At 51.8% G+C, this 69,828-nt stretch overlaps 1 protein-coding gene across 1 annotated transcript; it reads left to right on the top strand.

The window, feature by feature from the left end:
• Positions 1 to 12,993: 12,993 nt before the first annotated feature.
• Positions 12,994 to 37,730, top strand: LOC112949153 (protein bassoon-like). The gene is made up of 3 exons (XM_026041534.1): positions 12,994 to 13,293; positions 37,361 to 37,458; positions 37,559 to 37,730. The coding sequence occupies exons 1-3, from the start codon at positions 12,994 to 12,996 to the stop codon at positions 37,728 to 37,730; spliced, it is 570 nt and encodes a 189-aa protein (XP_025897319.1).
• The last annotated feature ends 32,098 nt before the right edge of the window (positions 37,731 to 69,828 follow it).

Below are 69,828 nucleotides of genomic sequence, written 5' to 3'. Positions count from 1 at the left end.
TCTCCTACTTGGTGGAGCAGCCTGCCACACTGCATAGGTTTCAGATTAGGACTTGACAGCACCTCCGAAAGCCAAAAAACATCATCTTGGGTGAAAACAATGTCTCAGTTTGGACGTGGAAAAAAAATGAGTGCTTCTGCTGGTCTGCTTGAGGTTCACCTGCCCGTTTTCTTCTGGCCCAGGATGGTGGAAACTCAAGGAAAAGTCTGTAGGTCTTGGTGGATAGAGAGACTTGGAGAGGCCAAACGTCAATAACTGAGAAGAGCCTTTGAATTTTATATTTTATTTAATTCCTGCCAGTAAAATATTGCTTTTTGGCCTTGTTTGGGGCAATCAGGGCACTGGCATCTTGCTTGGAGCGTGGCCCCTACGGACGTCTCCTTGCAAGGAATGAGCCAGGGCACTTCTGGGAATTGCAGGGTCATGAACAAGGAAATTAATTTTGCAATTCTGCTTTGTCTGTGCATTTTAAGCTCTATGAAGAGAACTTTAGAGCACGCAACCTCTGCTGATGTGGCCTCGGGGCGCTCCTCCCTAGACCTCTAGCCCTTAGAACTTGCACATGGGCATGAAGTCAACGTTGGCCATGGCTTTTTTCCTGCTATTAACTGAGTTCAACCAACTTTCTCGCCCTGGCTTCTTTTAGCAGTGCAATTAAAAGCAGGCGGAGGGAGCGCGGAGCATCTGCTGCTGCTTTCCTTGGATGCCCAGGAGCTTCCCAGAGGGAAGAGGTGGTGGGTGCAACACCCGGGAGCTGCTGCTGGAGAAACTCCCCTCGCCACCTCGAGGGTGGCAAATTCCAGGGAATTTATTGCCCCATATTTATATTTATTGCCCTGTATTTATATTTATTGCCCTGTATTTTTTCTTTCTGTAGCTTGCTCCTTTCAAGCATCATTTCAGCCTTCAGGAATAAGAGGTTTTGCAGCATTTAATACCCGTCAAAGGCTGTCGTTGTACGTGGGAATTTCTTTCCAAGATGGACATGTTCTAGCTGTTGCCACTTTTTCTTTTTTTTCCCTTTGGATCCGGAAAAAAACAGCTTGCAACCCAGGGCAAAAAACACCACCGCGCAGTTTGTTTCCTTATGTCTGCTCAAGAAAACGTTCTGGCTACGGCTGCGTGAAGCGATGAGTTAGAAAACAGGAATATTTGAAATTTGCAAATGGATAATTCAGTCTTAGGGGGACTCGGTAATTTTCCTTAGTCCTCGGGCAAAATAAATCAGCTGGTGAGACGCCGGGAGCTTATGAAGCACGGAGGGTAGCGCGGGTCTAAACTAGATCCCTTCCCGTGGTGGCTCCGAGCGGTGCCTCTCCTTCGGCCGCGACACGAAATTACTTTTAATTCCTTTTGTTCCAATCCTCCTTACATAAACCCTGATGTGCCGGCGCAGCTGGGCTGCAGGAGGTCTCACGCTCGGGCTTTTGCTGCCTCCCTCTCATTAAACCTGCCCTAAACGTGCCCGGGAATCCTCTTGGGGAGACAAATTAGGGATTTTTTTCCCCGTTTTGCCGCTTGGCTTTTCAACGCCGGCCGCGCGCGGGCCGGAGCGGGATTAGAGCGAGTGTCGCCCGAGCCGGGCTGCTTTTAATCTAGTTAGTTTAAGAAGCCCGAGGTGCCTGAAGCCCTCGCATCCTTTCTCCCCGGCTTTGGGTTATTTCTGGCTGCAGGGACTCGGCCCCGTCTCGTCCCGTTGCCTCCGACTCACTCGTGGCGTTGGGTTTGGCACGTGTGGATGGTCCCAACGCCTGCCTTGGAAGAGAGGGCATCAACGGGGTAGAGCTGGGGGGCTTATTAAAACCTTATTAAAACCAACAGTTTGATTAAAACGGTGCAATTTTCCCATTTGAATTCTGCCTGCGCTTTTGTGCGGAGGTTCCTGCAGCAAAACTCTGGTGGTGCTGTGGGTTCCAGTTGTGTTATTGGCTTTAGGAGGTAACTTTTGGTGCCCTCCTCCACGGGCGCTGTTTGAGCTTGCTCTGCAGCCCGTGGCTTGCCTCTGTGTCTATGTATTCACCACGAGGAAGAGCAGCAAAACGGAGGCTTTACGCTGGACAAGTCTCCGCTTGGAGCTGTGCTAAAGCAGAGACACCTTCCTTGGAGCTATTCTGTAGCAATTTTGGGGGAAAATCAGGTTATAATGTTGGGCCATCCATTTATCGACTTCCTTCCTCTAGGGAACTCAAACAGGAGATGTTTGAGCTCTCCCTCCAGAGGTGGTTGGAACAAGTTGGCCCCCTTTGGGTGAAAAAAGAAAAAATGAATTCCCTCCAAATTCCCAGCTGCAAGGTGTCCAGGTAAAGCCAAGCAGGATGCAGGGCTGGTCCTGAGTTTTTTTTCCTCTTGTGTGGCCCAAACTAACTGCTTCTTGGAAGCTGGTGAGCTTCTGAACTCCCTTCCCCTTTCAAGCAAGATCTACTGACACAGAAGAAGGAAGCAGGGCGACCTTCTCATCTTCACCCCTGCCAGCTCGCAGAGGAGAATTTGGATGGATTTTCTCGGAAAGTCTCATGCACTTGGTGTTCAGTGGAAAAGGCCTCCGTGATCACACTCCTGGGCACTCTCTTGGTGACAGATCGGACCCGGTGAGCTTGGTATTGTCCTCCAAATGTGTGTGTCCTGGCCAGGTTTCCTCCGAGCTGTGTCAGCTCTGTTGCCTTCTGCCCCCTGATGAACATCCACTGTCTCCCGGTTTTCTTTTCACCCGTTCACAGCAGGAATTCCAGGTGCTTCTGTATGATTCCATGAAACCTGGGACATTGTCGTCCCTGCTGAAGCTGCACCGTCGTCCTGGCGAGGTGCTCCCAGCTTTGCCCCACGGTCCTCTGGCCCCTGCAGATCTTCTTGGCTCTTCTCTAACCCTCCACGATATCCAGAATCCAGGCTGGATTCTGCTCCACTGCTCCTGCTCTTCGGCAGCCACCCGGAGCATCTGCCTGCCTTTGATTTCAGGCAGCTCCTGAGTCCCAACGAGCGGAAAATTCCAACAAGCCTCTTCCCTTCCTCCCTCCCTGCAAGTTCTGCTGCTGCTCCAGATGTTTTGCTTGGAAATCCAGGAAGACAGAGCCGCTTGGAAGACAATTGTATAAGGTGAAGATCTTGATGTCTATTAGTCCTGCAAGGGCATCCCCCCAGTCTGTGCCCCTCTCTCTTTAGCTTCTTCCTGCACCTGGCTTTCAGTGGTGGAGAAGCAATTGAGGGGGCGTGTGGTGCTTTGCTGTCTTTTAAACCATCCGTGTGGGTGATTTGTGCAGAGCAGGTAAATTCTCAATTTAAAAATTGCCCCTTTTTACCTTTAATAACTAGCGTTTGACTAGTTGCATTAACGTTATGGCAAGAAAACCTTTGTTTAAGCAGAAAGGATGGTCCATATATATATATATTTCTCTGTGTGTGTATATATATGTTTATAGGCATTTATTTACCTCAGCCTCAGAGAAATAAGGTATCAGGAAGCATCACTCTGGGAGGAAACTCTCAAGAACTATCCCCTTAATAGAGCATGTCCTTTATAAGCTCTTTTCTCTGCTTTTCTTGAAGTATTTCCATACCAACATCACTGCACTGATCCAGTAAACATTTGCCTGCTTTCCATTGCTGCCAAGCTGAACCTTTGCAGCAGGGCCACGGGGACAGCTAGATCCAGTCTGCAGATTAGGCGGCGTCTGCTGGTGTTAACGCTCAGGTCTGAGGTGTGGAAGCACAGAAGTGCACACAGGGACAGGGATCCACCACAAATTATAGCTGCTGGTCAGGTAAGTGGTTTTTCTTTCCTCCTTGAAAGAACCTGGCAGGGCTTTTTCAGAATATCCTCTTTCAAGAGCACCAGCTTGAAATATCAATATTTACGGTGTCAAAAACACATTATTTTCTGGTTTGGCTCTTTCTTTCCCGTTGCAAACGACGTGTTTGCGCACCCCAATTCCTGCTGAATCCGAGCTAGGTTTGCTGAGGGCTTCTGGGCTTCCGATTTGAAGCTCTCAGTGCCAGGATGCAGCTCCGTCCCGTGTGCCCCATGCGAGACAAGCCGAGCGCAGCTGCCCGTAGCAGGCCCATCTGGCCACGCTCCGGTCTCCAGTGACAGGATTTATGGTCCTGCCCGTGTTGGCATGGAGATCTTCAGGGATGGAGGAACTTCCGAACGTGAGGAGCGCTTTGGACCAACACAACCCCATGCCAAGCTTTCCTCAGATGATACCTGGATGTGGATCTCTCCTCCTTGCAGGGATGTGGGAGATGGTCACTAGTGGTCACCTAAGCTGGCGTTCTTCGGGGATGACATGAGTTGATCCCTGTTTCCTGCATCCCCAAGGATCTGCCTGCCGCTTGCTGCAGTTACCCAGAGCTGCTTTGCTTGCAGCAGGACCATACTGTAATTTCCTCTTGTATTATAAGGCACCAGGGCTGTTTTAACTCTATTTATTTTATTCATTTCCTTCTTCCTTTCCTCCTTTTCCTAAAAATACCAGCTGGTTTCCTCTTGGCATGTCATTACTGCCTCTTTTCTTTCAGTAGTACTTTTTGGGGGGGCATTTTTATATGCCTGAAACGAGTGTTGTTTCTCGTTGCAGGATGAGTTCGGTTGACTCGAGCTGTCACCGAGATGGGTAACGACACATTTTGGGGTGTTGTTGCGTCAGCTTTTAATTGTGGATTAAAATCTGGATGGGTGGCATCCATCCAGAAGAGAGCCCTGCAGCCTTCCCAGCTTGATTAATAGGAAAACACAAGATTATTTGTGCCAGGGCTTTGTAGGCGCACGGGAAGCCATAGGTCAAACCCTGGGAATGCTCTGGGAGCAAGACCCTTTTCCACCAACAAGCCACTTGGAGGCTGGGAATACACCCACCATAGATGCACGGTTGGTGAAAGCCCTCCAGATCCTCCACTGCATCCAGGGGAAAGCTCAAAAGGGAGCCTTGCAAAAACCCACCCCTCTGTGCATCTCTTTTTGGGGAGGAAAGACATCCAGAAGCCAGGCAGGAGGCCAGGCTGCCTCCGCTCCCGCGTCTGAATCGCTTTACAGATGTGTTCGTCCCAAAATAGCCTCGTGGTGTATTTTGGGTTGAACAGTCTATATTCGCTGATGAGCGTTAAATTGCCATTTTCTGACAATTGTCCTCAATTACTTCCAAACCTCTTTGCGGAGCAGTGCGATCTCCTTTCGAGCCCATCGCCATGCAGGGCGGTCGCTCTCTTGTGCCCCGTGCGCAAGGCTCGACCTTGGGTTCTGCCTGTCACCCTGTTACAAGACATCACTTCAAGAGAGCCTTGTCAAGGGTGTTTTTTTTTTTTTCTTTTCTTTCGTGTTCACTTTTAGCTTAGAATAAATTTTAGTAGCTCAGCAGATTTATCCCTTCATTATTCACCTCCTTCCCAAGCCACTTATGAATATACCCCAGTTATCCCATTGCAGTAAAACGCTGCTCGTGAAAAAGGGACCGTCTCCCTGCATCCCTGGCTCTCTGCATCTTAATCCGTTGATAATCCCTAATAAAGGCTCCTCTTTGATGATGTTTTGCTCCTCCTTTTCCCCTTTCTCTCTCCATAAGAGCTGCCAGCGAGGGACGGCATCAAACGCTGCCTGTAAATGGAAGTGCCCTTCTCAAGTTGACCATCCTCAACTGCTTGGCTCAGTGACCACTTCAGAAACAGCCCTCAGATCTGCAAGGTGTGACCTAAGGAGAGCTTGTTGACCCCATCCTTATGTCCATTCCCCCAGGTGCCTGCTCGTTCGCTGCTTTTATTCCCCTTTGATCTATTTGCCAGGTACAACCGGCAGCCTTGCCTTGCAGATCCTTCCTCAAGCCCTTCCAAAGACTGGTTTTACACTCGGCCCTTTCCAGCTCTCTGATCCTGCAGCCAGTTTCAGCAAAGGGTTGTGTCTCTTGCTTGTCGTTTAGCAGTTTTGCATTGGATTTCCTGAAGAAAACCTAGGTGGGCACTGTTGAGTCCTAGCGATCTTTTTTCATTGATATTTTCTGCCTCCCCTAATATTTCATTTGCTGATTCATTCCCTGAAACATTTTTTCAGATAAATCCCGTATCTGAAACAGTCCTGGTGTGGGAACCTTCCTAAATTTCTCCTTAGAAAACAGCCTTGTGAAGGCTGGGTTTCTTTTCAGTTACACTCTTGCATTTCTATTGCATCTCAATCCAGTGATTTGCTGGCAGTTTTCCCATTTCCAAAGTTTCTCCTCAACTGGAAGCAATTTTGTGATTTTGGAAGGATTTCTCTTTGCTTCTGCAACCCTCTTTGCTCTAATCTGTAATTATGTTGACGTTCCGTGGTCATGTCTTAGAGCATTTTTTGATAGTGTATGGTTTCCCTGAGGCTCTAACGGAGTAGCAGAAATAACGCGGAAACTTTAGTTCCTTTCCCTCTCAGCTGCTGCTTTTAATTTATTTTCAACAAACTTTCTCACTCTTCCTGTAATTTGTTTATATATATATATAAATAATCCATAATTTTAGAAGGAAGCCTTTCACAAACGGTGGGATACATTTAGTAGGAATGGGATCGATGAGGTGGGTCCCCATCTTGGCCGTTGGTGCTGGGGACATTTATCCCCATTTGAGGAGCTGCTCTTCCAGCCCGCTTGCTGCTGTGACTGTATCTCACTTCATGGCAGGGCTCTCTGTCATCTCCCAAGCCACGGCCAAATTCTGCGAGAGAAAAGGCTGAAGCTCTGCAAGCAGAAGCCAACTCGAGCCTGCAGCAGAGCACAGTCATGCCCTGTAGCTCAGCGCTTGTCTGAATCACTGTGGCACTTGGTGTGGTCACGGCGTGGGTCATGATGACTCAACGGGGATGTCGGAACCGAGGGCTTTGCTTTAGGGGCTGCTGCGTGTCCCAGCGTTCCCCAGATATGTCCTTTCTGCCTCAGGTGAAAGTCCATGGTGCTGAGTTTTTAACCGTCCTCCACGTTGGCTGTATCCTTGGCATCAGCAGCTTGGGTGTCTGTTGCCTCCTGTCTTTTCTCAGCCTCCTCCAAGGCTCTGGAGGTCATTTCTTGTGCGTTGGGGATCTCCAAAGTGCTGTCGATAAAACGCTGACCTCGTGACTCCTGTCACTCATGGCAAGAGCTACATCTCCTGGTTGTGTTGTGTCTTCTAGTTGCTTTATAAGAGTCAGGATAGACACAGGCGTGGGATCAGAGATCCAATGAGCCTTTTCCTTGACTTTGTCAAAGGACAAAGACTTTACTTGTCAATGACTTGACTTGTCAAGTCTTTGTTGACTTGACTTGTCAAAGTCAAGTCTTTGTTGACTTGGCTTTTCCTTGACTGCCCCAGGACTAGAGGAGAAACCCGGGGCTTCTCCTCTGCGTCTGTGTCCTCCTGCCTTTCATCATCCACCTTTACTGCTCCCTTGGAGCTGTCGGCATCGTGTGCCAAGCAGCAGCTTCTACTGTAGCTCTGGGAGGTTTAAATGTGGTGTTTTGCTATCACAGAGGAACCAGATATGACTCGATGCCAAGGAAGAATGGCTATTAGGGACCCTACTTATACCTGAGAGATTTTAATGCTTTGAAGTTCGAGATTGCAAATGTTCTTAGTGAGCGGTTATGTCGCTTGGCGATGGGGCTGGTCTGAATCTTTCAGCCTTCGATGTGCCTGCTTCTGATCTGCTGATCAGCCATCTCGGAGGAAAACCCTCTGATACAGAGCAAGTGAAGATCGTTACCTGCCCTTTGAGCTGCCCGTGGCTCGGAGGGTCTACGCTGAAGTCCTGCCAAAAATAACTGCTCGCTTCAAGGGAAAGAGGAGCTGTACGTGGTCCTTTGCTTGGCAACTTTCTGCCTTGCTCAAGGGGAATATGCAGAAGTCTCCTCTGAGCTGGAATCAGATCTTGGAGTTCATAGGGGCTGCAGGGTCCGCAGGGATTGCTTGCCTTGGATTCAGTCACAGCTGCTAAAGAAACTCCTTATAAAAAGCAGTTTTGTCCTATCACAACCCCATTTTTGGAGGAAACTTCCTTCAGGCTTCCCATTTCAGCCCAGGAATCCATTGCAACGTCCCCACAGCTTTGGTTCCCTGGGAAGATACCTCTGAAGCCTCCAGGAGCCACAGAGCACGTGGCTGCTCAGCAGGAGGCCCCGGGCTCTGCCCTCCTTGGACACTGCCCAAACTTCCTTCCCTTTCAAAGCCTGGGTGTTGGATGTCCCTTGAGGCTGCAACGCGTCTGATAATCTGTGCTAAGCATCATTTTAATTAAAGCAAGAAAAGCGCTCACCAGGCACGTGGTGGTGGCCAAGCTTCTGCACATGATGTTCTGTGAGGGTTCTCTTCAATGCTCCCTCACAGTTTCTGGTCACCACTTCATGTTTTCATCCTCACGGTCTTTAGTAACCCTTTAGGGTATGAAAACTGCAACCCACTGAGCTTCATTTTAATGGCAAACCCTCATTTTAAACCGTTTAAGATACATATTCCTAGCACGGATAACACTGTAATTGAGTAGGGCTTGTGTTTAAGCAGATGCTGATTTTTAGTTCTGTAGGGTTTTTTTTAATTATTTTTTGGGTTTTTGTGCGTGTGTGTGAAAGCAGTGAGTAACAGAAAATTCCCTATGAGCTCAGAAACTCATCCCATTCCCATCTAACATTGGGAACTAACATTCCCCCGTTGTGTGGAGGCCTCAGTCTTGCCGGTATGAAACTCCCAGTGCCCACAGCTGAAACTGGAGACCCTCCATGCCAGACAGCTCTTTTTCCCTTCATTTATTAAGAGCCCCCGGCCCTATTTTCTAGACTACCTCAGTGACAGGCAGAAGGTACCAGCTAATATCCGACATTTCCCCGCTGTGGTTCCCACGCCGAGTCGTCACCTTTCAAAGTCACCTTCTCTAAGTCGCAGGCGACCCCAAAATGGGGCCGCGTGGACCCGGAGCGCGGCTCCCCTTTGCCTGCTTTCCCTCAACTGCTTGTGTTCAATGATCCCTCAAGTCAGTCATGTGAATGTGCACATCAGGTTGCAGTCAAACCAAGTAGGTCAACCGCGCGCTCCCGACGGAACAGCCCGGAGCCGCGCTCGTTGCTCAAGCCTCCGTCTTTGGGGTAGAGCCATCTCAGCATTCCCTCTTCTTCTCTTCCTTATATGTTCCTCTGTGTTCCTATAGGTTCCTCTATGTTCCCATCACCTTGATTTTTAAGTGAATCAGCCCTCATCTGCTTCTCTTTCTTCCCCCCTCCCTGCTTTTCCTCTTATTTTTCCATAGAGATCCCAAACTTGGGAGGCCTCTTCTCGGGATTAATTCAGCTCCTCTTGCAAAAGCCCGAGCTGGGCTCATGCTTTGCGCAGTGATGCTCATGGTGCCCCTTTTAGATGCCAAAAGGTAGCAATCGAATCCTTTGCCCAGAGAGGGGGAGACTTATTTAAATACCCACCAGGCTGTTGGCACCTCTTGGGGTCTCCGGGGCTCTGGGTTTGGGTCCTATCTATAGAAAAAAAATGTGGTATTTGCTCTGAACCTATTTTAATAAAATTTAGTAAAGATTCCCTTGTGTTGTATGTCTCAAGCTAAGAATTTGCTTTCTTGTATATATATATTTTTATATATATAAACACACACATGTATGTCCAATGCTTAAAGGACTGGGAGAGAAATTTTCCAATTGCTCTGCTTGGTGTCCCATCAGAGGCAGTTTGCAAACGGGTTTTAGAAAGCCCAAAGAAAATGCACCTTATTTCAACCATTTGCACGACTCTTTATCGATAAAGCATTAATAAATGGGCTATAATAAATGGAAATTTTGATGGTTTGGTTGTTCATAAGCCTAGTCAGGTGCGTCTGGAATTTTTTCTTTTCTTGGACAAAACTAAAACTGTTGACAAACGGGAGCGTGTTGATGGGTGTTTGGATTTCCGCGGCGGTGTTTGACTTGGTACCACGTCACGCTCCGATTAAACCCATTAGGCGCCTGCAAAATCAATAGAGCTCCGAGGAGACGGCTGCAGTTGGGCCTCGTAGCGACACCTCCATTAAACCTTCAGCCAGCAATCCTGGTGGCAATTCCTTTGGGACTGGTTTGCAGCCCAGTGCTCGTAATGTTTTTCCTGAGCGTTTCAGAAGGCCGTGGGAGGGGATAAGAAATAAGGGCGATATCGGACAAGCTGAAGCTCCCTCCCTCTTTTTCCCTGAGGAATCATTCCCAAGGCGAGACAGACGGATCTCGGATGCCCTGCTGCTGTTTCGAGGGAGCCCCCGGCTCTGCGTTGGATCGGGGATGTAGTGAACTCGTCTCCTTGTGGTGTGACACGTCCCTTCTGTGGAGCCCATGCTAGCAGCAAAAAAGAAGATGATGCTACTCACAGATTGCTAAATATTTGATCTATAAATAGTGGCCATAAGTTTATTTTTTTTTTCCATCTTTCCCACTGCTAGGGAGCAAACTATTCAGCAAAAATTCAGCAGCTAGCGTTTGGCTAGAGCTGTTTCGGAGCAGCAAGTTCCTGCATCGAGGGAACCTTTCCTCCCCTGTAAATCGGGAATAAAAAGACGACGTTTTGACATTTGCATTGGAATAGCAGCCCTGCCGTGGCAAATGAGGGATTTGCATGCACGCGTGTTAATCGTTTTGGAAGATTTTATTGCACTGTTCTGTTGCTGCATCACGGGTATCGCATTCATTGTGGTACACAAATACACCGGGTTTATATGAATTAAAGAGAAAAGATGCTTTTTGCCTTGGGATTGTATAGCTTGTGTCCGAGAGGAGCTGAATTCCCATCTAGGCTGCGTCAGCGCCGATGTCGAACATTTCACGTTGCAGTGATTTTGCTGCTGTCGGTATCAGAAGGCAGATCTTAATTCTAAATTTAACGACGTTACATTTGCCGGGGTCATTCCAGCTCAGCAGGGCTCGCTCGGCAGCGAACGCTGGAAATAATTTGGAGCCGGAAAATGGATAAGGAGAAACGGAGACGGTTGAAATCATTTACAATTGAGAGAAAAAAAAAAAAAAGATGGGGAGAGGAAAAAAGCAGAGGAAATGATACGCCTGGCAAGGTCTGTCTGCTGCCTGTTATGGCAAGAAAGGGAAAGAATATCCCATGAAATTGGAAGGTGGCAAGTGCTATACTTAGGAAAAGACGTCCACACTAGGTGATATTTTGGGCTCATGAATTCAAGTGGATGTAAAAGGAGCGATACCTACATGGATAACTCTGCTATTTGGTAGGAACAGAAAATATTGCAAATTAATTGAGGGGCAGGAAGGCCACCGAGCAACGTCCGAGGGCTGGAAGCCGAGTGCAGCCACCCTGCTGCTGCCCTCCCTCGTTTCAGTTCCTCTCTCCTTGTTTTATGGTGTGATTCCTCCTTCGGAATCCGCTTTTCCACCGGGGCCTGCGGAGTATTCCCAAAGTGCTATTTTAATATTTATTTTCCTGGTGTGTTGCTATTACCGTGGGCAATGTGCACTTTGAATTTCATTAGTTTTATGCATTTAAGGTCCCCCTTTTTAAACCTTTAGAAGGTCAGACCCTGCTTGGGTAAGTCAACAATTTATTAAAGTTGGGATTCTGAGTCATAGTTTCCTTAAACAGCGGTAGGTCGCAGGTTGTGAGGACACGAGGAGGGGGTAAAAACGCAACTTCCTTGGATTATTCTATTGCCTAAAATTCTATAACACAAGTTTCCTCCATTGCAAGTCCTTTCTTATGAACCTGGGGCCTGTGAGGAAACATTCTACTGCACGTCCATCTACAACAAGATGAGAAGTTAGCGTTGTGTTCTCCAGCCAAACAGGAGGAATTTAAGAACCATATTCCGTTCTGAAGCTGTTGGCTGAGAGTTTGGGCTGAAATCTAGAACATTCCTCAGCAATTTGGGGTATTGAGCGTCAGAGGTGTAGAAACTAGAACGTGGGCGGCTGCAGAGCCATGAGACTTGGTGGCCTCTGAGAGTTTCTTGTGGGAAAGAAGGAGGTTGTAGGCCCATGGCGGTAACAGCTGGGAAAGAATCACATCAGAGCCTTGATTTCACAATGGATTTATTTAAAAGTAAAAATAAATCTTAAGCTTTGGGCACCTGAAGCTTGTTTTAGGACCAGCCAAGCTTTGGCATAGCATGGAAGAGCTTTCAGGTGGGAGGCAGCCAGCTCCTTCACCCTCCCCTTCCAGCTGCTTTCACCCAGTGGAGGTCAATGACTGGATAACACAGAGCTCCTCTGCATTCCCTTCTAGTTTACCCCAGCTGGGGCTCATTGGAGAAACAACTAATTAGCACAAAGTTAAGGCAAGCCTTAACTGGGGCTTGCGCTGATAGGCAAGCGTGACCACTTCCTTGGCCGTGTTGAGGGGGTTTGAGGCTTCTGTAGGTGCTTTTCTTCACCAGCTTTAGCAGTTTTCAGCCTTTTTTGCTCTGCAGAAATGCATAAAAGTAGGTTGTGAGGTGCTGCCTAAGTGGGTGTTGGCTGCTTTTCCCTGGAAAGGGGCCCTGCCATCAGTTCTTCTTTAAATCAAAGTTACTTCTGCCTCTTAACACAGCAGTTTGTGTTGGGAAGGCGTCATCCGGAGCCCTCGGCTGGCAGTAGGCTCCTCCACCGTCTCCTTCACGTCCTATTTGCAGGGAAGCTTTCCGACCGCGGTTCCGGGTACGCAGAATCGCTCGATTAAACCTCTGCTGCCGAGTTACATAAGAGAGAGTTTAAATTGCTCAAAATGGTGCTGCGTTTCGTGAGGTAAAACATCGCCTTGACTTTCATCTCTTTGAATAATTTTTCTTTTTTTGTAAAATATTTGTTGCTGTGCCTATAGACCGACCCGGGGCTTCAGAAGGGGTGTGTGCTGTTTTTAGAGATACTGCGTTTTTCAGCGTTGATGACTTAAATATCATTAAATATTGCCTTAATAAATAGACATATCTATTTTCATTAATATTTCAGCACCCCGAGAAGACCAGACCAACTGGACCACCTGGCTGGCCAGAGGCCAGCCTCTCCCTCCGTCCCGCAGGCCGCCCAGGGCTCGGAAAGCGCCAGAGAGATGAGGAGCCGCGGGCAGGCCGGCCCGCAGGCCGACGGGCCCCGCAGGACGCTGCAGGTGGACGGCAGGAGCCAGAGAGCGGGACGGTCCCCGTCGGCGTCGCCCGAGCGGGGCAGCACCCCTACCTCACCTTACTCTGTTCCTCAAATCGCCCCGCTTCCGAGCAGCACCCTCTGTCCCATATGCAAGACCACGGAGCTGCTCTCCTCGCCCCATCAGCCAAACTTCAACGCCTGCACGCAGTGTCACAACAAGGTCTGCAACCAGTGTGGATTCAACCCCAACCCGCATCTTACTGAGGTAATGGCTCCTTGTTCTTTGTTGCCTTCCTTCTCCGGCGTGCTCGGTCTCAGCATTGGTGGTGGAATCGCTGTAATGTTAAGTCTTTAAGGAGTAATGAAGGACGTTATCTCTCGTATGAGAAGAGACTGGCTGAGAGGGGATCTGATGAATATGTCTAAGTTCATGAAGGGGGAATGTGGAGAGGAAGGGGCCAAGCTCTTCTCAGTGGTGGCCAGTGACAGGACGAGGAGAAATGGGTGTAAGTTGAAACACAGGAGGTTCCATCTCCAGGTGAGGAGGAGCTTCTTCACTGTGAGGGTGACAGAGCCCTGGCACAGGCTGCCCAGTGTGGTTGTGGAGTCTCCTTCCCTGGAGGTCTTCAAAACCCATCTGGATGCCACCCTCATGCTCTAGGTGTCCGTGCTGGAGCAGGAAGGTTGGACTAGATGATCTCTAGAGGTCCCTTCCAACCTCAACCGTTCTGTGATTCTGTGACATGGTCAGGCTGGTGTTTTGAGGAAGCCTTATGAGTTGATGGAGAAGAGCGTTGAAGGAACGTTGTGCAGTCTGCAAGCTTGGAGTGAATGACTTGGTTGAGGTTAAGGTCCATCTCTGTGGAGGTGCCCTGACGTGGAAGGCCTTGACAGCAGTGGGAGCTGAATGGAGCGTCGGTGTCGAGCGCTTTGGGCTCTGAGTCATCCCAAGGGATTATTTTTTCGCGGTGAATGAATTTCTGGCAGTGCTGGGAACTGATATTTTCTTCAGGCTCGGTGGCAGGAGATAAGTGAGGATAATTGTTTGCAAGATGATTCCTGCTTGTAAAGTGTTTCACTCCAAGTGTCGGATGTGGGATGTGTAAAATACATGCATGAGCTTCCCGGGGGCAGAGCTGACAGCGCTGAGGGCTGCTTGGTGTGTGTGGGATTCCTCAATCACTCGCGCGGGCTCCTCCGCAGCATTTTGCCCTCTGCATGCATGTGAACTACAGGTGCAGAGGAGCAGGCGTGGAAGCATTGTTTGTAGCTATTTTTTTACTTTAATTTTATTTATTGATTGATTTGGCAGTTTCTAAATATTGCTGTTTGAGAGAGACTCCTGATTTACCGTATTTTTATTCTGGAGAAAGGCAAGTTGGGATCATTATGCCTTACTATACCAAGAACATTATAGTAATAAACTAGCTGAGTGTTGCCTTGTATTTACCTCCATGAAAATCATTAATAGATTTCAGATATAAATAAAAGATTATGCTCTTCAGAAGTTGTTAAGTTTCCTTTGCTCAGTAGATTTTTTTTCAGCTTGCAGAAGTTATTAGGATAAACACCCAACATTTTTGTTATGTTCAAAATAAAATAGTTGAGAAGCTAAGCAAGACCACTGATTGTGACTTGGAGGGAAGATTTGGACTTAGAGGTGACGCAGTGGGAATACAAAGCTGAGGGAATTGGTGCTGTCAAAGACTAAGGAACAGCAGTTTTGGAGTAGCCAAGGAAATGTGAGAGGAATATCGCTACCCTGTGCCTTGATGTTGGAAGAACTTGGAGATTTGGAAGAACTGGGAGACTATCCAGTGTTCTTTTTAGTTAGTCATGGGTGCACAGCTCCTGGTGCCGTTTCTAGCTTGTAGGTGCCACAATTTGTGGGCAGGCTCGAGGCAATCTGCAGCAAGAGGCAGGAAACTAGGATGAGTTTGGGAATAGAAGGTAGGTAAAAGCCTTCCTTGGAGGCCAGAATTCAGGTGCAGATAAGGAAAAGCCATGGATCGCTTTTTCTGTTTCACTCGTTAAGTCTTGCTGTTTTTGTTGTTTGGGCCATGTTGAACAACCAACCTGCTGAGAAAACAGCAAGTAGGCACAAATAGTTTCTGATTATCCTATTTATGCTTTTACCCACCAGATAAAACATTCTGGGCGAGATCATGCTAGCACACTTGCCTGTATCTTTCTAACAGATCCTTTTGCTAAAAACTGTGTGGTTTCTTCTTAGCACGTGTGGGTCCTGTTGTCGTTCTTACTTCAATGAACCATTTTGTCTCCTTTAGCACAGTAGCTAAATTTTGTGAATGTGGAGGTTTTTTTGAACATCACGTCCAACTAACTTGACCTAGGACAGAAAAAGACAATTCTCTTGTGCAGAGTTTAGTACGTGTTTCAACAGCAAGCAACCTTCAACACCCTTAGGACTTCTAAGTAGGTCATTGGGGGAGTGGGGGTGGAAAGTAGTTGTCTAATGGAAGTTGGAGGTGTTTGCATCACGCTTTGATGTCGTATATTCTGCAATGAAAATAGCCACGCTTGCTTAAATGTGGCTTTTCTTAGTTATTATGTTTGTTTGTGTTGTGTAGGTAGAATTTGGCTGAAGCAAGCTGGTGGCACTAAGAAAGGGTCACAGGGAGGCAGCTAGGGTCTTTCTATAGTTGTTCCCCTTGCTGGTAGTGCAATGACAGACATTCAAACCTCTGTGACTGTTGGGATAGAGTCATAGAGGCTGAGTCCTGGAGAAAGGAGTTCCCCAGAGACAACCACTCTTCTTGGAAGAAGAAAAGATGTAGTTTTGGCATGTGTGCAATCCAGATAACCATTGAGGCTGCTGAGAGCAGCTTGAAAGGGATATCTCGGCTCAGCCCAGCATTACTGCTTGGGTCCATGTGCTTTTGGGTCAGCGTTGCAGAGTGCTCTATAGCACCGATACTCTATCCTGCACTCTGCCCGCGTGCTCTCCCTAGAGAGCGATAGGATGCCTCATCCAGGAGATGTCATTCAAGCCCCTCTTGAGCAGTGAGCCAGGGTACATCATCCTTGACCTGAAACCCTTCAGTCTGGGTTTATTCCTCCTTTTTGCAGTTTTTTTTTCCTGCTTTGCTGCCTATAACCTCTATCCTCCTGGGCATCTGCTGTTTGCAACTTCCTCGCCGTGATATCTTCTGACTAGCTAGCTGCGAGTTGTGTTTTTCTCAGATGACCACAGGCTTGTAGGAGAAGTCAAGGAATGACCTCCAGAGGTCACCTAGCCCGAACCCTGCTCCGAGCAGAGATTGGACCAGGTCATCCGGTTGTTTATCTAGGCGAGTCTCGGAAGCCTCCAAAGATGGAGCCTACACAATGTCCTGGGGCAACCTGCTCTGCTGCCTGACTGTCCTCATGGGCAGAAAGTTTTTCCTTCCCTCCAATCAATTGGATAAGTCCAGAAGCTGCTGTATTTTGGATGAGATGCCATCCGCGGTTGTCTTCCATTTGTGCTTCCTCCTGAATGTAATTTCGAGCAAATGGTTGACACTTCTGCTTTGTGGTTGTGATAAAGGCGCTTTTCTAACTTCTCCTTCTGCCTCCAAGGTTATTTGGCAGGATTCAGTGATGGTAATCTCAAATTTCATAGAGAAAGAAAACGAGAACTGTGCTTTATGTAGCACATCTTCAGTACAATCTTTGGGAACATCAGAAACTGAGTGCAGTGAGATGGGAACAGCACTACTTGTTTGACGTGATGTATCCACGTGCATTGATTTCTGAGGCCCTCTTGACAGCCCATTTTTGAAAATAAGTTTACATAAGCACGGTGTGTGTGTGTCTGTGAAAATGTATGGGATTAGCAGTCCATCCTGTCACCTAAAAAGCCCCCAGCAGACTTTTTCAGAGGAAAAGTTCAGGAAAAACCTACAGCAACAGTTATGGAATAACCATCCCCTTAGCAAAACATCTTCATTCTATATTTAGGTGATATCTTAGTTCAGAAAAAGGCACATTTCTTTAAGAGAACGTTGTCTTGTATTTCAGTCTTTCTTCACGTGGCTTGATGGTCATTTTGTCTCAACGGCAGCTCCTGACTGAGCCGTGGGCCTCCGTGGTGTCTTCTGGCAGCACGTTCCAGCAGTTGATGGCTTCCTCAGCAAAAACCTCCACTGTCTGGTATTTGGTTCACTATCTAAATATTTCTTTGAATATTTGTTCTGGTTTCTCAAGACCAGTCAAGCAAAACTTCCTCTGTCTGGGTCGTTCAATATTTTAAATGTATCTAACCAGAATCTCTTCCTCTGTTGAGGTCTTTTCCAAGCACTCCCATGGTTTCCCACTTCATTGCGTGGCTCGGGAGTGAGGTTTCTCAGAAGTTTTTTTGGTCATTGCCTTGTTTCTGAAGGTCAACGTTCTTGTTAGAGAAACTTATTTTAAGTAAAGGGAAATTTGGAGCAGGGAGCTATCGTGGCATTTCTAAAGTCTAGGCCTGAAAACAGAAGAAATCCCAAAACGGGGGTAGAGCTGAGTAGTTTACTTCCACCCCTACTTATAAGGGAAGCTTTTGAACAGAAACCTATTATTTTTATTATTATTTTTAAATGCAATAGTGCACTCTTAATGCTCTCGTGGGCTTTTTAATTTCTCGTTAAAACTTTATTTCTGGTTTTCCTGGCTGCTGACTCTGGGCTTCTTTGGGTTTTTGACAGGCTCTTCTCTCAGTCCTCACTAGCGACGCTGCTAGTGAATAGCCGAGCTCCAAGCCAGTACAATAGGTTTAAAAAAATCCTCTTTTTTAGACATCTTTTGCTTTGTAATGGTGCTCCTGTGGCTTTTGACTGATCCAGCAACACACTCATCTGATTGGATTTGCTCCGTTTGCTATAATAAGGGGCAACCTGCTGGCATCTCTTTTTGGTTCCCATTGGGTTTTGAAATGCTGCAGCATATTGCTAATTTCAGAAATTAACTTCTCCTTCAGTTAGTTCTTAATATTCCTTGTTGTCATAGAATCATAGAATGCCGAAGGTTGGAAGGGACCTCAGAGGTCATCTAGTCCAACCCCCCTGCTCACGCAGGGTCACCTAGAGCACGTGGCACAGGGCTGCATCCAAGCGGGTTTTAAAGATCTCCAATGAAGGAGACTCCACAACCTCTCTGGGCAGCCTGTTCCAGTGCTTTGTCACCCTCACAGTGAAGAAATGCTTCCTTAAGTTCCTGTGGAACTTCTGATGCTTCAGTTTGAAGCCATTTCCTCTAGTCCTATCCCTGCCCACCACTGAAAAGAGGCCGCCCCCTCCTCCTCACTGCCTCCCTTGAGGTATTTATACACGCTGATCAGGTCCCCCCTCAGCCTTCTCTTCTCCAGGCTGAACAGGCCCAGCTCTCTCAGCCTTTGCTCACAGGGCAGATGTTCCAGGCCCCTGATCATCCTGGTAGCCCTGCGCTGGACTCTCTCCAGCAGCTCCACATCCCTCTTGTCCTGGGGAGCCCAGAACTGGACGCAGTCTCCAGATGTGGCCTCACCAGGGCTGAGTAGAGGGGGATGATCACTTCCCTTGACCTGCTGGAGACGCTTTTCTTAATGCACCCCAGGATCCTGTTGGCCTTGTTGGCCACCAGGGCACACTGCTGCCTCGTGGTCAACTTGTCGTCCACCATGACACCCAGGTCCCTCTCTGCGGGACTGCTCTCCAGCAAGTCCACCCCTAATCTGTACTGGTGTCCAGGGTTATTCCTCCCCAAGTGCAGGACCTTGCACTTGCCCTGTTGGACCTCATGAGGTTTCTCGCCGCCCAGTCCTCCAGTCTGTCCAGGTCCCTCTGGATGGCAGCACAGCCCTCAGGGCTATCAGCTACTCCACCCAGTTTGGTATCGTCGGCAAACTTGCTGAGGGAGCACTCCAGCCCTTCATCCAGGTCGTTAATGAATAAGTTGAACAGGACCGGACCAAGAACTGACCCCTGTCACGTCTTTAATTCCTTTCCTCCCCATCCCAAAGGATAGAATTTCTTAAATCTGGGCCTCGATTGTAATTGAAGCGTTAGCTTGGCGCAGCATTAAAGGCTGTGCTTTAGCTTGGCCTGAAAGGATGCTGAAAATGTCTGCCTGCTCTAATAGATTTCCTTGGAACCCTTTTGGGTTAATAGAAAATCTGCATTTTCTCTCTTGCTTTTCAATCTATATTTAAACTTGCTCATCAGGTGCAGTGAGGCAGTTTCATGAGTGCTCAAATGCACTCAGTATTTTCTTTTTTTCCTGTTTGAAAGGAATATCTTATCTTTATATCTAATATAAATAAATATGTTCTTCCCCAGATTCCTTTCTCTCCAAAGCCCCTGCTTCTGTCCCCAAGCCATTTTGAGTGCCTTCACCCCCATATGAAACAGCGATAGCATCTGCAGGCAGCCAGCTTAATTAAACTTCACTTCTGATCTCGGCTTCCACTCTTCGAGGAAGATTGAAGAGATACGTCGCATTTTATGCGCTGTGAATATTTGAAAATAATATTAAAAGTGCTCGAGCAAAGCATCCCTGCAATAAAATACGCCTTGCTGTAGTTTTCTTTTTAAATGCGTTAATTAAGGCTGTGTATTTAGTTATGATCTTTCTTTTTTTATGGTTGTGTAGTAAGGGAAAGCTCTCACGTTGCGCTTCTGGTGCGGCTGGGTGGCTTATGAAGGACGTGGAGACCATCTAGGCTCGGCCCTGTAGGCCCCAGGCTCGGCCCTGTAGGCCCCAGGCTCGGCCCTGTAGGCCCCAGGCTCGGCCCTGTAGGCCCCAGGCTCGGCCCTGTAGGCCCCCCACATTCAGCTTTGGCCACGTAACTCACGGTTGGAAACACTGTGAAACATCTCTGCTGTTTTGGGGACATTTTTAAGAGGTGTCAGCAGCTTTAGATAGCAGCTTTTAGTCAACAGAATTGTGGCAAGAAAATTTGGATAAACAAGTGGCATAAAGGAAACGGACTCCGGGGAGGCCAAGGAGTGGAAGGATGTTCACCACAATCGCTCTGGTGGCAGGATTTCTGCCAAAAGAACAGGATTTGCCACCCTTAGAGGCATGGCATCAGTCCAAAACCATCTCCAGCCTAATTTTACCCAGATTAGCAGGGCCTGCGAGCAGAATCCTGTGCATTTATTTACAAAATGATTAAAAATACATAAAGCCCAACTGTCACGTAAACTGTCAAATTCCTCATTCTCACATGCTGCTCTTTCTAGAGCCGATTTGTCATTGGGTTCCTGGGATGAGTTTTGTACCTGGCGTGCTTTTAGGGTCAGAGCTCTTAGTAAGACCTGACGTTGTTGTGACTCATAAAGAAGCCTGAATTTTGGACTTCCAGAGGCTTTGGGTTGATTAGTCACTGTAGTGACCACCAGCTTTGTGAGCCTGGAAGGAAGCCTTTTAGTGAGAATACCAGGGAAATGATCATTTTTTGGTGAAAATGAGGGCCAACAAAGGCTTCAAGCTTAGCTGTCTTTGCTGCTCCCCAGTCACTCAACTTTTGAACATTTACAGGTCTCTAACCACTGCTGTGTAAATGTAGGCAAAATCCCTCTTGACTTCTGCAAGACTGGAATTTTCCCCTGGAGTCTAATATAGGCTGATAGGATTTTTGTGGGAAGTGGTTGGCTATAGGTCTGCTGTGGCTTTATCATTAACTTGTGGGCTCCTGGAGTCATTAAATCAAAGCATGGATGGTTTCTATAATGGATGTGGCTTCAAGCCACATTTTCAGACCAAAAGTATCCCGACGCGTGGCCTGGTTTTTGGTATATGTTATAGCAAAGCTGGACGTTTCTGGTGCTTTGGTTGTAAGGAGAGGCTCCCGGTGAAAGTTGTGGTTCATCCTACTTGACCTGCACACTCTGAAGCAATCAAGCAGCTGAGCACAGGAGTAATGGATGGAGAAAGGTGAATATGAGTTGCTTATAGATAATTAAATATGACTTTGAGAGGTTTAATCTCTCTTGCCTCTGCCCTTTTTAAACAGCCCAAATGGGTCATTCTCCTTATTGATCCTTCATTAAGGAGCAAACCAAGCAAGCACTTTGGAAGACCTGGAACTTCCTCCTGCTTTGAAGTGCTCGGGGTTTTAAGCCACCTTCTAACTACTATGAATTTGTAAGCAGCAGATGATGGACTACAAGACAAGGGAGATCTCAGACCTCCACTGGTGCTGATGGTGCCGGGCAAGCTCTGCGATGCTGCATCAGGCCGAGGAGGCTGGTGGTGACGCCAGGGCTGGTGTCTCCTTTGTCATGAGAATGAAGGTGAGGGAGGAACATCAAACTTAGTTTTGCTTGCTCCGTCTGACCACCAAAACCGACCAAGTTTTATGCCCTCTGCCTTTGGGACCTTATGGGCAGCTGAAAATAGTGCGGTCCCAGTTTCTTGACACCTTCTCTTCAGGTCCTTTTATATATTGATAAGGTCTTCTTTCAGACGTGGGCCAACCAGGCCCAGTGCTCTCAGCCTGCCCTTGTGGGAGCAATGCTCCTGTTCCATTTTCAATGAATGAAAATACATATATATTGCTTTTATAAAAAGAAAATGTTGATATCAACCTTAAACGTATTGCCCCAGTGTGTATTCCTGCACGTTACCTCTTGCTCATCGTTGCTCTTCAAGTCTTGGTCCCCTTATCTCTGGACCACATAGATCCCCATCCCCATTGCATCCTGCATCTGCAGTACACCAGGGAAGGAGGCTTCTGGTGTCGCTTTTAATTTAATTTCTGCCGTGTCTTTTAAAACGGAACAATTAGCACTGAATAAAGAAGCCAACGTGGGGCTAGAGAATAGTGCGTTTTACTTGTACTTGCTAAAGCTTTCTAAATATAAACATCTCGCCTGCGTCTTCAGCCGCTGCCGCAGCCCAAGCGGGGCTTCTCGGAGCTGTCTGCACCGATAAGGCAGATTTGCCTCTTTGATAGATTGCAATTAAGTTAGAGACAGCAAAAAAAAAGAAAAGCTTATGAGTAATTTTAACCATTCCTTGCTGTACGGTGCCTTTTCCTTAGGATGATTCAAGTAATGAAAACTTCGCTTGGAGAGATTTAAAGAAAAAAGTCCAAAATAGCTTGGCTAAATGATTCCCAGTGACTAATGCAACTTGGTGTTACTCATGGCTCTCTTCAGGCTGGCTGAGAGAGATGGTTGCGAATCCACTGCGTTCGGGGTGCGATGAATCGAGGTGGCCAGGACCCATCTACAGGACATCAAGGTTCGTGGTGACACGCCGGCTTCTTAGGAGTCGACGTCCTGCGTGAGGAGAAGTAATAAGGACAACTGGGAGGGAAGATTAATGCCTCTGTGAGAGGAGGAGAAGCAGTTGGCTTTGGCCTTTTGCTTGATAAATATCAAGCGCAGCGGGGCGCGCGCTGCACCACGATAATGCTCCGTTTTCCTTCCTTGGTGCGTTCCGTTGCAGCAAGCTGGTTGCTGGGATGATAGCTGGTTGCTCCGGAGTGTTCGCCTGGTTTTGCTGTGTTAGTATTAAGAAGAAAGAAGCACCGGCTGGGGAACCCATGTTCTTTATTCGCCGAGCTTTCCAAAGAGAAAAGCGAGTCGGATAATGGGGTAACTGCTGCCGAGCTCAAAAATCCATCCAATTTTGCAGGAAAAATCAGGAGTTGTGTATTTTTTTCTCCCTTTTTGCATTTTCACCAATCAGTTCTCAGCTGTAGTTAAGCGAGTTCCACTCTTTTCTGTATCCCCTGTGCCCTTGGTCCCCTCCATGGCAGGAGGTGGCTTGGGAGGGAAGCGTGAGGGCTCCTGGTCCTCCAAAAGACAAAATTATCCTCCCTTCTTGGCCGAACGGGGCAAGCTGCATGCGCAGCTTGGCTAATAAAACGCTGCCGTGGAAGGAGACACAACAATGTGGCTCTCTTTTTTTACCACCCAGGATCAAGTCTTCCAAGGTTTGTCTCCTTCGTGGAGATATTGATGTTGGGCAGCAGCGGTTCCGTCCCAGCGGCGTCTCTCCTGCCCTGAACTTGAGCTCAATCGAAGTGGCTGTTATTTATAGAGCTCTCTGGGCTCTTATCACCAAAAATCCACCTTGCTCTTCCGAGCAGAGCTCCTTCCTAAGCTGCTCTTTTGTCTTTTGCTCAGCCCTTGTCGCGTTGAGGCACCCAGAGGCAGAAAGGGGATTGTTTTTCTTTTTTGATCAAGTGTGACAAACTGGAGAATATCCGAAGAATATCCGAAACTTCTGGAAATGGAGCTGTGAATAGGGCAAGTTATTTGTGAGCATCAGCAGAGCGGTTGGTGCCTACCGAGGCTTCCTCAGGCTTTTAATTCAAGCTCAGGCAACCTCGCGACTGGATCTCGAACTTGTGTTTTTAGGTTGCTCCTCATCCCAGAGCCGTAACGTGCAGATCTGCTCCCAGGCTGCACTTGTGAGGGATGTGGTGCTAATTGAACTATGAAAAGGGGTTATTTGAGCTTTGATTGAAGTGCCCTTTAATCTAGACTGGAAAACCTTTTGATCAAGGACTGCCAAAGGGGGGATTTTTCCTTTCTGGGGTTGGTTTGCAGCGTAAACGTACGGCGCTGTTGGCTGGACTTTCTTCCCTGGATGAAATCAAAGGGAGGTTGTTGGAGTAGCTCAATATTGAAAACAGGAGAGCAAAATGTGGCCTTAACGAGGTGGGGCTTGGTTATGTAGCAGCTCTGTGGAATTAAATGTGGAATTAAATGCGTTGCAAAGGGAGCTGGGCTAGATCCTTGCTGCCAGGACACAGCTCTTGCTTGCACAGCCCTCTAGTTGGGAGTCTCCGCAGAAGAGCCCTTAGACATCTGTGGTGGGCAAGACGGGCACGTGGCTTTAGGCTTTACATCAAGCAAGTTTTGGTGTCCCCCTACCTACAGCCTCTCCCGTCCCCTTCCCGAGAAACGTGGCACACAGAATTCCTGTCGCACGGAAATAGAAGCACGGGCAGGCTCAGATGCTGAGCGGTGTCTGGAGCCTTCTGAATCATCCAGCATCCTTATCAGCGCCCTCCAGGCAGCGTTTGCATCAGCCGCAGCCCGGGCCCCGTGTCGGAGTCGGCGGCGACGTTGGGTCCGTTTAATTGTCATTTGCAAGCAGCTCGGGGAAGCAGTGTCCCCAAAGAGCAGAGGAGCTCGTCACTGTGCAAGGAACGCGGGTGCTGCAAGCTCTCCATGCTGGGAAACCTTTTAAGGACATAAGGATATAGGTTTGCACGTATAGTTTTCCCTGCTGGGGAGGCAGGGGTGCTGCTAAGCTTGGCTCTAGCTAGGGAGCAGTGCCCTGGTTTTATTCTCATCTTTTTTGCCTCTCTGTGCGGTTGCTTGGAGTGAAGCGAGCACCCCAAAATCCGAGCCCCTAGGTGAGGGGAAGAGCTGCAGGCCCTGAGCTGCTGAAAGGGATGTCCAAAGGTTGGAGTCCTTGTAGCTTTGGAGGTGTAGAGCTTCCCCAAAACCAGCTGAATCGCAGCCCTTGAGCACACGAGTGTTTGCTCAGGCTGTACAATCAGATGTCCTGGGTCTTACTTGCCTTGGAGACGTCCTGTGCTTCTGGCCTGGTGCTACCACCATTTCCATGTGGGAAAGTCTTGAACGTGGATAATGCACAGGTCTAGGGGGAAGACCTGGATTAAACCTGAGTGGGCTGTAATTTTATTACCTGGTGGCCCTGAGGAAGAGTTTTGCTACTGTAACTGCTGGATTGCTCTGAAATAACAAGGATGTTGCAGAGAGGTGTCCTGAGCTCTGCAGGATCTGCCTGCCTCTGGTTGCCCACCATGAGCAGAGCCCATCCTTGTCACCATGCAGCCTGACAAGCCTGCAGAAAAGCAAATATCCTTCTCTTTTTTGGTAGAGCACAGCATGCCAATGCAAGGCCAAGTGGGATGGCTCAGACAAGAGGCCCATGAGGTCCAGGATCCCACCTCTCACCACAGCTGGTAGGAGATGCTTGCAGAAAAGCTCAAGTCTGGGGCACCATTTCAGCTCCCTGAGATCATCCACCTAGATGACTGATCCCACAAAGGAAAGTCTGGTACCTGATTTGGGCCTGCGAGCTTCCCTCTGGAGTGGGATGCCAACAGGTCATGTACCCTTGAGTGATCCATCAGATCCAACTAGGCTGTTCTAGTCCTCAGCAACTTCCCCAAAGGGACTTTGGCAGACTAGGGAATGAGCCCTGATGGCTTTTTGGAGTCCCCAGTGAGTATTTAGTGCTGGGCCAGGCCAGCTAATGCCCTGAAATTGGTTTTACAAACTCTACCTTCTGTTCTGACCTGCCATATTAATTTTCCAGATGATACGATTGTGGCTTTCAAATTGGAGAGCTCTGAAAAATATCTCACTGCCCAGGCATGCTGCTGCTGCCATCTGCCTTTGAGCTGCTGCTGGGATCTCGTTACTCGCTTTCAGGAGCTCATCATTATTGTAGAGTTGAGTTAGGAAGGGGGAAAAAAAGCACGGCCTTCTGAAATACTGCTTTGGAAAACAAATTGTAGGTGCCAAGTTCTAAAAGAGCTCAGAGGAACATGCTGAGAAATGGTTTATGCTGATGCTGGAAGTCATGGTTTCTAGAGGTCTGCACCAAAAAGTTGGGGGGTCTACTGGTTTTGAGGGAGATGTAATTTGGAGGGCTCTAAAGAGTTCTGTCTCAGCAGCTCATCCATCACTTAGGTCTCTCTGATTTAAGTTGTTTCCTGGTTGCAGTGGTTGAGGCTCTGCAGCTCCCACAGTTCAACTGAAGAGGTTGGTACAAAACCCTTTAAAAGGAGCCTGGAGACCTCTCCAGGAGAGCACCCCTGGGTGAGGGCTCCAAAAGCTCTGACTGCTTTTGTTCTCTTGCCTTGAAAAAAATACTTTGTACATCCTGAGATCCCTTGATGGGACACAGTGTTGTCCCAAGAGCTGGGAATTGAACCCCAGTTGCCTAAACCTGAGGGCATCATGGCAAGATCGATTGTTCCTCCCCTAAAATGACGTTTGGAGCTTGTATCAGGCCCAAGCGTGATGAAACCAGCCCAGATTATACTGTTTGCTGCTCTTTCAATCTCTTGTGTGACAAAGTCATAGGGTTTCCAGAGCTTTATTTACCCATCCAGCCAAACGCATTCTTCTGCTGGACCAGCAGCCAGCGAGGACTTGGACCTGGCTCGTAGCCCCTGTGCTCATCACTTCAAGAGTACGTATGGGCATCCCTAGCTTGAGTAAAAAGCGTTTTTACAGGAATTGTGCTCCTGGTAAGACCTGCACGGCCGAGAGACTTGCACAGGGTGGTTGCCCCAAGTTGGCCATGGCGCCTCTCGGTGCTTCCAGGAGAAACACACAACTCGCTGGTGAGAGAAGCTTCGTTGCTTTCTCTCGGTCTGACAAGTTAATTTGAGCTTTTGTTAAATCCTCTCTAATCTGAACTCTGGCACGTGTTCTGCGGGATTTATATTGGATTGTATAAAAGCTGAATTTTTTTAATCTGTGTCCCAGCCTGGCTCTCCTTAGGATCAGGGCTAAATGGAGGGATTCCAAACTCCTTAATTTGACCCTCGAGGCAGTATCGCTGTCTCATATTTGGAGAAGGGGCGGCAAAAGGATTTGCCTCATCTTTTGAGATAGCAGAGTCCTATTCCCCTTGGAAAATGGTGTCTTTTCTCTGGGGGAGCAGCATGGAGAGCGGCCTTGCCGCTTCTTGATGTGCGGCCTAGTTGCTCTGCTGCCCTCTGAGCCCTCTGCTGTGGTGATGTGAGCAGGTTCTCTCTTGGTGGGGTCTTGGGGCTCTGACCTTGCTCAAGGGAACAACGTGGCTTGTATTTCTGGGATTTATGGCTCCATAATTCCCCGAGAAGGCTTCAAGGTTGCTTCCAGGCGTTGACATACACCACCATCTCAAAGACGTTCCCGTTTCAGCCTTTCCTTCACAATCACCAGCACTAGGAACTTCAATTTAAGGTGAGGTTTTAGATTCTGATATAATTCCAGGATTATGTCAAACAGACTCTCTGCATGCCTGCTATTAATGAAGCAAGAGTTTTCAGGTGATCCTCCTCTGCCTGGGTTTTGGATCTGGATGCAAGGAACAGTCATGGGTGGTGGGTGTCTTCTCCCATCCCTCCACCCCTGTATATTAAATGGAAGACTGCCAAACCCTGACACCTCCACTCCCATCTGGGAGCCTTGCACAAAAACAAGCCAGGCCTTATATTTTCAAGCACAGACAACAGTTGAGGACACATTGGTCCATTTTCTTTTTTAACCTGTAAGTTGTAAGAACATCTTGGACACATTGCTTTCCAAGATGATTCTCCAGGCCCTCCATCAGGAGGGTGCCAGAAAGGTCCCCTATTTGGGAAAGCTCCTATTTTTCCTTGGTTGTTCATGGCTGGAAGAAGAGGCCACCTTTCCCATAGTAGGAGCCTTTCTCATTAAGGGTGGGCAGCTTCACCAGGTGTAGTGATTCAAGTCACCATGGCAATAGTGCCTTTAAACCAGAGAGCAGAAACAGTGATTTTTATTTTGCTTTGTTGCTTTGTGGATTTTTGCGTTTTTTTTTTTTGAGAAAAAGGTGATTTGTAATTAAGCATCTCCTCCTTAAAGGATGCATAATATCCAGTGAAGAGTTGTGTGGCTTTACAGGTTTCTCTTGAAATCCGTTGTTGTTAGAAATAAGACATTTCTTGCTTCCTGCAGGATGGCTACTTGTTGCTTGTAAGCTCTGTCAAAGTACATTTGGATGCAAGTAGCAATTCCTTTACAAAAAAAACATGTTCTAGCTAACATATTAAATAAAATGGGTGTGGAATGACTAGACAAAATGTTTCTGATGGTCATGGTCTTCATGCCAAGCTGGCACACGGAGCCCAGGGAAGATGGAGAGTGGGGATTTTTGCTGTATGAACATGAACAGTCACCTATGGATGTGGTAGGACACCCTCCCACAGCATGGGTGGGAGCTGATGGGCACGTTTTGCCCTAGATGCCAAGCTGTGCTCTTCAAAGCGGCTGCCTTGACTAGGGAAATCAGCCGTAGGGGTTTTCTTGGAGAAACTGCTCTTCAGGGGATCCTGCGGTGTTGAGCCCCTGGGATTTCCTGCGGGTGACCTGGCAAAGCAGCCCTGATTTTCACTACCCAACCTTCTGCATCGTTGTGGGTCGCTGGAACTGTGAGGTGGCACCTGATCCTCCGACCAGCAGGGAAATCGACTGCCCGCCTGTTTTACTGGGACAATGTTCACACTACTCCTCATTTCTCCTGAAGTCACTGGCTTGGGACAGTCTTGTGACCGGGCTCTCCATTGTGGTATTAGGATCACCAGACCTCCTGGACGCTTTCCAGGTGCAACCCTCCATCTCTGGGACCTTCTCTGCTTTATCGTGGTAGACAGATCCCTTTCTTCCTCCCAGCACTTCTCCTTTCCCCCATCTCTTCATGAGCTTCTGAATGCCATCATCCAAGATAATCCCTCCAGAGCTCTCTGCTTCACTGCACTGTATCCTGTTCTGCTTTTATGCAGCTTTTAAGCTTCAGCATGATCATCTGATGAAGCTCTTAGAGAAACCTACCTTGGTGCAGACAGCAAATAAAAGGGAGTGAGTACTGTAACCCTTTCTTCCCAGGTGCACCTCCTAACTTTGTGCCCGTTTGGCTCCATATTTGTCACATTGAGTGATGTGACAACCTGAGCCAGGTGGAACCTGTTTGAGTGATTTCAGGCAAGATCAGACCTGCCATGGCCAGTCAACACTGTTGCTTCTTTAGTCAACTGCCTGGTTATGGCTGGACTCTTGCACAAAATCATCCCCTAACGGGCCAAAGTTGCTTCAAGACAGTGCTCATGAAGTGAAGATGCTTGAGGCTGCTCAATTTTATATCATAATTAATCCTCATTCCTCCCACCTCTTTTCTCCATCTCCTTGCCCTTCCCTCTCCCCGCCACTACACACACATAGACCTGGTCACAATTTGCCCAGAGCTTCTGTGGCTTCTTGGTTGCTCGGGGAGACCATGGGAGGTTCAGTGCTTACTCGTGCTCTGTAGTTTCCCCAAGGGCACCTCCATTTGTTGAGCAGAGCACTTGTAATGGACAGGGTAGACCTAAAGCACACGCATCAAGTCCCCCTGTTAATAGTTGGAGCCTTTCCTGCAGTGCAGAAGATGCTGCATCGTTTTTTTCAACCAACCAAGTAGGAAAGAGGTGATAAGGTAGTAGAAAAGCTGCTTTTATACCTGAAAATTGGTATGAAGGTTCATTAAGACACACACTTTCAGCTGTGAACACGCTTGTGAAGTGCACTAGGGGCTTCGGGCAGAAGTGCAGAACCCTCTGCACTTACTTTGTGCATTTTTGTTCCAGACCAGCTTTCAGGCATGCAGAGAAGAGTAATTCCCCAGGTAACTCATGACATGATCATGGCAACTTCAAGGTATCTCCACATCATCAGGTGCCTCCAAACCTGCCTGCTCTTTCTATGCTGGAACCATCGATTCCCATTGATTTGTGCTCCATTCATTGTGTGGCCAGCTAGATCCTAAATTATTCATGGCAAGGGAGCTTATCATGTTTATCTGGAATAATTGAGCAATTAAATCTGCTTAGGCATGTAAAAAAGATGGAATGACTTGTCTCTCTTTAGGCCTTTAAGTTCTGCGCAAGCCTTTTATTACATATTTAATCCAGAATAAAGAAAACAGGAGCAAATATATTCTGCTTTGCTGCGTTGGTTCACTCTGGTTTGTTTTCACTTAGGAAACTTGCTTGTTCTAACTGGTTCCCCCATAAATAGGGAGTGAAGCAGAGCAGTTGAGATGTTATTTGCCTCCTTTAGCCCAGAGAAAAGGGGCCCTGTGCCTCTCAAAATACTTGTGATTATTTGAACTCCGTGTTGGTTTTGTTGTTTTTACGCGTGTAGATCTGTGAGGAGGATGAGGAGGAGGGTCTACGTGTGCTCAGGGTACGTCAAGAGGGTGTTGAAGGCCAAGCTGGTGGCAGTATGATTGAAGGACCTGCAAGTGCTCTGGCTGCACTTGCAGAGGGTGGTTTCTTTTTCTCCTGGTTACCCAAACAACCCCTACAAAAGTGGGTGTTTTGGCAGCTGGATTTACAAATCCCATTAATGCCAGGACTCCTGGAGAGTGGAGAACCCAAAGCTGGACTGGACCCACGTATATTTGTGGTTAAGGGGTGGTTAGGTGCCCATAGCAGGTTACTGACCTCTTGGAAAGGATGCTCGAGTTCCATGTTGGGCTGTTAAAAATGAGCAACAATGAATTAATGACTGGTGATAAAAATATATGTGGCCAAAAAAACAGCATTTATAAGAGAATGATGATATTCCTGAGCAGCAGCCCCTTGCCTGGCCCTAGGCTCTCTGAAAAGTGAATTTTCCTGGGTTAGGGTCTGAGATGGGTCGTATTGTGCTGGAGATGTGCATGCAGATCATGTAGGTAGGTGACAGTCGTGTCAAGGACTTGCTAGGGTGGAGGTGAAGCTTGGCAGACCCCATCCCTTTCAAGAGAGTGCTCTTGTCCCTGCTTTCTCAAGGCTGCTTACGAGAGAGGATGCAGCTTTCCTGAAGTCTGCAGAGACTGAAGTATTTGGGTTATTTTTTTGGCCCTGTGCGTGGGCAGGAGCTCTACTAACCAAGGTAGTTGGCCACACCTTCAGTTGTGATGTGTCCCTCAAGGATAGGTCTTGCTGAAGGACCTGTGGTTGGATGGTTGGAGAAGGCAACGTGGCCTGGGAAGGCCCACCTAGTGCTGAGCTTCAGCTAGAAGCAGAAATCCTGCTTGGCCCTGGAAAGCTTTGCCCACGTAGCATCTCCTGAGCCTCCCTACCTGCTAGGGGAGATGTCAGCTGGGGCCACCTATGCTCTTTATTTTATTACAGCTCCCGTGTCTTAGGGCGCTGCTGTATTTCGTAGCCGATTTACCCCCCACCGACCCTTACCACGTGGAGAAACCCAACGACCTCACGTGTTTCTTCTGCTTCGGGCCCGGGGGGCCGCTGAATGGAAGCACTTTTGAGCCCTGGTGATCCTCGGTGCCCGCCAGCCTCCCCGCTGCTGTTTTAGTTCTGCAGAAGACAAAGAGTAAGTTACCAGCCCCGGAGGCGCCGGGTTCCTCCGGATGCCTCTCCGTGAGATGGCTCGGAGCGGAGTACGGCAACACAAAAGGCAGAGGATTCTGCTTGTTTTTCCTCTTGATGGAAAAATCCTCCCATCCAAGCGGTGCAGGACGTGGAGCAGGGGGAAGCTGGGAGCAGTACTCACAGCACGGCTCCAAAAACCTCCAAAAAAAAAAAAATCAAATAACAATAAAGAACAGGGGTGAGCGTTCCCTGACCAAGCACCGAGGAGAGCATCCCCCTTGAGCCATCGGCATGTCCAAACCTTTCACGCGTTCCCGGCCGCGCAGCACGGAAGCTGTGTGAACAGGAGCCGGCGAGGCAGCAAATTGCACGAGAAACGGGCCCTAATGAGCTGGAAGGACTTGTCCCTTCGCCCGGGGCTGGCTTGCCTGTTTAGCTGGGTGACAGCTTGTTTTGCTGGGGAGGCCTGCGCTCCGCGAGGAGGTCGGTTGAGCGGCACCTTGGCAGAGCGCGACGCTAGCTCTGGCCTGAAGAAGGTTTCCTGCCACCAATTAATTTTCCCGGGTCAGCAAGGGCACGTAGGGAAGGTCAGAAATGGGCTCTTTTTTTTTCCAGGGATGTAGTCAATGTGCTGGCGTTTCTAGCAGCGCAAGATCTTACGGAGCAAGCGCCGTCCTGAGCGTAATGGCAGAGCAAGGTTAGTAGCCAAGATGTCCAGTGTGTGTTGGGCCTGTTCAGCTTGGAGAAGAGAAGGCTGAGAGGGGATCTCATTAACATGTATAAATACATGAAGGGAGATGGTAGGGAGGAGGAGGCCAAGCTCTTCTCAGTGGTGGCCAGTGATAGGACAAGGGGCAATGGGTGCAAGCTGAAACACAGGAGGTTCCATCTCCACTTGAGGAGGAACTTCTTCACGGTGAGGGTGACAGAGCAGTGGAACAGGCTGCCCAGGGAGGTTGTGGAGTCTCCTTCTCTTGAGGTCTTCAAAACCCACCTGGATGCCGCCCTGTGCCACATGCTCTGGGTGTCCCTGCTGGAGCAGGAAGGTTGGACTAGGTGATCTCTAGAGGTCCCTTCCAACCTTAAAGATTCTGTGATTTGTTTAATCTTTGGGTTGGTGAGGGCATTATATGGGGAAAGAGCATCTGCACAGCGAGGTAGGGAAGCTGGAGAGAGGCAACCAGGATCCTCTTTCAAATCCAGAGGGTCTGCGCGGCCTCTTGAGTGTTAATCATGATGCGTGAGGTCTCCCTCGCCGGAGAAGCGGCCCTTTCCCTGCAGGTAAACGTTGTGGGCTTGCTCCCGAGCTCCCTTACATAACTGCACGCTGGAAATACCACGGCAAACGTTGCCTTGAGTATCAGTGACGGGGATAAACGCGTTCCCTCTGCTGCTTGCTCTTCTAGGTGCCCAAGATCTAAGCAGTTTTTGTGACTCCCGGTGGCTGTAAAAGCAGTAGGAGACAGTGGACGCAAGGAGCTGGGGGACAAACACGTGAGAGCCACAATTTGCACTAGGAATGTTCTGCTGGTTTAGGAGCACTAGCAAGCAGCACAGATTTATGTAAGGGGAAGTGCTGAAGGAGTGACTAACAGGATGAAATGGCACTGTCTTGTTCCGCCAGTCGGTTTTGGGGACAAACGCAGCATTCCCATCTGTTGTTTGCAGTGCTGAAGAGGAGTTTTGGGGGGTTTGTTCCTCTTGCTAGCCGGCACACGTTGATTATTTTCTGGCAAGCATTAGCAGCACGATTACTGACGATTTAATGGCTTCGCCTCCCGGGCAGAGGAGCAAAGGACGTGGTTTTTGTTTGTGTTGAGATGCTCGAAGAGAAAGATAAGCATCAGGTGGCCTTTTTCAGAAGTGCCTCAGAGACTAATCCTCTTGTCAGTCAAGTGCCAAAATCCTTTTAATTGTGCCGTCCCTCTGGCGCGTTTGGCTTCTTGTGTAACCGTGCTTTAGATGTTGACCGGGGAGTTGCAGCCCACGCTGCCTCCGCGCTCGCAGCCTCCTGTTCTCCATCTGGAGCGAGCGGAGCCTCCCTTGCCGAGGACACTGAGGAAGGGGAGCAGAGCTGGCGCGTGTGACCATGGTCACGCCAGAGCTCTTCGACCCTGGCCCGCTCGTGGTCCCGAGATGCCAATGCAGATCCCAAGGTGCCCAAGAGACCTGACCTCCTCGTAGCATCCGTACTCCTTCATGCACGTTCCTCCTCTTCCCTCCCCTCCAAGTGGGACCTTTACGGACACGCTACTCACCACCTTCCATGGGATATTTTCCAGACCTCTTAGGTATTTTGCACGCAAACTATGTGGGAATTCTGCTGATTCATCCCCCAGTCCAGGGGCCTGTTTTCCTGCCATGACCTTTTTGGTGGATCTGGCCTTGTCGCAGGGAGAGGTTAATAATTCTCCTCAAAAGCAGTCAAAGTCCTTCAGGACAGCCTGGCTGCTGTTTATTCCACCAGGCTGTCTGAGATGGTCCGGCTTTGGCCGTGTTCAACCCCAGGCCTTCATGAGGGGCCTGACAGAGCCTTGGCACGGGCTGCCCAGAGAGGCTGTGGAGTCTCCTTCTCTGGAGATCTTCCAAACCCGCCTGGACGTAACCTGTGCCACCTCCTCTGGGTGACCCTGTGTGTGCTAAGGGGTTGGACTAGATGGTTCTCTCAGAGGCCAACCAGGAAGAGGTGGAGGAGCCCTAGGAACTACCCATTTCTCCCTCATTCCCAAAGCCAGGGAGCGTTAGAGTAACTTGGAAGCTTCCTAACCCCAAGGAGCTGCCTCTGGTACTTCCCTCCAAGGCCTTTTTAAATAGGTGGGGAAGATCAGGGACATCCTAAGGATCTTCGTGGAGTGGGGATGAGCCTAGACATGGAGCGTGGTTCGTGCATTGGGTGTTGCGTGGGGCCGGGGCGGCGCTCGGTGCTGTCAGTATCATATTAAATACTTTAAAAAAAACCCTCCATAGTTCAAATTTTCGGAGCTTGTAAGATCAGTGCAGGTATAAATCACCCCATATATGAAAGACCAGCAGCCCTACCTCAGTATAGGCTTCTACTGAGCCCAACAGCATGTCTCTGATTTTTTTAATGGTTGGAAACATCTGCTGTTAAAAACGATGCTTAATATATTTGGCTTCCACTGGCAGTCGTTAGTTCTTTTTATGCCTTTTTTCCTGCCTGATTAAGAACCTTTTAGTGCCTAATATTGTTTCCTCGGCATGCGCTTCTATAGCGTAATCAAGTCGCTTCTTAATCCCCTTTTTGATAAGCTAAAAAGACGGGCTGCTCTCATTTTCTCATTTCAGACGTTCTCTCCGTTCCTAGAGTCACTTTTGTGCGTCCCATCAACATCACCTTCGCTATTTCATTAATCTTCTAGAAATATCAATATCAAAGCAGCTAATGATTCCGAAACGAGCCTCTCGGTGTAGAAGGAGGAGGCTGAACCACCTCCTTCCTCCTACCATCAGCTTCAGGCTCTCCAAGAGCCATTCAGCTCATCCACTTTTCATATTTTATAACTTTTTTGAGGGAAAAAAAAAAAAATCAAAGCTTGGCATTACTAGGTCAAAGCTTCTTCTTGGACATCAAATATATTGCGAATATCAAATGTGCTGCCTTAGCAAAGAAAAAAAAATCAGTTTTGCTTGCTGCTGTCACCTATTTTTTCCCCTACAATCACATTGACTGACACATCCGCCCGCCCTTCGGCTCCTTCCTCGCTGCTACGGTGTCATCTTTCCGTCTTGATGTCCATCTCGCGGCCCCGTCCAGGCCGTGTTGTGGCCTCCTTGGGTATTCAGGCCAGAAAAACTCTTCCAACCTCATAAAATTTCCCTGAGATTGCTTGGAAATGAATGTCAGCCCGGAACAGTTTCCTTCGCTCTTGTAGAGCTCTTGGATGCCAGATGATTTGGATGTGTCAAATATAAATATCCCCAGTGGATAATTGCTGGATAATCCCCTCGGCTGCTAATAGTTGGAAATGCTTCGTCCTCATTGTGGCTGCTGGTTTGCTGCTTGACAGACGTTCAGCCATGGCCATCATAGTGTCTTCTCATTAACAGCTTTGTCTCCATTGAGTAATGAACCGTGTCCTTGCTAGGACGGCAGTTGCCCTCAATACACTCGACAAATCCCTTCTCCCACCCCAGCACTTGCCTGATTCTTCCCAAACTTCCTTCTCCTGCATTTTATGCGCTTTGTGGTTTCTCAATTACCTCAGGGATTATTTGGCCTACAGAACCAAGTGGTCGCTGTTGGTTTTGTGCTTCTGCTTGAGCCCTTCCTTCTGCAGAGGACCCTGCCCATGACCCTTCCTCGCTTGGTCCTAGTCGTAGCCCATCGTTTGCCTCCCAGTTTGACTTGCCATCTAGTCTTAGTCTTGCAAGACTAAGACTATTCAAGAGTGCTGAAATAAACACACGACTGCATATGCAGGGTTCGCAACAGACCATTGGAGAGAGCAGTTCTGTGCTCCTCCATCCTTAGAAGAGTTTGACAGCGATTTTGTCATTGCAGTGACATTTATTTTGCTTGCTACCCAAACTCTTGCATGTATAAGCAGTATATAAGACAAGTTATCACTCTTGGATGGATAAGCAGTGGATAAGACAACTTATCTTTTCGTAACTTTACATATTTTCCCTCAAATTCTGTGCTGTTTTCCACGTGTCTACCCCTTGTGTGGTTGGTCTTGAAGGAGCTGTGTTCAGAGCAAAGTGATGCAAGTGCCCAAATAATCCCCTGCTTCATTTAGTTTGGTGTCTTAGCCGGTATTCCTCCAAATCCAGGCTTCCAGGGAGCTGGTAAGCAATGATTCCCATCAGGATTTGATATTGCCTCCCTTTCCTTCCTTGTGGGAGAAGGAGAAGCTGGCCAGGCACTTGGATAATCCCCCCCAAGCTTGCATTTCGGGGAGGGCCACAACATGGCAAATCTGCAGCAGGGAAAAGGTTTGCTGAGAACCAACAGCAAGTCTTTCTCCTCAAGACCAGTAGATGGTCAAGGGCGATTAATTGAGTTTCCTTAGCGTGCGATTGGGTTATGTGGAGTTGGGTAGGTTGGAAGTTCATCCAAGAGGGTAGCAATGAGCTGCTCTTCTTGAGAACAAGCTAAAGCCTGGCCTGGGCTCTGATAAATGAAGACTGTACCGATGTAGATAGGGGTGTGGGACGTGTCCCCAACGCCTGGAGGGTGCTGTGACCGTCCCCTAGCCAATATCTCCTCGCTCGTCACCAAGACGAGTGGAAGAGAAGCTGGATACAAATAATAAGGAATAAGATGCTGTGGGAAGAGCTCCCTTCCCCAATTTCCATCCAGCCGGAGGGTCTTAAAGTACAGCTAAGAGGATTATGCCGAGAGGGAAGATTTGCATTTCTTAGATGCTGGAGAACTTTGCGGGCAGAGAAAAAACCTGAACGGAAAGGATTGGTTCTCCCTTAATCGGCGCTGATGGGGATGGGGCGCGGAGCTGGCGGCATTTCGGGAGCTGCTCTCCCAAAATAGGAGGGTGAGAAGAAATTCCAGAGCTTTTTAATGCTGAAAAAAGGAATTTGAAATAATAAAAAAGAATTGTCTGCCTTTGGTTTGTGGCTCAGGCTAGCGAGAGCAAGACCGGGAGAAATTATGGCATCTAATAAACCGCAATAGCATCAGCGAGGCAAATAGGAAATAGTTTGGAAAGGCTTGGAGAAAGGGTGATGTGGTGCAGAGCCGCTGAGGAGGAGCCGAGCTGCTCTTCGCTTAGCTCCGAGGGGGATATTGAAGAAGTGCCTGGTGGGGACAGCTCTGACGGCCTTCTTTAAAGAGGCCCGATAGCCCAAACCGTGGCTTTTAAGCCCTTTCGAGGTGAGTGTTGAGGCCCTCCGCTTTGGGGAATATTCCGGTGCTTTTGGCCCCGTAGCACTTGTCCTGGAGGACCCTTCTGCAGGCAGTCTCTGCTCTAGGTTAACATTTGCAGGGCTGCTGAGCACCCCAGGGATGCCTCCTAGCCGGAGGCTCCCGCCTGGCCTCTGTTAATTACCTTAATTCAGCCATTAGCGCGCGTGGGGAGCGTCTCCCGAGGGAGAAGCCTTTCACTGAGCGCCGGAGTTTCCCTGTGCATCCGGCGCCTCCTTTCCAGAGCGAAAACTAACCTTTCTTTCCCTCCCTGTCTCTCATCAGCACCTTGCCCGCCCGGCAAATACAGCCGAGGGAAAAAGGCTGTGTTTTCCCTTGGTTTTCCCTTGGGAATGGTGGTCTTTGGTGGCCCCTGGCTCAGTGCCCGCTCTCTGTGTCTTGCAGGTGAAGGAGTGGCTCTGCCTCAACTGCCAGATGCAGCGCGCGCTGGGCATGGACATGACCACGGCGCCGCGCTCCAAAAGCCAGCAGCAGCTCCACGCGCCGGTGCCGGGCGCCGCGGGCCCGGAGCAGCCCCCGGAGCCGCCCAGGGCGCCCGCCGCTGCGCCCCACGGCGGCCCCCCCAAACCTGCCGCCCCTCAGGAAGCGGGGAGGTCGTCCCCTCAGCACCAACAAGCCAAGCCTTCCTCCTCGGAGCAGAGAAAGACTGCGGGCGAGTCGCCGGCAAGAGCCGCGGCGCCGGCGCCCGGGCCGCAAGAACAAGCCCAGGAGGGTCTCACGGGGAAGCTCTTTGGCTTCGGAGCTTCCCTCTTGACCCAGGCGAGCACCCTCATGTCTGTCCAGCCGGAGGCGCCCGCTCCGAGTCCGCAGCCTTCTGGCAAAGTGCCTCCAAAAATCGTCTTCAGCGACGCCAGCAAAGAAGCCGGTCCCAAAGGCGCGGGCGCTCCGCCTGGGGCGCCGGGTCGCGCTGGCGCCGCGCCGGCCCCGAAGCCGGGAAAAGCGGAGCAAGCCGCCAAGCCAAAGGAAGTGCCGAAAGAAAGGGTCTCGTGCCCGCTCTGCAAGGCGGAGCTCAACGTGGGCTCCGGCGAGCCCCCCAACTACAACAGCTGCACCAGCTGCAGGCTGCAGGTCTGCAACATGTGCGGCTTCAACCCCACGCCTCACCTGGTGGAGGTAAGGGGGCTCGCGCACGCGCGTGCTCTGCTGTGGGTTGACCACTGGCTTGGGAGGAGGGTTGCTGTGTTTCTCTGTGAGGCCGGGAGGGGGTTCCAGCCTCCTCGAGGCTGTTTTCAGCCTCATAAAGCCCATTAGTGCTCCCCTCGTTATCGCCTGAGAGACTGCAGGTGCTGCCTCCTGTTGAGGCCTTGGCACGTGCGACCACCAGCAGCGTAAGGTCTTGTGCTGCCCAAGAGCAGCGTAGTCACTCGTCAGGCTTGAAATTGCATCCTGTGGAGGTTGAACTTTCCATGCTCGACAAAGTGGAGAAGGTCTTCCAGGTCCTTGGACAAGACCTGGCTTTCTCCTGACCCATGGAGATGCTGAAGGGCAACCGCTTGGCTTGGTGGCCAGGACTTGCCCTAGGGGCAAGCAGGGGAAGGTGGGTGCAGCACGTTTCAGCTGGGCTTATGTTGGGCTCTGCTTGGCCTGGAGATGGGAGACAGGTGCCTGGGTTTGGTGCAAACCAGGCGCACGCATCCTGCTCTCCAGGAGGTTCACGGGCCTGGTGGAAACCTTTGCCCAAGGGCACTCCGGGCTTTCCTCTGAAAGTGCTGCATCTTGTAACGAGTAAGACACAAAACAGCTATCATCAACACAGGCAAAATCTAACAGGAGCCCTAAATGCCCAGAAGTGACGTTGCTGATACCTTGGCCTGGCTCCGCCGTGAATAATTGGGCACGTTTGGGGCCTCCAGCTCCTCGCTGCAGTTTCAGTTACCCCCAATAACTTCCTCTGCTTCCTGAAGTCGTTCGCCGTCGCGTTGGGTGCGGAGGAGCGCTGTCCTTCCCGAGCAGGTAGGAAGGTCTCAAACCCTGTTCATATTTCGACGCTCGTCGGATGGCCCCGACCTCTTACGTAGCACCGTTTTCCATCGAAATGTTCTGCTTCTTGCTCCCACCTAGAGTCACTTTTATGCTGCGCCTTAAAAAGGTTTTGAACTGTGAAAGGCTGGAGAAAAAAAAACCCCAAACCAGCAATCTTCCCAGTGCAAAATGAGTGTTTTCATAATAGAGCTACATAGAAAGCGGCTGTAGTTTGGATGTTGGAATATAACCTCCAGCCATCCGTCTCGGTGGAAACAAGCTGGAAATTATTTACCGGCGTGTGTGGTGTATTTTTAGTAACACACCTTTCTTAATATGTGCAGAATTCACTCACGAGCAGGAGACCTGGGTACCACTTAGGCACCGTTTCTGTCCCGTTCTGTGTATTTAGGTGAGAAAATCAGGTAGCCAGGCTTGGCCTTGAGCAGGGATGCATGTATCACCCTTCAGGAATGCATATATCACCCTTGGACGTAGCGGGGCTCGAGCCATGAGTGGCTTTGACGATTTAGGACCTTGACGGTGAGTGAAAGCTGAGGAGGTTTCACCCGTTTGCAGGGGAGACGGGCAGGTGCAGCTGGAGCTCGTGCAGCTTCCTCAGCCTTGGCTTCAAGTAGCGTGCGTCACGGCGACCCTCAGGAGAGCGCCTGGTGGTCTGCTTTCCGTTCGGAGGAAAGGGGAAGTTTTGCTGCAAAGCAGCGATAAGAGGACGTGTTATTTTGCCTCCAGAACTGCTGCATCACTGCTGCTTCAGCAAGTAGTCAGGGCTTTGCGTCACTCCGGGGATGGTTTCAAGGCAAAAACGCTCAATCGCGCCGGAAGACGAGGCTGAACAACCTCCTCGTGCTGATGCAGGACAAGTGTTTGGGCTGCGTGGGTCGTCCTCGCTGCCGGAGAGGCACTAACAGACTTCCACTGAGGGAGGCCTTTCCCTTTGTACTGATGCAGTGGGAATCGTAACCCCAGTTCTGCCCCTCGTGCTGGTTGCAGGTGCTCCACGGCATCATGTAGTGCTCGATGACCCCCAGAGATAAGCTGGGGAGCGAAGGAGGCCAGGAAAGAGTCCCAGAAAAGAAGAAAGCAGGCGGCAGAGGATATATTATCCATACATACACCAGGCTTGGCAGCAGTGGATGCACCTGCAAAGCTCAGAGGCCAGGTATTGTCTCTGTCGAGACCATCAGGACCATCCCTGGGGTGTCTTGCTGCAGATGCCCCAGGGACAGCCCCGCTGGGTGCCACCTACCCTGCAGCGCCCTGGCCTGCTCTTTGGGACAGTATCTGGCTGTTTCTCCTGCCTGCAAGGTGAGTGATGAAGAGGCCGACAGCAGCCTCGCCCTGTAGGCACCTGTGGCTGCGGGTAGGGTAATACCGAGTCTAGGTGCTGCAAGGGATACCGAGTCGAGGGTTCGCACTCGGCAAAGTATTTGGGAGCCTTTAGCACCAAGAGCCAGGGGGAATTGCTCCCAGTTTTGCAGGTCGTCCGTGCAAGAGGGTCCCTCAACGCAGACGGGGTGCACCGGGACGCCCGGTGACTTCTCTCTGCAGACGAGCAACGCTGAGAGGCCTTGGACTAACCTGCAGCTAGGTTAGTCCTAGGTTAGCCGAGCTGTGCGGGTGCAGGTGGGCTAATGAAAGGGGAAAATGTGGAGAAACGACCCCGCTACCGATGTTGGCTAATAGCAACGTCTGGAAAGAAGCCGGTCCTCTTGAAGGAGCTGAACTGGGGTGGATAGGCAGGGCTGCAGGTGGAGATGGAGCCCTGCGAGGCTGTTAAACGATGGTCCAAGGCCTCCTCCCACGTGGTTTGCTGCTCGCCCGGTGCGGACAGCTGACCGTCAGGACGTGCCAGCTCTCGCCTCGGCGCGCGCGTGACGGAGACGGGGGACGGCAGCCGGGCAAGCCGGCAGGCGGCTCCCGAGGCAGGAGCCGCGTGACGGGCGGGCGCCGTTACGAAACGCGCGGAGCAGGGATCCCAGCGCGGAGCCGCCCGCGCCTGCGGAGGGGCAGGGAGACGAGGAGCCGGCCGTGCCCGGAGGCAGCGCCGCGGAGCCGGTGCTCCGTGCTGACCAGCACAAAAGCCTCCCGCAGGTGCCAGTGAATCCGGAGTGGCTCCTGAGCCCCTCTCCCGCTGGTAGCCCTGGGCAAAATGAGCCCCTTTTCCCGAATGCATCGTGCTTCCCGAGCTTGCAGGAGGCTCCTTGCCAGGAGGCAACACCCCGGAGCAGCCGAGCCGAAGCCGAGGCTGGAAGTGCAGACCCCTCGTGCACGGGTGCCTTGCTCTTTGCTTGCGTAGGCTGAGAGAGGAGGAGCGAAAGCCTCTGCTCTGCGGTGATGCCCTCTGGGGGAAACCTGCTCCTTCAAACCCCGTTCAGCCCTGGTTCTTGCTCCCTTTTGGAGCTCTCCTGGAGCCGGAGGTGTTTGTGGCGCCCGGATGGGTTCCTTGGGTGCATCCCTGGATCCTTTCCTTCGGAAGCCCCTTGTGCTCCAGCGTGTGCAGAAGCAGGAGTCCTCCAGGAGCAGCCTGGCAGGTGAACGGAGGGAGGGTAGGAGAAGCTTTTGCCCCTACCTGCCGTCCCCTGAAACTTCACATCTCCCCGGAAAGCTTCCTGTTGTTTACCCGTGATATTTTCAGCCCCATCCCACTCCCGAGCTAAAGATGGAATCAGGAGCTCTGGGTGCCTGCCTTCCCCTCCCACTTCCCCGCTGTGGTGCAGAGGGGATCTAAGGAGCTGCGTCTCCCCCGGCGTTTCAGCAGAGCACGTCCAAAAGACCCGAAAGATGCCAAAAGTGCCGCTCTCTGTGGCGACACCGGCTGAATCGAGTAGGTGTCAAGCGGCCGGAGGAAGCGGCTTCCTCCTTTCCAGGTGATGCGAGGTGGGAAAGGCGCCTCTTTCCCTGAATACCGGCATGAGGTGGGCGACGAATCCGGCTGGGACGTCGTCTCCTGTCGCTCTCCTTCCGTGCTGGGAATGGTTGTGCCCGGAGTTTTTCTGCGGCGAGTGGTGTTTCCGATCAGTATTGCTCAGCTCTCCGAAGTGCCAGTCTTTTTCCGAAGCAAAGTGCACTTGTTAGATGTTTCCTCACCTTGTCCTTATCCAGAGAAGCGGATTTCTCACGTGGGTCTCGAAGCTGACGTGATCCGTCCGTGTTCTCGTTGCACCGGGATGGGTTGCACGGTCAGGGCCAGGTCAAGAGGCTCCTCCAGGCTGTCACGCCTGAGGTGCTGCGAGGGCCACCAGCGCCGTCTGTCCTCTAGCAGGACTGGCTTCCCTTTGGCCATGGCTCTTGGAGGAGAACGTCAGCCGGGCCCTACAGCGGGGACTAGGACAGCTGGAGAGAGAGAGGCCCCGTGTCCAGACACACACATGGAGTTTTAGCAGTGTTTTCCAGGAGAACCGTGGAGGTTGTGAGGGCCTGTGGCTCTGGAGGCCTCTCTAGGAGAGCAGGAGGAGGTCATGGTGATGAGGAAGCCCAAATGTGGTGCCCACCTCCAGCTCTCTTGCCTCCATGCGTGTTAACCAGCTTTCACCGGGAAGGAGCAGAGCAGAAGGTGAATTGAACCCACCTCATCCTACCTCCTACAGGAATCTGGCTCCTGGCAACAGCTCGCGATCCGACGTGCGCCGAATCGGAGCCCGCTCCTCACACTGCAGCCTCTGCCCGCTGGTTGCGCCGGTAGGAATCAGGTTCCCCTTGTGGGAAGAGGGGCTCCTGTTTTCCTGGGGAGGTGGGAGATGGTTCCTACCTAGAGCAGCATCTGGCTGGGTCTGGTTTGGTGCTTGTCCAGCGCCTCATGGGGCCTTCTTCTCTGCCTGACCCCGCTCGACTCCGGTGGCTTCGTGTTAAGCCCCGAACGACCTACACATGTTGTGTCGCTCAATGAAGGTGGCCCCGTGCCCCCTGCGCCTAACGAGCCCGGCTGTGCCATGCTTTGCTGAAGGACACAGGGCTGTGACAACCAAAGGCTGGGTTACGCTCAGGTGTCTCTTACTCCTAGGTGGTACCAGCTCTACAGGACCCCAAGGAGAGGAGCAGAGACCCTCGTCTGTGCAACGTAAGGTTGTTTTCTCACTCGTTCCATGCCTCTGACCGTCAGAAAGCGAGTGAAGGAGGCCCAGAGAGGCCCCTGTTTTGCGGAGGTCCCTTTGTGAGAGACCCTGTGGTGGGAGTAGGGAGTTAGGCAGGGATTTTGCAGCAGCAGGGACTGGAGATGGAGCCGGGCTACATCCCCGTGATGGTACCTGCCTGCCCGGTGTTCCCACCGCTGCGCCACGACACTGAGGCTGGTCTAAGCTCCGTCTCCTCAATGTTTACAGGTAGTTTCGGTGGTTTTTCCAGTCTGAGAAATACATCTCCCTACCCAGTCCCACCAGTAACTACCGTCGTGCTCTTTGTTCTCTGTATCTGATATTAAAAGCTAGGAGCAGCATCTGGGATTTTTCATGGGATACGTTCCCTTTCTGGCTATTAGCAGGAGGCCTCAACCAGGTAGCAATGTTAGAAATAAGTTAGAAATAAGCCCGTTCTAGAGGTTTTCTTACAAAGAACTTGTGGATCCCTATACCAAATACCTGGCCCTGGGTGGCCCATCACCACCCAACACCATCTCCTGGGCAAAGCTGGGCTCAGAACAGGCTGGTTCCTAGGGAATGTGCTGTCCTGCTTGGACCCAGGATGGTACTGAGCAAGAGAGGGCAGCAGTGGAGGGAGCAGAGCCGGCCCCGCTTGCAGAAGCAAACGTGGAAGCTCCTGCATGTGGCTACGGGCAGAGATGCCTGCAAAGAAGAAACCAAAGCGAAACGGATTCAATTAGATGAACGAAAACTCCATCAGAGCAGCCTCTGAGTAGAACATGGTGTAGGTGCCGGCCATGGGAGTGTGGAGCGGAGGCTGAGGAAGGGTTTCAAGCGGGAAAGGCTCCAGTGTCAGCGCGTCCTGCCCTTCATCTTGGGAGCTGAAGGGCCAGGTGAGGAGTGTGGTCTTGGCTGAGCACAGCGGGGTGTTTTGGGGCTACTCTGCTGCATTTCATAGAATCACGGAATGCTTAAGGTTGGAAGGGACCTCAGAGGTCATCGAGTCCAACCCCCCTGCTCACGCAGGGTCACCCAGAGCATGGGGCACAGGGCTGCATCCAAGCGGGTTTTGAAGATCTCCAAAGAAGGAGACTCCACAACCTCTCTGGGCAGCCTGTTCCAGTGCTTTGTCACCCTCACAGTGAAGAAATGCTTCCTTAAGTTCCTGTGGAACTTCCGATGCTTCAGATTGAAGCCCTTTCCTCTAGTCCTATCCCTGCCCACCACTGAAAAGAGGCCGCCCCCTCCTCCTCACTGCCTCCCTTGAGGTATTTGTACACGCTGATCAGGTCCCCCCTCAGCCTCCTCTTCTCCAGGCTGAACAGGCCCAGCTCCCTCAGCCTTCGCTCATAGGGCAGATGTTCCAGGCCCCTGATCATCCTCGTAGCCCTGCGCTGGACTCTCTCCAGCAGCTCCACATCCCTCTTGTMCTGGGGAGCCCAGAACTGGACACAGTCTCCAGATGTGGCCTCACCAGGGCTGAGTACAGGGGGACGATCAACTCCCTCAACCTGCTGGAGACGCTCTTCCTAATGCACCCCAGGATCCCGTTGGCCTTGTTGGCCACCAGGGCACACTGCTGCCTCGTGGTCATCTTGTCATCCACCACGATGCCCAGGTCCCCCTCTGCGGGGCTGCTCTCCAGCAGGTCCACCCCTAATCTGTACTGGTGTCGGGGGTTATTCCTCCCCAAGTGCAGGACCCTGCACTTGCCCTTGTTGAACYTCATGAGGTTTCTCACCGCCCAGTCATCCAGGCTGCATTTGCAGGACTCCAGCCTTTCCTGAAGGTGGGAAGCACAGGAGGGTTGGAAGGCACCTCCGGAGAGCATCTAGACCAAGGCCGGTGGGATCGCACCGCACGGGAAGGTGCTCGTCAAGGGGCCACGCGGGATTCCCGCCGCTCTCCCAGCCCCCCGCAGCAGCTCCACGCCGGCCCCGGGAATGCCCAATTAGTCCCACGGCTCCCGGACAAAGAGGATTACCCGGGTCACGGCAGTGCTGCCGGCTCGGCGCTATCCTGGGAAGCGCTGGCTCCCGCCTCGTGGTCCCTTTGCTCCAGGAGCACGGCCAGGCGGGACCATTCCGCAGCCCCAGAAAGGGCTCCGTATCCTTCCCCGAAGGATTCGGCCATCCTCCAAGGCTGCTTTCCCTCAAATCAGGAGTCCTGCTGCTCACAGCTTGACCGGACAGGAGCCGCTCGCGGCTCTTAGGGCTGTGGTTGGATGTGAGCGGCTCCTTCTGCAAAGCCGAGTCTTCTGCTGAGGTGGGATCATCTGGAGATCTTCCTCTCCCCACTGTGGCTGCTCCAGGGAGAGGAGAATCACAGAGTGTACAAGGTTGGAAGAGACCTCTGGAGATCATCCAGTCCAACCTTCCTGCTCAAGCAGGGGCACCTAGAGCATGGGGCACAGGGTGGCATCCAGGTGGGTTTTGAAGACCTCCAGAGAAGAATGAGAATGAGGTGCTACTTTATGGAGCGAGTGTAAGGGCAGACCATGGAGTTTCCTCCTAGTCCTCTGGAAGATGTGGCCACAGAATAGACTAAAGGATGGTTTCCCCCCATACAAGAATTCCCATTTCCCGTTCTCACAGAGATGACAGGGTTTCTTTTATTCTACATCGTAGTTCCTGCTCTCGGGACAGCCCTTTTCCCAGGCGGGCTCGCGCTGCCGAGCTCGCAGCTGCTTGCTGTCACTCGTTGCCCTCAGTTTCCAGGGGACAACCGGCCCCGCGGTGGGTCGAGCCGCTTGGTGTCTTGCCGCCGAGCCCTGCCAAAAGAGCTAGCGCGAGCGAACGGCGCCGCCTCGTCCCAACTCCAACACTCCCCCGGGAAATCTCATGTTATTTCGGAGCTCGGAACTCATCGTTGGACCGAAAGCAGCTCCCAGACCAGCCGCAGAGGAGGGCTGAGGTCTGAGTATTCAGGTCAGTCATATATGCTTAAATCAAAGTGAGCCAGCCCTGTATGACAGCGTGACATGGAAGTCGGCTTTGCTGCGCGAGCCCTCAAATCCCTTTAGGAATTGGTAATTAAGAGCTTGCTGTGACTCAGGAGTTTCCTCAGCTTCTTAACCTGCTGTAATTAACCCTGCCGGCTGCTTTGGTGAGCCGGGGCACCTGGGCCCTGCAAAGGTAGGAGCAATCTTGAGGTGCCTTCTGAAAGTCCAACGAAAGTGGCTGTTTTGTAGCATCCATGTTCAGCTTTCCCACAAAATCTGGCTTTCTGTTGCGGTGCTGGAGCTCTCCATCTTCTGCTGTGTGCTGTGGAGAAGCCCATTAAGATACCAGCCCTGATCCTGCTTCAGCCTCTTGTTTTCTGCCAAGCTTTGGAGCTCCTTGGACTCGTCCAGATAACAACCCCCTTGCTGAGGCTGCTGTCGGGCTAAAGACACTGAGCAAATGAGCTTAGGAGCTGCAGTGCTTTTCTTTAGCCATAAGATCAGAGCTCCTGGTTCCTTTCCTCCTCTTGACGCAATTATATTATTAATGGGCAAATGTCAGCCATATGTAAACGTTGCTGATTAATGCCGCGGGCGAAGCCGTTGCCTGCGCTCGCAAATGCGTTTCCATGGCTCATAAAACCAACTTGTGTATCTGCCAGGATGACAGCAACCGAGCAAGGTGAGGGATTTCTGTGTTCCCTGCCTCTAAATGAAGACCTCTTTGAAGTCAATGAATCTTCCTTTGCTGGCACTCTGCTTTTCCAGAGCACGTTCGCTCTGCCGTAGGACTCGGAGTCGCTCTCCGTTGTGTCTGTTGAGCTATTGCACTGTCTGGGCTAGCGGTGCCGAGGTGCTCATCACCCAGGAGGGATTTTGGCAGGAATGAAGCCCAGGTTGTAGGTTCTGGCTCACATAGGACGGAGACCTTTGCCCTAGGGGGCAATTGGCGCTGCTGCTGTGGGGCAGCAAGCGATGCTGGAGGTCAGGTGGGCATCAGGGCAGCCCTGAGGTCTGAATCTCTTGTGCCATCCCAGGCAACGTCCAAGAACGCAAGTAGCTGCTGGATTTCTCTTGCTTCACGGGCCACCTTTGCTCAAAATCCAGCCTAAGCAAGACCACGTGCTGGGAGGTGGGTGCTCCAGGCCAACTTGGGCCTGGTATGGCCATGCAGCGCCCTGCTGTGACTCGGGCTGGTCTCCTTTGCCACAACTGATGGGTTGGTTCTTGACGAGTGGCTTAGTTAGGGGTGGGGAGGAGAGGGCGATTGCCCTGTTGGGCAGCGGCGCAGGCTGAGTTTGGCTTTAATTGTGGTAAAGCTTCGCCTAGAGAGCGTGGAGAAATGGGTTAGGGAGTCACTTCCCGTCCACGCAACGTGCTCGGGTTTGGTCCCTTGCTCTGCTTTGGTCATCCCTGCGCAGCGCCCCCGCGCAGGGCTGGGATTCTGCCCATGGAGCTTTGCCAAAGCAGAATCCTCCTTTGGAAACTGCCCTTGGTTGCATGGAGGGGACCATGACCTTGCCAAGCGTCCGTGGGGTCGGGTGCATGCGGCCGGCGCTCCGAGAGGATTTGATATTCCCGCAAACTCAGGGAAAGCCTGAGTAACTTTCCATCTCCTGGCTGAGGTTTCACCGTTTGGAGCCGCCGGGAAAGGGGGAGAGGGAGAAAAGATCAATAACTGCCCTAACGTGCCCTCGTTTGGGACTTTCTTGACCTTGGGAAGCCTTAAAATGTGTCGCTGTTGTGAGTGTGGGAAGTTGGAGGCAGGAGAATGCAGCCAAAAAGAGGCAAAGCAGAAGAGACGGGCAGCAGAATAAGCTGAAGCTGCCATAGAGCTTTGTGGATATTGGGGGGGAATTTATAAATAGCTGGTGGAGAACTAAAAAAAACCCCAAAAGTGGTTCATTCACAAAATTCAGCTGTGCCTGGTTCTAGCACAGGGTTTTCTGTCCTTGCTCTCCAAGTCCAAACCAGCAGCTTGTAGCAGCTCCCAGACTAAGTCACGCGCGTGGGGACACCTGCGTGTGACTCCATCCACCTCCCGAGGTCTGGGCTGTGTCCCCTCACCTTGGGAAGGACTGATCCAGGGGTTCTTGGCAGATGTGCCATGCAGACAGCTGGCTGCTTGGCCGGCCCAGTCACCTTCAACGAGTGAACGTAGGCTGCAGTAAAAGCACAGGGAGGGATTTCAGACTGAATTTGTGGACTAAGAAACCCTTGTGTTGCCCAAATCAATGAATTATCCACACTAAATTAGCCTTCTGGGAGAAGCAGCTGTAAGATCTGAGATGCTCAGCACCTACACCTCTCTCACAAGTCATGTCCACCAGGGTCAGCTTGGTGGGATGATTCTCTGCGGTCTGTTAGGATCAACAGGATGGTCAGGGAATGACTTTTGAGTGAGGAGAGCTGTTCCTTGAGATGCGTGGTCTCCTCCGAGATCTTTTGCCTCCTACCAGCCTGGATTTTGGGTGGAGAGGTCCCTGTGTGTGAACTCCTGTGAAATGGTCCTGAGCTGGAGGGAAACCCTGCGGAAATGCCAAGAGCAGGACAGGTGATATGAGCAGTACGTTGGCTTCAGTTTCTTGAAGCTGAATGTCAGGGTGTGTTTTACCCTTCACTCTCACAGGTTAAGGAGAGGTCCTCCACCTTCAGCTGGTGGACTCAATCTTGAAGGTCTTTTCCAACCGTTACGATTCTAGCGATGAGCCTGATCCCTGCAGGAAACCCACTCATAGCAGAAGCCTGCTTCATGTGAAGACAAATCTATGTCACCTGTCTATGCATCTATGTCACCTATCTATGCATCTATCTATGCATCAGGTCCAAGGGCACCTGGTGGAGGTAGCGAGGCCTCCCTTGCAGCTCGTTCTCCAAGACAATGTGGAATGTGATGGTGGAGTCTCCAGTTGCCATCCTGCTCCCCAAGGGCTCAGCATCGCGCTGGGATGCATCATTCCTGGTCACGTAGGCTGCAAGGGTCGTTTCTTCCCACACCACCGTTGCTGATCATGTCAATGAGACCCTTCATTTGAGGAAGTGGTGGCCAGAGAGCATCAGTTATTTTTGCTCGAGGATGGGTGGGAGGACTTGCTGTTTACCAATCCTGTAAGGAGCAAAAAGAAATGCAAAAGCTAAATAGAAAATTAAAACAAGAACCTCTTGAGGTGCATCAAGAGAAGGTCTTGTTTCCCTTGTGACTTCTTGAATCGTGTTTGAGCCATGCGGGTCAGGGACTGGGTGGAAGCATTTGATTGCGCCCTCCTTTGTGCCAGCGTTTGCCACATATTGAAGCAGAAAGGCTTGGAGGAGATGGCACTACCTGTGGAGATGGGTAGTGCCAGGAGAAGCCAGGTGCCTGCCTGGCACCCTGAAGCAGCCGGAGCGGCGGCTGACGAAATCCGAGGCCAAATATGCTCCGTGTCTCAAGCCAAGCTGGTGGCCAACAGAATTGGAGGCACCATCACGGGCCAAATATGCTGCGTGTCTCAAATCTGTTCTCTCGGCTGTCAAAACTAAAGCTGCTGGGATTTTTTTTAACTTTTTTTCCTATAATATTCTGCTTTCTTGAAGAAAATTCATTGTTAGTGCTCGGATTAATGCTCAACGCCTGAACGCGTGAGGGGCTCAGTGTACCTGAATTTCACCCTCGGGGTGATCCAGGGATCGCTGGTTGTCTCCAGGCCCCTCGGGGCAGGTCCCTGGCAGGTGGCCCTGACCAGCTCCATAGCGAGACACCGAATGTGCCTTTGCTCACCCAATATTGGGAGCTGAGGAAGGACACGACGGTTGCCTGGTGAAGGAGGTGCATCCTTGGGAGGAAACATCTGGATTCTCATCTTCCAGAGGAACTAGATACCAAACCTTTGAACCCCCTGCTGGATGCTCCCCTGGGAGTCCCTCAACGCTTGGGAACGCGTGAGTACCGTTAAGCTGCTCTCTCTGCAATAAGGCTGTTGCCCTTTCCTTGGTGGTGATGCTGGGTTGCTCAGCGAGCCCCACGATCCCTTATTCTCCTTCTGAACATGATGCTCTTTCAGCAGCTCCTTTCAATTAATCAGATATTTAGAAGAGATTAGCAAGGAGGGGTATTTATTGCTGTAAACCGTTGTAATTAGAAGCAGAGGTATTAACGTAAACTCATCTCCTCGATCCTACAACAGCCGCGTGCCTTTTTCGTCTTGGATTTTTATCCAGCTCCCGGAGAGACTGAAGCCATCAAGAGGAAAGGAATTTTTGATAAATGGGTGCTGATGTTCGTGCTGGGAGGGTCCCCAGCTCCTTCCTTTGCTCCTCCATCCCAGGGGGACGTATTGAGCACAGAGGGCTCAGGGCAGAGCCGAAACCCACCCGTGTCCCATCTGGACACGGAGCTGCTTGTGAGGAGCAATCCCAGCTCCAGGCTTGCTGTCCGTGGGACCTCTTCCCTAGGAGAAATGTTTTGGGCAGCGTTGCGAAGGATCCTCTCTAGAGGTCCCTTCCAACCTTGAATATTCTGTGATCCGGATCTGTGCCTGTCCCCTTAGGGCCGTGGCAAGGGGGATGAGATCAAGCAGATGGAGGGCCATGCCTGGCATTTCCCGGGCTGCCGTCTCACTTCCCAATACGAAGGCTTTGCCGGGGGTTATTTGCAAGCCTGGGTGATGCGACCCCCTCCAAAATATCCCCGGGAAGCCTTCTGCAATGGAGGCACTGCAGGTTTGGTGCATGGGCCTTCTGCTGCTCCCTGGCATGTTGCTTGTCCCAAGCGTGCCAGGTTGGCGTGTGCAGCATCTGCGCAGGGAGGAATCCCGGCCTCTGCTCTGCTCCGCTCTGGAGAGCTCACGGGGCGTGGAGGAGAGGCAGGAAAAGCAGCAGCTGGCGTGATGGATGCAACCCGCGTTCCCCAGGGTGAGTGCGTCTCCCTGCAGCCTTCCTCTTCCTCCCCTTCTCCCTCCCTGCCTGCAAGGTGACGTGGCATGGGAATGTCTGAGCAGGAGCTGATCATGGAGTCGGTGGTTAGAAAGGGAAGAGAAAGCTCTCCTCATAGTGCCGGCTGCAGGAAAGCTCCATCACACGTGAGGTTGTTCCCTGAGGAAACGGTGTTGGGGAAAAGCAGGAGTCTCTGCTGGTTTCAGTCTGGACCAATTGCTCTATTGAATTCTGGTCCTTGGTGTGACTGTGATGGGAATTCTTGCCCGTAGAGCATAATGTGTGTGTGTTATTTATATATTTTTATATGTGCATATCTATAATATAGCTATTTGGGGAGCCTGCTGTCTTTAGCTTCATGCTCTGGAGGGGATCGGGCCGAGCGTTGCGGCGATGAACCCACCAGCACCTCGAGCAAGGACAGGGACCGCGAGGAAGCCGCCCGGGCGCCGTCCCTGCCACGAGCCGCCCCGAGGATGCTTTCCAGCTCCTCGTGTCCTCGCTGCCTTCAAGCCATCCCTTTCCCGCTGCCTCCGACGGCAGTCTGTTCCCTCCAGCTGGCGAGTGGGCGACGTGGACATCTGCCCAACGGCGGCTCTGGAAACGGCCTCTCTTTCTGCTCTGATCATCTCCTAGCGCCACGCGGTGACCGCAGGTGGACCATAGGCAGCGTTTGCTTCCGTGGCTGGGAATAATCCCTGTTGAGCAGGGCGTTGATAATGTCACCCTTCGGCGTGTGACACGTCATGCTCGCTTCGGCGGCCGAATAGCGCGTTGGGAGCTTTGTCACCTCCAGGCTCTCCGTGGAGCCCCTCAGGAACTTGCCAGAATGGTTCTTCTGGAGGCTCCTGCTTTTGTGCTGTTCTGCTTCTCCCTCGAATGCAGCTAAATCCGTCACAAGCCGATAAACGCCATCCATCCGCAGGGATGCCGGAGGAATGATGGAGTTTGGCATCATCCCGTGCCGGCCCCACGGGTGTCTCCGCTCGAGGCGGATCATCCTCAGGGTTTGTTCCGCTCGCTGCTCTCCCAACCCGCTTCCACGCTGTGATCCAAGAGCTGCTGGAAATGATGCAGCTGCTTTGCTGCCTGCTTGGTCTGAGCTTTAGCAGGGGTGAAAAAGAAATCTCTGGGTTTTCCAGTTTTTAAGGAATTCTTCTCTGTCACTTGGGTGTGTTTCTTGCCATGGAGTTGCCATGTGTGGTGTTTTCCAAGGAGCTGTTTGATCTGTGGATGAAGTTTGGGTGCTAGAGGATGCAAGAGAGCTGAGCCCACGGCTTTTCTTTAGCCAAGGGCTTGGAAGAGCCTCCTTTCACACAACCAAGTGGGCACCTTCAGGAGGAAGACGAGGAGCTACAAGAAGAGCTGGTGAAAGGCTGCAGCACCCGGCACACGCTGCCATCTCGAGGCCAGGGAGTCGGCTAGAAAGACGAAAAGGCAAAATCCGATATTTCCTAGGGAGCCGTGCCAAGGAGGAGAAGCACAGAGGCTCCTTCCTGCTCAGCCCACTCGGTGCTGGGTGGCGATCCGCACGGGAACATTGTGTAACGGAGCCCACACGCCGCGTTCGGGCTGTGCAGCGAGATGGAAGAAGCTGATTTCAAACTCCACGGAGGTCCAACGGAGTGAAATTCCCTGAAGCGATTACCGGGCACGAGAGCGGAGACCCGGAGATGCTGAAGCAAAGTGAAGTTGGTCAAAGCCAAGGCTGCGTGCCGGGGATCTCGGCTGCTTTGTGTTCACTTCTGGGTGGAAATGGTGGGTCGATGGTCCTCACTTGCTGCTTGGGGAGCTTCAGGGTGCTCCTCCACCTCAGAGCACCCCCGTGTTTCAAAACAGCAGCAGCCCCAGTTTTGGGAATTGCCCCCAAGATCCGACCCTGTGCCATGTATTTGGGAGGCTGCTTCTCCCAGGTGGCAAAGGTGGCTGTTGTCACTGTCCTCCTCTGTGTGGACGGGGCAGTGGCTCCGCATGACAGTGGCCCAGAAACTGAGGCAAACGGAGAGAAATCGGCCTGCACTTGCAGATGCAAAAAGAATCCCCTGGAAAAAGTGGAGGGCAGGGAGATAGCAGCCTCCGTTGACCTAAAATGAGTTTGGATACTCCTTCTGCTCTGTTAGTTTGCAAGAAGGATGTGATTCTTGCTCATCCAGACACTGTCAATGGCCACAAGCCAAGCCCAAGACCCCGTCAGCGAGAGCTGGACTTCATCCGTGGAGAGAGGCGCCCTGCGGTGGTGACGTTGCTCCTGAAGGCTCAACGTGGTTTGGGTTTCCTCAGGACGAGACATTCCCGGCGTGTGGGAATGAACTGTGAACAGTGATACAGCCTCCAACGTCCCGTCTCCATCCACAGAGGCGATTCGAGGTGGCTCGGCGACGTCCACTTGTGCGGGGCGAGTGGCTTCCTTAAGCTCCTAACAGCACGCAAGACGTCAGAGCTTGTGAGCTTTCAAATGGCCTCCGAGGCTGCCAAAATGCTTTTCTTATCTCCTTAAAACTGGGTTAACCTCCCCGCGGGCTGTCAGCCGCTTTTCCTCTTGCGTTGCTCCGCTGGCAACACAAAGATGCATCAGAGATGCATTGAAACCCCCCAGATTTGTTTTAACGCGGTCCCTGGCAGGATGCAAGGAGAAGAAACCCATTGAGCAACACAGGAGAAGAGCTGAACGTCCAAGGAGGGGAAACCTGTGGCCAGGCTGGCTGGATCAGGAGACCAGTCTATGTTGCATGACCCGGAGTTGCTTGACTGGTGCCCTCCGTAAGGAATGTGCTAAATCGCGGATGACACCAAGCTGGGTGGAGTGGCCGACACTCCGGAGGGCTGTGCTGCCATCCAGAGGGACCTGGACAGGCTGGAGAGTTGGGCAGAGAGGAACCTCATGAGGTTCAATAAGGACAAGTGCAGGGTCCTGCACCTGGGGAGGAATAACCCCAGGCACCAGTACAGATTAGGGGTTGACCTGCTGGAAAGCACCTCCACGGAGAGGGACCTGGGAGTCCTGGTTGACACTAAGTTAACCATGAGTGAGCAGTGTGCCCTCGTGGCCAAGAAGGCCAATGGGATCCTGGCCTGCATCAGGAGGAGTGTTGCCAGCAGGTCAAGGGAGGTGATTCTGCCCCTCTACTCAGCTCTGGTGAGGCCGCACCTGGAGTACTGGGTGCAGTTCTGGGCACCCCAGTATAGGAAGGACGTGGAGCTTCTGGAGAGGGTCCAGAGAAGGGCAACCATGATGATTAAGGGAATGGAACATCTCTCGTATGAAGAGAGGCTGAGTGAGCTGGGCCTTTTTTCTCTGGAGAAGAGACGGCTCAGAGGGGATATGATTAATATGTATAAGTTCAGGAAGGGAGAATGCAGGGAGGAAGGGGACAGGCTGTTCTCACTGGTGGCCAGCGATAGGACGAGGGGTAATGGCCACAAGCTGAAGCATAAGAAGTTCCGTCTCCAGGTGAGGAGCAACTTCTTTACTGTTAGGGTAACAGAGCAGTGGCACAGGCTGCCCAGGGAGGTTGTGGAGTCTCCTACTCTGGAAGTCTTCAAAACCCGCCTGGATGCCACCCTGTGCCACATGCTCTAGGTGTGCCTGCTTGAGCAGGAAGGTTGGACTAGATGATCTGTAGAGGTCCCTTCCAACCTTAAATATTCTGAAATATTCTGAAATATTCTGAAATCATCTGTTATTTTTGGGCTTTCTTAAGAAGTTCAAGTTGCATTGGTCAAGGTGACACCTAAGGAAGTGAGATCTCCTAGAAAGCGCACAAAATGAGCAATTGAAAGCAAACAGTTTACTAAAGGGAACTCCATCACCTTCTGCCCGTGTCCAAAAGTCCTGCTCTGGCGTAGGAAGACCGTTGCTCAGAAACTTGGTTGCTCTTTTACTCCCTTGTCTGGCCAGAAGTTGCCTCCTCTCTGTGCTGTGGTACCCAAATACAGGCGCTCTTCTCACGTAAGCCGCTTCCTGCTGCGATTAGTCGGCAAGCAGAGGGGATGAAACGCTCTTAATTCTTGCCCTGCTCTCTTGTCGCATGCAAAACGCCCAACCTGGGCCAATGCCGTGAAGCTACTGTGGGTGTAGAGCTGCTGGTGGTTGGGGCAGAGGCAAGGGGAGACAGGACTGGACTGTGGTCATAAACTGCAAAGAGGGAGATTCAAGCTGGGCCTAAGAACATGCCATAGGGATGAGTTTTTGAGTAGAGCCTTGAGGGCTGAGGACTCTGGGGCAATGTTGCCAGAGCTGGCTGGACAAAACCCACCCAACCCCAACACCTTGAGCAACGTGGTGCAGATTCAGTGCTGAGAGGAGGAGGTTGGGCGGGAGACCTCCCCGGTCCCATCAGACCAGGGTTTGTGCAGGGACATCCAGTTTCCTCAGCAAGCCGGGGCAATTGCAGCTGCTCTAGTAACAGCCCCAAAGAAACGTTTCATAATCTCGGCGGGTCTCTTGCGAGATGTGATATTAAAAGCTGTTTAGGTGCTTCTGGAAGCGATTCGCTACCAAGCGAATAGTTCCAGCTAATTAAGAACCTGTTTCCAAAACCCCAGATAACACTTTGCAACTTAAACAGTTTCCAGCGTGTTTGGAAGGGAAACAATTTTACAGGAGCAGCTGCTGCTCGTCACCCATCTGAGCTGCTAGAATATTTATCGCATCTGTTCTTTTCTGTCCTTGCTGATGCCACTCAAGGAAATGAGCACCCAAGGTTGGTATGTGCAGGCTCGTGCGTGGTGCCGAGTGTGATGTTGGTGGGGGGTCATCTGGCTCTTCCTTGAGGGTCTGTTGTCATCTAGGGTGCTGGGAAGGTTTCCAGTCGTCTTTCTCCATCCTTGGAGCCCAACTGGATTCAACAGGGAGTGTGCGAGGTGGGTGGAAGACTGGTCAGACTGCTGGGTTCAAAGGGTCTCCTCAGTCTGTGTCTTCTGAGGTGTCGGTGTTGGGACTGCTAGTGCTTAAAAGTTTCCTAAGTGGGTGGGAGGGAACATCAGCTTGGAAAGGGTGCACGATAGTGCCTCTATGGAATGTGTTTAGCCTCTTGGATGGCAAGACTGCTCTTCAGAGGGACCTCAACAGGCTGGAGAAAGGGGCTGACAGGCACATCGTGGAGTCTGACGATGGTAATTGCCAAGCGCTGCTCCTGGGGCAGAATAACTATAATAAAAATTATAATAATTACGATAATGATAGACTGAAAGAACCGGGCCTTTTTCAGCCTTGAGGAGAGTTCTGTGGTAATGACAGTCTTGATAAAAAGCTTGATGCAAGAGGCTGTGTTAGCTTGTTGCTGGCTCGTATGAGCCTCCGCGAGCACGTGGCCGTGCCACCGCGTTGTGGCCACCCCATTGTGTGGTCTCACGAGCACGATGGAGCTTCACTTCATCTGGTAACAGCCTGAGTCATCTGTATGGGGCCTACCTACAGATTAGGGGTTAACCTGCTGGAGAGCAGCCTCGTGGAGAGGGATCTTGGAGTCCTGGTTGACAAGAAGTTGACCATGAGCCAGCGGTGCCAAGAAGGCCGATGGGCTCCTGGCTGCATCAGGAGGACGTTGCCAGCAGGTCAAGGGAGGGGATCCTGCTCCTCTGCTCACACCTGGTGAGGCCACAGCTGGAGTATTGGGTGCAGTTCTGGGCTCCCAAGTATAAGAGGGACGTGGAGCTTCTAGAGAGGGTCCAGTGGAGGTCCATCCAAGATGATGAAGGGACTGGAACATCTCTTGTACGAGGAGACACTAAGTGAGCAGGGTCTGTTTTCCCTGGAGGAGAGAGGGCTGAGAGGGGATCGGATCAATGTGTGTAAGTACCTGAAGGGGGAGTGTGGGGAGAATGAGGCCAAGCTCTTCTCAGTGGTGGCCAGTGACAGGACAAGAGGCAATAGGTATAAACTGAAACCCAGGCATTTCCATCTCCATGTGAGGAAGGGCTTCTTTACTGTGAGGGTGACAGAGGCTGTGGAGGCCCCTTCTCTGGAGATCTTCCAAACCCACCTGGATGCCACCCTGTGCTCTGGGTGTCCCTGCTGGAGCAGAGGGTTGGACTAGATGATCTCTAGAGGTCCCTTCCAACCTCAGCCATCCTGTGATGCCTCCATGTAGCCAGGGTTATTTTGCTTCTTCTGTTTGTGCCTTCCCGCGGCTGTGCTGAGCCAACGCCAGCTGTGCCCGCCGCACGGTATTTGGAAACCAGAACAAACTTCCCCCACGTCTTGCCTGGCTGTGAGTGCGGTTTCCAGCAGCCTCTCCATGAGCTGTTCCCACTGCACCTCCAGAAGCTAAACCATAAGCTACCTCAGAGGTCAGCTTGGCTACCACGAAAATACACCCAAACCTGCAGCACAGTGAGGCTTATTGCAAAAGACCCCTGCTCCTCCTTTGCGTGGAGACCTCTGCTCCTCCTGCACTTTGAGACTCCTGCTTCTCCTTCCCGTTGCTCTCTTCCCACTGCCATCTGTTCTGAGGACAAAAATAAGTGTGCGCGTTGTCTCGGCGAGGTGTGCTGAGCTGTAATCCAGGCCCTGCCCGGGCGCTGTGAACCCTGGTTCAGCGCGTGCGGCTGATGGTCAATGACCATCATCTGCTGGTGGGACCTAGAGGAAGCTGCTCCTTCAAAAGCGTCGCTGTGCGTAGGATTTGTCTCCTCTAATTTTAGTTATCCCCAGGTTTGGCACCTTTCAGTGCCTAAGGAGAGAGGGGTGCCATCGGAGTGCGGTTTCTTACAAGGATTTTTGCTCCTTGTGCTGCCCCAAATTGTCAATTTGAGGTGAAGAGACCCCCACCTTGAGAGCTGGTGCAAATTGAGGAGAGGAAAGCGTGTGGTCCTTCGTGTCTCCCTCCTCCCTTGATGCAGCTCCTCGCTCCTGTGTCCTCGCTCCATGGAGGAGTGGTGACCACAGGGCAGTGGACGTAGGGCTGAGCAGCACCAGCCTCTTCCTTGGCAGAACGAGACTTCTGGGAGAGAGATTTTGAGAGCTGCTCTGTACCCATTAAGCACTTGGGACCTGATGGATGTCACTCAGTGCTCAGTGGAAGTGGTACAAAAGAGTTAGGCCACGCATTAGCTTTTACACGTCTCACAACCTCAAGAAGAAAGTCAATGAAGTTAAAGGTGGGGAAAAGACACCATGTTTTGCATGGGTCGCCTGCAGAAGTGGTTGCCCTGAAAGCATAAAGAAGGATGTCAGAGAAGCTTGGACATCATTGTGAGCTTGTCTTTGTAGATCTGCTTTGGGTTCTTCAGATGGTGCCTTGTGTGACGAGTAGGATGATAACAGCAGCTGGGAGCTGATCTGTGCCATGGGTTGCATTTATGGGGCGTGCCTCTTGCCTCTGGGCATCATTGCAGATTTTAAAAGCTTTCATTCTCTTCCTCAGAGAGGAAGGCTTAAAATATGCAGCATGTTTGAGCCTCTGTGGCTTTGGTGACGGTTTGGGTGATTTTGTTTTCCTTTGTCAGGATGTTTTTAATTGGACGTTTGGAGCACAAGGAACACCTGATCCCTGTTGGCAGCAGAGAAGCGCCAGTTCAAGCGTCGTTGGGTTGATTCAGAGAACAAATCTTCTCACAGAAACCCACTTGGCAAAGAAGATAAGCATTGGGTTGGGAATGGCCCTTGGTAGCAGGAGGAGAGTATAAGCATATCAGGTGGGGCATGATATATATAATATTATGTATATATAAGGGGCCATGCTTCTTGCCTGTGGCCTTGGTAGCGTTGGGGCCCGTGGGAGGGACACACCTCCATGTGATGGTGTTGTGTGGTGCCAGGGGAACGCACGCGGCGGTGCTCATGGTTGGGCGAAGACCACGAGATCTTCTCTGCATCGCGTCTTACCTTGGTGCCTCTGTCTGCTCCTGGCACGGGGTTGTCTACAGACCTCGGAGCCAGCGCCCCGCCTCACAGCAGCTGGGAGCTGTGCTGGGTCTGGGTTTGCTGAGTGGGCTGTGCTCCGAGCGCATCCTGCTATCTGTCAGCAAAGTGCCGCCCTTGGAATTCACACATGCCGTACGCCGAGAGGACTCGGCGTTCCCGAAGGAGCTGTGAAATTCCCGTCTTTATATAATTTCCTGATCTACTTGGAACTGCTAAGTATGACCAACAGTCATCTCTTTGCTAAGAGCAAAGAGGACACAGGAAAAGGGGATTGTCCAAGAGCTCCTGGTCTTCTAAGTGGCCTGGTGAAGCACTCGGAGCTTGTAGAGGTCCACCAGCAAGGCCAGTGCAGGCTCACCAGGGCAAGACCCTTGCTGTGTCCTGCTGGGGCACCCGTGGACAGCAAAAGGTGGGTCCAACAGCACATGGACCCGCTCTGCAGAGGAAACCTCCCATGGTTTCAACCCAAGTTTAAGCAGCAAGTAGGCCTGAGCCATCTGTGTCAGCTGTGTCACACACAGCTTACAACGTGTCTCTGCTTTGGTGCGTCCCGGTGAGTTGAGGACTGGGTGGCCTCATCGCGCTGACAATGACAGGGAAGGTGGTGGTTCAGGCTGACCTTTAGATCCCAACTCTGTGACACCCAAGGGCAGGTTTGTGGGTTGTTAGTGTGGATTAGGTGTCTCCTGGGCCCATTGGGTTTGAGCATTTGCCTTCCTTGGACTCGATTGGGAAACCTTTCTGTGCCACATCCCCCAGACTGGGATATGACGAGAATCTGCTGCATCCGCTTGAGTGCAGTGTCACGTAGAAGGTATTTTCTGGCCAATATTGGCCAAAATATTAACACGGATTTTGTTGGAGAAGACGTAAAAATGAAGGGTCTTGGGAGCTACCAGCAGCTGAAATCATGGGGAGATGCAGGAGCTGGCAAAAACTTGTCAAGGCCTGATGATGGAGTTGTCCTCTGATGATGGGGCTGGATGGTAGCAGCAACAGTTCGACTTGTCTTTGCCCTTCAGGTTGGCCAGAAAATGTTGAATTTTTCCGTCTGAAGTCTAGTTACAGCAAGCTGGGATCCAAGGAGCCAGATCTGGGCAGGCTGGAGAACCTCTTTCCAAAGCTGCCGGGGACTCTCCAGCCCTCTTGCCTACTGACCATCCTACTGAAGCCTTTCCTATGGATAACGGGCAACATGATCAAGGAATTGCAAGGCATGGGCATGGAAAGATGCTGCTATCTGTAATTTGGGAAGGGAAACAGCTCATCTGTCTCTGTCCTACACTGGTGTTTCCAGAATGTTTCTGAGCCTTTTTCCTTAATAGATTATTGATCTGTCCAGAGCATGGGAGATTATGAGTTGATTCTTTTTCAAGCTTATTTGCTTTATCCTGTAAAGGGAGCTTGTTTAATTAAAACATTTCTGGTGCTGAAATCAGGGCTCTCAATCTTGCGGCTTGCACTGGGATACAAGGGCTTTTTTGGAAGCAGCAGTTGTTTAAGAGGGTCAAACAACTTTGCTCGCAGCAGTGAAAGCTTCCCGGTTTCTAGGAACACACGTACTCCCGGATAAAAATCCTTGCAGGGGCTAAAAAATGTCTGGAGATCTAGCCCATAACAAAGGGAGAAAGGAAGGGAAAAGATGGAAATGGTGGGAATTGCAGGTTGTTCTTGAGATGCCTGTAGCCAAGGAGCTGCCTTTGGAGCATCTCCAGTGTTGACTTGGAAAGGGGCTTATGATGGGAGCAGGTGGTCCGTCAGAGCCACAATCTCCAGGACACTTGGGAAACCTGCTCCGAGTGTCCGTGTGATGGTGCTGATGACTTGGGCTGGAATTCCTTGGGGTCACGCAGAGGAAACGTCCTGGGGATGCGGAGCCCTCTGCTAATCAGTGAGGGGAGCCTGCAGGTGACCTGCCGCTCGCTGGTGCCTCTGCACAAGGAGAACGTGGGCCTGGAAGAGAAGCTGTGGAAGAGACTTATTTTCTTCTGATTTGCCCCGATTTTGATTTTGTTGCTGCCTGGGACATTTGTGGCTCCTTGCTATTTAAGGGAGCGAGCAGTCAGCTCGAATCTGCTTTTATCAGATGCAGAAAATTACAGCTTGGGTGGCAGGATATTTTAGTCGACACTAGTGTCTATGAAAAACCAAGCTTTTGGTTAAATAAGACTTTTCTGATAAACTTAGGGGGAAAAATGTTTTATTTTTTTCCTTTCTTACTTGGAAAAACACAAGGAATATGTTATTCCTTTTCTGCATGGAAGAACAGTGGGACCAGGAGAAATATTTCACTTTGCTGCTGAGCCATGGTGGTAAAGGGAGTATTATGGCACATGGTAGTCCAAGGTGGTGGCCATGGAGAGCTGGTCTCCACCAGATCCAATGTGTGGTGGTGCCTCCTTGGTGGCAACACCGACTGATCAGCATGCAGACGTTGTTTGGAGGTCCCCCAGCTGCTGGTAACCTTGGCTGAGAAATACATCCTGATAACGTGGGCTCTTGAAGATAAGGCTGCCTGGCAGGCTGATAAATCTGGTTAAGATGACCCACATCGCAGAGTAAATTACAATGCGCGACTGGATCGATTCCAACCAAAATGAACAATATATTACTTCTTTATCGATGGGGACGAGTAGGCTCCTGGGCTGCTGGGTTTCAGTGCTGGGTGCCAAATGGCATGGTGGGTTTTTTTTTAACCTCAGGGCCTCTGGGAGGAGATGGAATTTCTCCATGAGCATCTCCTCAGTGGTGCTGATAGTGGGAGCCTGCAGGGAAGAGGGTCAGGGCATCGAGGTGAGCGTGGTGGCCACCAAGCAGTCTCTAGGGGCGTGTGGAAGAAGATGGAAGGTAAGGATGGGGCAGAGGACAGTCGCCACGTCCTTCTCCCTCCACCATGGTTAAAGGATGGTCTTCATGGTGTGGTCTACCACCTCCAACAAGTGGGGGCAGGTTCTTACCCACTTCTAGTTAAACCAGAGACCACCTTGCCTGCAGAGGCCTGAGACTGCTGTTTGATTTGACTCTCAAAGCTTCAGTTATTTGCTCTTAGACATCCCCTGGAAAGGACCGACAACTGGACATGTAGAGATATGAGATAGCACGTGGGAGTGTGTTTGGTGCTTGGCCAGTCGCATGTTCAGCCAGCTGAGGGCTTCAGGCTTCGTGGATATAGTCTTGAGCGTCCCATTCCTGTAACTCTCCAAGCTGCATCCCATATGACTTCACATGGCAGGATATATCCCGTACGGGCCCATCAGTCAGGGTTTGCATGTTGACGTTTGTCATCTCTTCAACCTTCAGCTTTTTAAGTTTCTGATGATGAAAACTTCTCCTTCACCATCTGTCTTTCACGAGCCACATCGCCCCTCTTAGATCCATTGAGCTCCACTTGCTGCTCTTCTGACGGAACATGTTGTAGATGTGGATGAGACCCTCCTTCCCAGTGGAGACTTCACCAAGTTCATCAGCAGTCCAGGCAGCTTTATAAAAGGAAAACACAAACTTGTCCACCTTGGGACAACCACAGCTAATCTCTGAAAAACAGACCAAGCCATCCTCTTGCTTAACGCCGTTGGCAGTATTTCTTTGGGAACAGAAAATCTTCTTAATTCTCCATCCATTTTGGCTTCAGCCTCTTGGAACTGAACTAGTAGTTAATTTGCTCCTTGCATGAAGATAAGAAAGGAAGAGAGTGCAAGGCTCAGCAAAATGGGTTGCGGGGCAAGAAGAGCATTTTCATCATCTTCTTCGGTCTCCCTCACTTGTATCTCCTCTTTCCCTTGCTCTTTTGTGGCACTTTGTTTTCTGATTCCTCACTTTTCTTGAGTGCACAGCGCTACATTTTTGCATTTTCTCCCTCAAGAGCACGGTCAGGAGCCCCTTGCAGAAGTTTCATACCACCAAGTTGAACTCCTGAGAGGACGAACCATGCTAGAAAAGTCCCTAAACAGCGGTGGCCTTGTGCCTCATCAGACCTCCTTCTGTTTTGCTTTCAAAATCTACATAATTTCTCCCATTTCTTTGTAAAGACACTCAATCTATTCAGCTAGACAAAGTGAGAGGCTGCTTTAGCTACGTGTGTTTACAGCAGAAAGGGACGGCTGGTCCATGGTCAAGGTGATAACGCAGAAGAATGATGACTGGTAGCCAGTTCTCGGAAGAAATAAAACATTCAGGTTGGAAATAACCATGAGATCGAGTGAGTGTTAGAGCAGCTGCCCAGCGAGGGCTGTCTTTGCACTGGGCCAAAACGTGAAATCAAGGCTGCGTTTTATCTGGATGAAAACGTGGAGGCTGATGTGAAGAGGTGGCCCGTGTTGGGTTTGCCTGTGGGTGGACCCAGCAGCTTCGCCGTGTCAGGGAGACCTCACTCAGTCTCTTAGAGTTGGCCTTGGCTCAAAGGGCATCTTGAAGTAACCTCGGAAATTACGTTTCCCTCTAAAGAGGCTCAGGGAGCGCAGGAACTTGCTGTAGGCCAAAGCTGTGGGCTTCTCTGAGGGCATCTCAGCCTAGAGGAGCGTGCTCCAGCCTGGCCCACAGCACGGGGTTGTCCTAAAGCATCCAGAGCTCCTGTGTCAGACCAACCAGCTTGTCCCACGGCCCGTGGAGACCCCGCAGAGCTGAGGACGGCTGCAAAAGGCAGCCTGGTGCTGGGACCGTGGGGCCACGGGCCACCCGAAGGGGCCGATTCCCCCTCGCTCTGATCAGAGCGATGATGCCGAGGTTCAACAGACCCTTCCCAGCGAGCTGGATGTTCAACCCACCGCCCTGAGACTCCATCCCATGGCTTTCAGGCAAGCCAAGAGCATCCAAGTGCTCTCCTGAACGCTCTCCTGCTTTTATTATTATTATTTTTCCCTAATGAAATGGAAAGAAACATATTGAGTGGGGCGAGGTGGCTATATATACCCTCCCAAAGCACCAGTTTCCACATTCTGGACAGCTGCGTCCCCCTTTTTTTAGAAGCCCCTTCACACAGCCCACGTCGGCGCATGGTCGCGGTTGGAAGCAGGCTCGCCTGCTTGCACCACGCTGTCGGTGCTCCCGCTTGGAAGCGTTCTTGCGAGGCAAGAAAGCTTTTTCTTTGCGCCGAGCAAATGCAGACGGGCGCTTCGCGTCGCCGAGCAGCTGGGCTAATTTTGGAGATGGCAACGGGCTGCGGAGAAGGGGAATGAACGTGCGTTCCAGGGAAAAGGTGGCTCGTCACGAGGCACGGTGGTGGGCAAGGAGAGGGGCATCCGTGTTGTAAGCTGCTCGGGCGCTGCTGCCCGAGTGTCTCTGCAGAACGAGGTGCCTCCTCTGCAGCAAGGAGCTGCTTAACCTTGGGGAGGAGAGAGCTGCTGGTCTGGAGCACTGAGGTGGGAGAGTTGGGTGTGGGGGATGAGGTGCAAATTGATTATAGGGGATAATTAATCATTAGAGACCTCAGGGTGGTCCCCTCGTTTGTATTGGCAGTGGAGGAAGGGCCCCAAGTCGTTGTGTTATTGCCTTTGGGGCCGGGTCGGAGGGCAGAGCAGTTGTGGAGGCTGTGAGGCTCGCGGGGAGAAGAGGTCCAAGCACGCGGGTGTATTTGGCCACGCTGCGGAGCAGAAGAGGGAGGCCCCGCGCATCCTCCAGGGCATAGCTGCCACCAACAGGACCCGCCTGTGAGCTTGTCCAGGGCTCTCTGGGGCTGCTTTTAATCCCGTTGTCGTGGGGTGAAGGCCACCGAGACGTCACACCTATGTGCACTAAAGCTGGGTGGAGACTATCAGCTCCATCGGCCCGAGCGCGGTGATGGGAATAGGTAAGAAGAGGCTGGTCCTGGAGGCCCATCACTCCCGTGAGTACTCGAACACTGAATTTAGCAACAGAAATAACCTCAGGGGTTCTAATTTGGGCTACTCTGGGGTCTGCGCTGGCTCTGATACTCGCTCCACTCATGGAGAGTGAAGTTGACTGGTGGCAACCAGATGGCAACTGAATCAAACACGCTGGGGTGTGCGTGGTTGGGTTGGTTCCTTCCAGAAAGTCAAAGGAGCCCCAGGATTTGTGTAACCACCTTCGCTGGGCACAAAGCTGCAGCTGGAAGCCCGGGCATCATCTCTTCCCTTCCTAGAGCTTCCTCGCAAGATCTGCACCGGGGTTGAGGCTCACGACGTGCAACCCAGGCCCCAAGCGAGCTGTCCCCAGCGTCCCCGGCTCCGTGTCTGTGCTCCCGTCACCTCCCGTTACCCAGAGGTGCCGTCGCTGTCCCTGCAGCTCGTGCCAGAGAGTGGCCAGAGCCGTCCGTGCTGGGGCCGCCCTGGCATCGCCCCGGGCGGGTGGTTGTCCAGCACCTCTGCCTTTGGGGTGTCGATCGATGCCTCGTGCATCAACCACCTTGTCCCTCTTGCAAGGGGATGATTGCTCTGCCACGAAGCTCTCCAGGCCACATCAGTGGGGCTTTCCCCCCGTCATCTTGGTTAGGAACAAGGTGGGCTCTCACTGTCCCTCTCTCCGTCAGTGCCCCACTTGTAACATTGGAGCCAGCCCTCCTGCTGCAAGAATCATAGGATCATAGAATGCTTAAGGTTGGAAGGGACCTCAGAGGTCATCCAGTCCAACCCCCTGCTCACGCAGGGTCACCTAGAGCACGTGGCACAGGGCTGCGTCCAAGCGGGTGGTGAAGATCTCCAAAGAAGGAGACGAGAAGCAGGTCCGGAGCACCAAACGAGGGCATTCCTGCAGGATCTGCAGCTCCACCCGGGGAAATGCCCTCGCGTGGTTTGGCATGGTGGTTACACAAGTCCCTGGGGAGGGAGGAGAGAAGCCTGGGGCAGCAGGAGCCTTGGTGAGCCCTGCTCCAAGGAGCTTGTCCCGCTTTCGGCGCTGTCCTTTGGCCTTGGGTTCCTTCTCCTGGTGCACAGAGCGGCTCTCTCTTTCCAAGTGTTGGGCACATCTCCGTGGAGCAGTCACCGCTTCCCCCCTCTGCAGTGCTGCCACTTTGGTGGCGGTGCCGCTTGGACACCAGCCTTTTTCCGCCCTCCACGGGAGACCCGGGCAATGAAACGAAGCTGCTCCGCCTTCGTGGCGGTCACGGCCCTGGGGGATTTATCATGCTCTCTGTTTGGAACCGTCGCGAGGGGACGTGGCACGGGCTGGCCTGGCCAGCAGCTCCTGGCAGGGCCCGTGGTACCTGCAGACTGCAGAGCCGTGATCCGAGCCGGTCCCCCCTGGGATAATGGGCTGAAACGGACGGGAAGGAAGCATTAGGTGGGAAGCAGCTTCCAGGGAGCCGAGCGAATTAGTGCCGGCGTTCAGCTGAGGACACGGGAGGAGCGAGGGCAGCAGGTGAGAGAGCAGCTCCAATTAGATCCATGGAAAAGGAGGAGCCGTCGCTGAGCCTCAGAGCAGCTCTCGGTGAGATGGGATGAGCTGTGACACGAGGGACATTGGGCAGGTTGGCTTGGTGGGAAGCCTCCCCCCAGGCCCACCAGCTTGGGACACCTGCGTGTCTCCATCTCCAGCAACCTCTGTGTCTTGGATGTTGATGGTGTCTTTGGAGAGCCCTGCCACAAGGGAGGAGGAAAGGGACCAGGACAGTCCCAAACCAGAGATCTCCTGTGAGCAGCACCATGAGATACTCCACATTGGGCACCTGATTTTAGGAGGTTGTCGCTGTTAATTTGGACGTTGATGCAGGTACCAGAAGGGTTGCCCAGGTTTTCCAGTCGCCCATCTGTCGCAGTGCTGAGCCCTGCGCTGTGCTTGTCAGCCTGGGCCTGGAATATTCCTGCAAATACAGTATATTTAGGTATATTTATAGATTATACCTGTAGTGCAGGTAGTTCCACGAGCTGGGATGTGGCCGGGAGGACGCTGGTACCTCAGGCCACGTATCTTGCAGCATGCAGTCCTTGTCCTAGCGTTTTAATAGACACTGTTTGGACTGGGTAAAGGACAAATAGCTCAACCAAGTCCTCGAGGTGGTGTCAGGAGGGACAGCCTGCTGGGCTGGAGACCCTGCAAGCGCCTTGGCCAGAGCCGAGACCCCCAGACCTCCAACTCACTGCATGGACGTTCCGGTGATGGTAGCGCTTGCCGGGGAGGCGGCAAAAATCCGACAGCCGTTGGGGGACTCAGTGTTTAATTAACCTGCCAAGCACCGGCGTTGACCAGGATGGCGCAGGAGGCCTTCTCGTTGGGTTAATTACCATTTGGCGTGTTCCTCATTAGCGAATTAGGCGGATTGCAGGGGAGGAGCCGCCGGAGGCTGCTTTGGCCCCTCGCCAGCGAGTGGCACGAGCAGCATCGCGTGCGGCCCCGGCGCCCCACGGGCGCATGGATGAACCCGGAGCAGGAGGAGCCCCGAGGACCTCGAGGCTTCGGCGGGAGGATGAAGCTCTCGTCCAGAGCTGCCCCTGTGGCTCTGGTGGCTTCTCTGCAGAGCTGCTCTTGGCTCTCCTCGCTCTCCTCCCTTGGCCCCTGTCTCACATTCAGCCAATATTTCCTTCCATCAGTGTTAGGCTTTTTGGGGTGCCCTAGAGGCAGCTTAAATATAAACGCAGCCCTCCCGCTGCCCGTGGTATCTGTCCCATGCAGGACACCCATGTTTTGTGAAGCAACATGAGCTCTTTGACCTGTGGTGCAGCCCCTTGTGCTCCTCATCTTCCTCACTCCTCCCGTGCCCCTGCGCTTCCCACATCTTGTCCATCCCTGTCGCGTGGTCGCTCTTGTGTTGGAAATGAACCCAGATTCGCTTTGGGGGCGTGCTTTTTGGGGACCGCGCTGCCCGGAGCCTCCAGCTTTGGCCACGCTGGTGACTATGGCCTGGTAGTTTCCCCAGAATAACCCCGTGAAGACATCGACCATTTCAACAGGGTACAGAAACCACACAGAAAAAGCCTTGGAAGGAGGAACCCCCAAGCGTTGGCCATGACACATGGGGCTGGGGAGCACAGGAGACCCTGGCAGGAGCAGGAAGGTCCCTACGAGCAAACATGGTCACGAGCCCCTCAAGGCTACAGAGAAGAGCCCCCAACAAGGTATGTCGCACAATAAGGTCCGACTTGCAGCTCAGCCCATGCAGCCTCTCGCTGTGTTTAGGGAGGTCTCCTTGCTCCTGGTGGCCCCACGCTGAAAGGTGGCACCAGGCTCCCGCAGACCACAAATACCTCCGAGGATCAGGCCCGAGCACCAGATTTTCGACATCTTGAAGCGCGACGGCTCCGACAGATGCCTAAGTGCCTTTGCCCTAAGCTCCTTACCTACTTACCTCCTGGGCCAGGAGAAGACAATTAGTCCCTGGCTGTTCTGCAGTTTGCCCGTGTGAAGCACTAAAGACCTCCTAATTATTATTATTATTATCTTCGTCGGATCGGGTTAATCTTTCAGGGGGTTTAAGAGCGGCTAGCCAGTCGTCTGGTCACCCAATGTTTGCGTTCTTCTCGGAGGCAGCTTAATCCTGGTGGCCGTGGCTTCAACCCGTGGCTTGCAGAGGAGTGAGCTCCATCCCTGGCATTCCCAGCCTCCGGAGTCCCATGCTGGCTTTGCACCCAAGAGCCTGAATTTCCCCTCAAAGCAACGGCTTTTGGCTGCGATTCAGGGGCGAGATGGATCTCCCCGGGACGTGTTTGTCACCAACGTCGAGGCCAAGACAATTTGTTTTATTATATCCCTTTTTTAATTACACTGCTGAGCCTCGAGTGCGGCAGCTGGCCGTGTGTAAGCTCTTCTTCGGGTCTGAATTGGGAGCTGCAGGTTTCAAAGTGCAGTAGAAGTTGAGAAGAGCTGCTGCAAAGCTGATCTGTTTGATGGGGTGCAATCAAACAGATTTGGTCCCCCTGGAGCAGAGGTGCCACGGGACACTATGGGACAGTTTGTCACCTGTCAGCATGGGGTGGTTGGCTGAGGACCACGTCCAGTGCCTCGAAACCAGCATCTTTACCAAGCTCACCCTTTTCCCTAGCAAGAAGTGTTAGGAAGGTCAGTCCTTAGACCTTGAGGATGCTGCTGGAGATGGGGACCGAGAGGGAAAGGGTTTAATGGGAAGCAGCCCTGCGGCGGAGGCTGGAGGCGCCCACGCGCTGCCCCGGCTGCCGTGGATCGCCCGGGATTGGCCCCGGGGACGTTTCCCGCTCCGTCGTGCGCGCGGAGGAGCGCACGCGGCGCGGAGCGGTGCCCGGGAAGCTGCAGGGAGCCCTTGGAAGGCTAGGAGCAAAAATCAGGTATTCGCTCGTTAGCGGTTTCCTGCCGTTAGCGCCCGGGACGCGTATTGATGTTCCATGGAGGTCGGTGCTCCCGGGGAGCTCGGCGGCGCATCCCTGCGTCCTGCTGCTTGTGGCCTTCCCAGAGCGTTTGGAGGACCGTGAGGGCAGCCCTGGCACCTCAAGCTGCTTATTTTCCACATTGGGGGATGGCTGGAAGGCCGTACGGTGCCGGGGAGATGCCAGCTTCCCACTTCTTCCAAGATGTGGCCCTTCAAAGGGTGACCCATGTGGTGCGTCGTGCCAACTCCGCGCCTGCCTCGTGCCACGGACCGGGCTGCGAGGAGAAGCGGCTGCACGGGAGCAGAACTGGGAGTCGCTGCTGGAAGCGCTGCCCCCAAAAGCAAAGCAAGTGGGGTACAACCTGGACCTGAAACCTCCCTTGGTGGCTTGTCCGGCACATGCCGCAGCCGGCTGCGGTCCAAGGCGGCCTCCCCGCTCCTCCCTCTCCGCCTCCTGTTCGTTCGGGAGCCATTCGACTGTTACAGGCAAGTGGCATTTCCAAGCGGCGCCCGGGATGCTTTTTGGCAGGGCTATTTTTAGCGCCGAGCCTTCCCTCCTCCAGCTCCCGGTGTGGTCCCGTGAAGAGCCGAGCTGTCACATCGGAGCGAGCAGGACGGCGGCGGGCGAGCCGCGGAAGCTGGAAGAGCCGTCAAGAAGAGCGGCCTTGGAAGCCACGAGGTTTTCCTAAGGGAAAACCACGGGAAGATGCTCGGGATGGGCTACGGTTTGATGGCTTTGGTGGGTGCTCAAGGTCCTCAGTGGAGAGGGACATGGAGGATCCGAGCTCTCCCTGCTCCCTGCCTTTGCTTGCATCAGCGAAGAAAAGAAGAATTAGAAGAAAAACG

The sequence above is a fragment of the Nothoprocta perdicaria genome, unplaced genomic scaffold (genome assembly GCF_003342845.1).
Source record: "Nothoprocta perdicaria isolate Ctin4 unplaced genomic scaffold, notPer1 scaffold_287, whole genome shotgun sequence".
Taxonomy (NCBI): domain Eukaryota; kingdom Metazoa; phylum Chordata; class Aves; order Tinamiformes; family Tinamidae; genus Nothoprocta; species Nothoprocta perdicaria.
Note: the sequence above shows the minus strand (reverse complement) of the source record. Positions and strands in the feature narration are given on the sequence as shown.

Excerpts from the sequence above, each read along its gene's own strand:
- LOC112949153 (XM_026041534.1), top strand. The coding sequence starts at position 12,994 with ATGAGGAGCCGCGGGCAGGCCGGCCCGCAGGCCGACGGGCCCCGCAGG. Across the intron at positions 13,294-37,360 it reads CCAACCCGCATCTTACTGAG|GTGAAGGAGTGGCTCTGCCT; the intron begins GTAATGGCTCCT and ends TGTGTCTTGCAG. Across the intron at positions 37,459-37,558 it reads AGCCAGCAGCAGCTCCACGC|GAAGCGGGGAGGTCGTCCCC; the intron begins GCCGGTGCCGGG and ends GCCGCCCCTCAG.